We start from the raw sequence: 72,089 nt of genomic DNA, 5'->3' as shown, positions 1-72,089 counted from the left end.
AATACTTGCTGGGGATTGGGATGAATTTTCCTTTTCTACCTTCCCCAAATTTTATTATTATTCTTTTTTTTTATTCCTTTTTTTTGTTTTGTTTTTGCATAGCTTCTTCCTTCAAAGACTATCTCCCTTGATTTACTTACCTGTTGGGGGGTAAAATGTTATCAGCTGGGGGTACCTGACTTCCAGAAAATTTTCTAAATGGAAGGAAAATTTTCTGCCCCAGTTTGATAATATCCCTTGTGGCACGCAGTTCTGGCATCAATGCCATTTCCTTTACCTGTTTCAAATCAAACAAAATTGTTAGTTTAAAACATGGTGGTTGGTTGTGATACTCCTACTGGGATGGCTTTTCCCTTTCTCCTTCCTTGCTCTGCGTTCAACAACTTGTTGGGGATGATCTTATGTGCTGGGGATAATCCCTTCCTGCTGGGGGATATCCCTCTTCTTTTGTGGCATAGCTTGGAAACTGGCATTTCCCCGACCTTTTAGTCTAGTATGGATCTCGCTAAATCACGCTCACCGCTTTCCTTGCTTTGTTCATGGGCCTTGGCCTTGAGGTTTATAACTTTTGTTTTGGCAAGGATATCTCTCTTGACGCTTGTCAATCCTTTTGTCAATTTCCTTTGCTGGGGATATCTTTTTGACACTGGCCTCGCGTTTGTTCCCTGCTGACTACCACTTGGATGTACTAGTCAGATATCATTTTGGAAAGCTGATGGCCTATTTGAAGTCATTTCATACTTGTTCTGACCAGACAGACTCTATTGGGGATTTTTCTATGAAAGGAAAAAGATAAAAGGGAACAGAATAAAAAAGACAAAGGGAAAAAAAACATGACTCTTTAACAAAAGAAACTATAAATAAAAACCCTATCAAATGCAGATGCCGACTCTAATGGCCATGACATGCATATGGGGCCTATCCTTTACCGTCAATCCTCTTTCAAGATCTTCAATTGGCGATTCCACAACTGATTCTCACTCTTATTCGACTTGTAGTGCCCGAAGGGTTTTCACTATCAAGCCTCTCTCATTTTGGTTTTCTCTCAGCTTTTATCGCCTTATGGTGCCTGTGAAGGTTTTCACCAATAAGACTCTCTCATTTGTATCACTTTCCAGCTGGGAATTTGGAGTGTTGCCGGCATGACTCTTTTTGTTGGAGATTAGAGTCCTTTCTGTTGTGGAAACAGAATGTTATGTTCGCCGGTAAGAATCTTATTTGTCTGACTTGGCATCTTTTGAAGACTGGTCAGAAGGTCTTTCTTTGGACCGTAATGTGGGTTTTGGATAGGGCTAGAAAGAAAGGGTATTAAAGGCTAAAAAATGAATCGATTTTGGGTTATTAATTACAACCTTCGGAATTAGATTTATTTACAACAAACGCAACTTTTGCCCCAGTTTCTTGCTTGGGGATATTTTGATTGGGTTTTTTTTCATTTTTCAAAACTATGACCGAGCCGTGAAGCGCCTACGTATCCTCTTTGAGGAATCAGGTCAAACGTAGTTCCCAATTCCTCTTTTCATTTGACTTTCTTTTTTTTCTTTGTTATCAATTTCTTTTCTTTTCTTTTTCTCTTTTTTTTCGTTTTGTTGTTTTCTTTCTTTCTCTTTTTTTTGTTTTGTTACCGATTCCGAACGAGGGGTATGAAATAAAAATAAATAAGGCTCAAAAGGGGTAACGAATGATAAAGTGTTTGGGTAGCAGAACAAAATGCCTTCGTCATTTCAGTCTTCAAAACATGCCTAGTGCAAACAACACAATTTAAATTTGTAGTCTCTTCTGATGGTGCTGGACTTGACAATTATGTTAAACATATGTTTGTCACTTCTAAAGCACCGTTGGGCGACACTCTCATTATCATGACCGACCCTCATGCCAAATCGGCGAATCTTGCTTTTAACGGTTTTCTTTGTGCTTAACTTGCCCCAGTTCCACATGACTCAGGCTCTGAATAATCTCAAACCGTCCTTATTTTCTTTAAATGGTCTGATCGCCTTTCCAGGGTTTTATGATTAACTTTAAAGACTAGGCCCAAAGTGTGTGCGCATGTCATGTCCCTAGAATCAGCATTGAATGAAATGATAAAAGGACTAAACAAAAGACGACTGGAACTAACAAAAGACCGACTTTGTATTAGACTACCGGCGAAATGGTTTGAATAATAAAACAATCAAAACAACCAGAATAAAATCCTAACACAAACTGGACAAAATTTAAACAAACTGCTATGACAAAATGGAAAGATAAGAAGTTTTGACCCATGACAAAATCCCAATTACAACCTTAATAATCCGAACAACAGAAATGACCACAAAATAAGCCACCACAAGCTTCTCTCTTGCTGACCAAGGAACGAAGCGTCCTCCCCAAAAAATTGGCATCTTAGCCACTGAGCTTTGCATCAATACTGCCAGGACCATTACCCGCTTCAACATCGTCACCCTCTGTCAACAAGTTCTCGATAGGGTTCGAGTGCTCCATGTCACTGTTATTGATCACAATCCGCCCTTCTTGGATCATTCTTTCTATTTCTCTTTTCAAATCCCGACAGCTTTCAACATTGTGCCCCTGGACATTGGAATGGTATTCACACCTTTTAGAAGGGTCAAAGCTTCTTGCACGTGGGTCCACACGATTTGGAGGAATAGGTGCAATCATGTCATGATTCTTTAATTTCTCAAATAAGCTTTCATAGGACTCTCCTATTGGTGTAAAATTATCTTTCAACCTTTGTTCCCCTTTATACCACTGGCTTGGCTGTGGGTTATAGGGCACCTGAAAATTTTGTGGAGACTTCTGGAGATTTTGTGATGCTCGTGCTCGCCTCCTGGGGTGTTTTGGTGGCTGGACAACATACTGAGGTGGAGCGACAGAGTATTGAGCGTCCTGAGGTGGATAATACTGCTCAGGGGAGCCATGGAAAATTTGAGGAGGCTGCTCATACCTTCGAGATGTTCTTCTGGGACCTCTTCTAGACCCTGATGTCATCATGATTTCTTCAATCTCCTCATTTGCGTCGCTAAGATTATCTGACTCAACCCGGACAGCCTGAGTTGCGGCTTTAAGAACAGCTTGACTTATAATTTTGCCTGTCTTAAGACCATTCTCTACCATTTCTCCAATTTTGATTGCTTCCGAGAAGGTTTTGCCAACTGCGGACACCATGTTTTGAAAGTAATCTGGCTCTTGCGCTTGAAGGAAGACAGTAATTAGCTCGTGGTCATCCATGGGTGGCTTAACTCGAGCTGCTTGCTCTCTCCATTTTATGGCATATTCCCTGAAACTTTCACTTGGTTTCTTCTTCAGGTTTGAAAGGGAAATGCGGTCTGGGGGAATGTCGATGTTGTATTGGAACTGTCTGACAAAGGCCTGTGCCATGTCATCCCAGACATACCAGCGAGACGTGTCTTGATCCATAAACCATTCGGAGGCTACTCCCGTAAGGCTTTCCACAAAATAAGCCATCAACAATTTTTCATTTCTTCCTGCCCCTCTCAGTTGATTGCAATACCTCTTCAGGTGGGCTATGGGATCTCCATGTCCATCGTACTTTTCAAATTTTGGAGTCTTGAAACCAGGCGGCAAGTGGACATCGGGGAATATACATAGATCTTTGAAGGCAACACTCTTTTGGCCTGCCAACCCTTGCATGTTCTCCAACCATTGTTCTAAGCTTTTCACTCTTCGGGTCATTTCTTCCCGTACCATCTTTCGGGCAGGCTTCTCAGTTTTTGCAGCAAGATCAAACGAGTACGAGTGGTACTCAGGAGAGTGGTACTGTTCTTGTTGTGTCGCAAATTGTGACTCATGACGAGGAACCTTCCCACTCTGAGTCTCTGGAGCACTTGTAACAGCTTCGACGTTAGTTGTCATTTTCTTTGAGGCACAAACCAACCACCTCAACTTTCTTCACAATTCAAAACCAAATATGTTAGAATGGACTCAGTCGGTCCTTATTATTATCAATATATATATATATATATATATATTTATTTATTTACCTTTACCTTTGTTTTTCTTTTTTTCTCTTTTTTATCATTTTTTTTTGTGTGTGTGGTCGAATCTTATGGAGATTGCCTACGTATCATGACCCCGCATGAATCAGACCTTGCGTAGTTCGTGCCCAATAAAAGATAAACAACACTAAACACACATTTTTTTTTTAAATTTAAAACAAACTGGGTTTCAAGGATTTAAAGATTACCCACAAGCTTGAAAATTAAACAACCCGCATGTTCTAATCAAAAGATTGGTAGACTTAAAAACAAAATTTCAGCTCCCTTTCTCTGTTCGACAAATGCAACCAAATGGTTATTTTTTGCAAATGTGGCCCCTTCCAATTTTCACATGAATTTTGAGGCCGGGGAGGATTATTTTGACACTTTAAAACTTGTCCATTCTTTTACGAAAATAACCTTTCGACAACTGAAAGATACTCTAAGGCTATTTCGGCAAGAACGGTTTAAGACGCGGCCGAAGCTGGCTCGGCTTATTATGACAAAAGACGGTATTCACATGACCGCTGACTCTTTGATTTTTTTTTTTTAAAAATTACAATAAAAGACTTGGCGTTGTAAACACGGCCCTTCAGCGCCTCGGGGACGAAGATTTATAAGGCTGTGTGGGTCCATATCTCAAAATGACCCAAAGGTGGCTGTTTATGCCAAGTCAGCCTTCCGGCGTCCCTTTCGGGAACATTCGGCCCTTTTTATGACAAAACAGCATCACCTGACTTATTTATAACTCTTTTTTATCGTTTTTCAAATGAGAAAAGTCAATATTGCAAACACGGCCTTTCAACGTCTCGGGGACGAAGATTTTTAGGCTGTGGGGGTCAACTAGACCAAGTCTTAAAAAAATGACCCAAGGATGGCTGTTTATGCAAAGTCAGCCTTCCCACGTCCCTTTCGAGAACATTCGGCTATGTCTTGATAAAACAGCGTCACTTGACTTCTTTATGGCAAAATTAAAATTTGACATATATTTTTTATTTATTCGTTTTTGGCTATTTTAGCAAAAGGTGGGTTGGACATCACCCGACTTATTTATGACAAGATTAAATTTTTTGATTTTTGGCTATTTTAGCAAAAGGTGGGTTGGACATCACCCGACTTATTTATGACAAGATTAAATTTTTTGATTTTTGGCTATTTTAGCAAAAGGTGGGGTTGGACCCGATGAGGGTTGCCTACGTATCTCACATCCGGTGAGAATCAAACCCGCGTAGTTCGGGTGAATAAACTATTTTTGAGAGGACCCTTTTCCATTTTCTATTTTTATTATTATTCTTTTTTTTTCACAACAATCAAATAGACTATTATTTTTCATTCATAACAAACAAACAAATTAACGAAAAACATAAAACATTCCTTCTTTTTGAGAAGGTGGGGTTGGACCCGATGAGGGTTGCCTACGTATCTCACATCCGGTGAGAATCAAACCCGCGTAGTTCGGTCAAAAGAACTACTTTAAAAGAAGAAAGGAAGCATTTTTTTTTGATTGATTTTCCTTTTTTAAAAGAAACACTTCTAAGATATATTTTTTGAATTTTCATTTGCTCCTTTTTTCTTTATTCTAAAGAAGGAAAAAAAATATTTTTCGGAATTTTGCTTTTAATAAAAGAAATGCTTCTCAAAATGTTTTTTTTGAATTTTGAATCTTCTTTTCAATTTTGAAAAAAGAATCAAAATATTTTCGGATTTTTTTCATATTATACTATTTTTTGAAATCAATTAGAAAGACTTTCTAAAGAAGTCAATAATGGAGAAAATATTTTTGGATTACTTTAATTTTGTCATTTTCATAAACAAATAAATAACACATATTTTAAAAACAAGACTCTTTTTTTTCATTTTTATGGCAAGACCAACAATTTTCTTTTCTATTAATTTTTTTTTTTTTAAAAAAAATAAGACAAAACAATGGTTATTTTTTCTACTTTTCCCTTGCTTTAACAAAACAAACTAATAAGACATATATAATTATTATTTTTATTTTATATTCTCAAAATTTCGGCAGAGTTTCGACACTACTTGGACATTTGTTTTTTTTCTAAGAATAAGTAGTTATATCTCTACACTGCCATTTCCTCATTTTTTCACGATTTTCTAATTTGTGGAAAATGATGACAACATACAAAATCTTTCGAATATTCATACCTTGTTTTTATATGTATTTTTTTTTATATTTATTATTTCTTTCAAAAATGTGGCATGGGAGACATAACGATTTCCCAGACTTCTTGGATTCCGCAAATGCTCCCCGTGCGTTTTTCCCAACATATGAAGCGTGGGGGACATATGGGAATTCCAAGACTTCTTGGATTCCACAAATGTTCCCCATGTGCTTTCCCAAAAAGCAAGCGTGGGGGACATAGGGAATTCCAAGGCTTCTTGGATTCCACAAATGTTCCCCATGCTTTGATTAAAATAACATCATGCTGGAAATGACCAAATGACCCATTCGCCCTTGACTGAATACAACATGTAGCACATAGGATGCCATAAGATGGTCTATTATTTTCAGGTTGCTTGTCCTAGACGGACCCAACCCCTGTGTTGAGTCCCCTAAGTCAAATGCACATGATGCAAATAAACGTTCCTACTAGGGATCCGGCATGTGGCTTTGTTATACTAAGTTCATAACCTGGGTATTTGTTCTAGACCTGGCTTACCCGAGCGGACAACTCGAGCCAAGGATGGGAGCTGTGTACCGGTAACCAAAAGGCCATCCGATTTTGCAACTCCTCCGAATCCTCGTTCTATTTTGGCATATGACACTAACAGAAAGAAGCCACGACCAGCGTGCGCTCCTAGTTATTTTTATTTTTCTTTAAATTGGAAAACAAAAGAAAGAAAAAAAGAGAGTTGAAATCAAGTGGGCCAAAAAAAAAATAAGAAAAAAAAACAGACCCAAACCAACGATCTGACCCGGTCCAAACCAGGCCTGCCCTGACCACCTCCCAAAACGACGCCGCATCATGCGTCTGATCTGGGCCGTTCAAACTCTCGATCCAACGGCTCAGGATCACTATCAGTAACCCGTTTCAAAACCCGACCCAGGAACCAATCCGACCCAACCCCTCATTTAAACCAAACGACCCCGTTTAACTATCAAACGACCCCGTCTCATTTCTCAGCATCAGATCTAAGCCGTTGAGATCATCTGATCTAACGGCTCAGATCCAATCAGACTCCCCATATATAAACTCAACCCTTTACCCCGCACCCCCTATCCGAACCCCCCCTTCAGTCATCTCCTTCCCCAACCCCTTCTCATCCCCGAACCCTAGCAGCCGCCCCAGTATCCCTCGCCATTAAAGCCGGCGGCATGAACGCCGATGACCGCCTCCTGAACACCCTAGGACCACCTCACTGTCCTGAACACGAATCCACTAACCACGAGCCTCGAATCACTTTCGTTCGTCTCGAATCTTCATTTGAAGATTTGAGTCGAACCCGGATCTATGCCAAACCACCCCATCTTCATACCAGACACTCCCCTGACCTTCCTCGTGACCAAACCAAGCTTGGTTTGGTCCGAATCTACCCACAACTCCCTAAAAATCAGATCTGGAAATCCAGACTTTAGAACACATGCACCTGGGGAATCCGGCCGGTTTGGACATGGGTTTGAGGTCTAATAGACCTTAATCAAGGTGTTCTCATGTGAGAACACCCTGATTAAAGTTTGTTCGGCCTCAAAAGTTCGAAGTTGAATCAGATTTGGGTCTGTTTGATTTAAACATTTTCGGTAAGTTTTCCTTTCTTTTGTGTTAGTTTTGATTAAGTGGTCAGCATGTTTCGTTGTGTTTGTTTGTTATTTTTTGTTATTTTTTCATTCGGATTTCTTTCATCTCTGTAAAGACCTTTTATTTGGTCAATTGTTTTCTGTGTATGATTTGAATGTATTCTGTGATGTACATGTTCGATTAGATTAGTCGTCAAACGAATTAATTCATATAGCCCCAGTAATTGAACAAAAATTGTCTGATGCCCTTTAGGTCCCTGTATGTGTTGTTTATTTGAACGACTGATTATTACCCGTTATAATTAGTGTAGTCGACTTGATAAATGTCGTCGATTAGTCTCCTACGACTGAATGTTCAAATATTCTGAATGGGCCTGTATTGTGATTTGAATTGGGCATTGCCTGAATATTAGCTTGTAACTACCTTGTAAACAATTAAAAAGCCAGGTTGGGGCAGTTCTGAAATCGAATGGTCAAAGCCCAAAGTGCCCTGATACTGCAATGGGCAGGGCAGTGATAATCAAGGGCTAGCAAGGGTAGTCTGGGGTTTGAAAAGAACAAAAATGATTAGTTTAAATGAGCTGACAAGTAGGGTACTAATTTAGGATTAAACTAATACCAATGGGGAACAAGACACAAGGGTATGGGGTTTAAATTGAATAATAAAATGATGCCCATAACTCCTAATTAAACAAAACCAGGCGTGGGGAACAAAAGGGGCTGGCACCAAAGATGCTTAGGCATGGGCTTTAACAGGGTATGGGCAGGCTGCAAGTTGCAGCATGAGGGCAGCCTAGCTGCACCGAGTCATTTGGCTTATAAATAGGCCATTTGAGAACTGAAAAAGGGCTGGACATTTCTTAGTCTTCAGAAAAGAAAAACAAGAAACATAAAGTCTCAGAATATTGTAACCAAACACTGTCTGAAAATTACATAAGAGTTTATGTTGGTTTAGCTGTCTTGGCCAATTACTGTTAGTTGCCTGTTTGAGCTGCTTGTGGTTGTTGAATTGCTGGGGTGTTTACATTGAATACTCTGCTGTCTCTGCTGGTTCATACTCTGTTTCTGGGATTGTTGTTTGTTGCTCGACTACTCGGGAGCTTCATCTTTGTTGGTTGATTTTGTTGTTGTGTTGTTGCTGTGTACCTGTTGTTGCTGTATTTACTGCATACTGCCCAGCTGATCATTCCTTTCTTCTTTGTCCTCCATACCAGGTACACAATTACACTACCAATGTAACTCGAAAGTTTGAGCAATGAGTATAAAGAGAAGATCTGCAGATGTTGTTTATATATATGTACTGTTGTGTTGAATGTCAAGTAATGTCTAATAGCTCATATTTTAGGATACTGAAGTTAGCTTGCAAGCATAGTAGATGTCAATGTAGGGTATCGAATGATAATTGTATATGTATGTTGTTAGATAAAGGTGGTCTCAATGAATTAGTTTGCATCTCAGATTTAGTTTACTTTGCCATATATGCTGTAACGTATGCCAAACATGAAAACTGTACACAAGGGGTTCAGTTCTTCCTTTCCTGATTAATGGTCTCATATAACTAGTAAACTACCGGTTAAGACAAAGAACATAAATTTGTAATATAAACCCCATAAAGGCCGAGCCCAAGTCGAAACAGATCAGTTAGGCCCATAATTTTCGACTAGTTGTCCATAAGCGCAGTCACGTTTTATTACTCTGTAAAAGCATTTTAAAATCCTGTTATAAGTAAGCTTGCAAGCATGTAATCGATTAAGGCTATTTACTGTTTTCAATTAGTAGAGACAAACACCACAAGAAACATAGTTGCTATAGGATATCCTTTTAAAATAAGGACGAGACGAGCCTCGATGAAAATAAACAAAACGCGCAGGTGCGGGGCCCTCGTTAAATGTATATTATTGAAGCATTTAGTCTCCAGGACGGGTTGCTTAGCAAATCTCACAACCCTCCCAAAATAACAACACGTCAGTCTCTTTAGGATACGCTTTAATAAACCTTACCTTCTTAAACTCGGGTGCACATTTATGTGACCCAAATCCAAATCTCGACGGATTCGAAATGTATTTCTAATCACGGGTACATTGATTGTGACGTGATCCGAGAGGCATATCCATGACGTCGCGAATTCCTTTTAAAAGTAGAACGAGACGAGCCTCGTCAAATAAAATAGACTCAGCTGCGGGGCCCTCTAACTGTATATACATTACAACACTTAGAATTCGGGACATGCCGTTTAGCAAATTTTACGGCCTTCCCCAAAACAACCATACGTTAGTTGTTTTAGGCGCGTCTTAAATAATTTATTTTTCTTAATTCGGGTGCACATTTATGTGACCCAAATCCAAATCTCAACCGAGTCAAGGTATGTCAATAATCACGGGTGCATTGATGTAACGTGGTTCGAGATATGTTTTCACGACGTTGCAAGTCCTATAAAAATAACAGTGAATGATAAAAGCGGTTTAAAAGATAAAATTGGCACATAAGTTCATACTTGTATAAAATCAGATAATCAAGCCGAATATAACAATTGAGCGACCGTGCTAGAACCACGGAACTCGGGAATGCCTAACACCTTCTCCCGGGCTAACAGAATTCCTTATCCGGATTTCTGGTACGCAGACTGTAATATAGAGTCATTCTTTTCCTCGATTCGGGATTAAAATTGGTGACTTGGGACACCTTAAATCTCCCAAGTGGCGACTCTGAAATAAATAAACCAATCCCGTTTCGATTGTCCTTTAATTGGAAAAAACTCCCTTGCGCCCCGCGGGTGCGGAAAATGGGAGGTGTGACAGCTCTGGCGACTCTGCTGGGGATTGGTATTGACCCATAACCACTGGTTCAGGGTTAGAAATTCGAGCTTAGATAACTTGTTATATTTGGTTATATCTGATGTTCACATGTTTGAGCCTAATGTGCTAAATGTTGCTTTTACCGCTTTGATATTATCTGAACTGTATATAAACTGTGCCGAAACCCATCTCTTCTTTCCTCCGGGGAAAGGCTCGCTGGTCGAGACTCCCTATTCTGTTAGTGTCAATACCCGAAATAAGAAAGAGGACGGATAAGTTACGAAGCCGGACGGCCTTTTGGTTCCCGGTAAGTTGCCCCTCCTCGGCTCGAGTTGTCCGCTCGGGTACACTGTCTAGAACACTGACCCAGGTTTTGAACATAGAATAACGTGACTTCATGCCGGATCCCTAGTAGGAACGCTTATTTGCATCATGTTGCATATGACTTAGGGGACTCAACACAGGGGTTGGGTCCGTCTAGGACTAGCAGCCTGATATGAAAGGACCATCCTAATGCATCCCATTTGTTTTCCGTGCATTTATTTGTCTCGAGCCCGCATGCTGACCAGTGTTTGAATAATGTGAAATTGAAAAAAAAAAGGAAGGAATAGCGGTTAAGGAGTTAATTGTTTATTTTTGAAAAAAGGCCAATGCCAAAATACCGTCAAAACTCTGCCGAAATTTTGAGAAAATGAAAAGAAAATGTCTTATTAGTTTTGTTTTATTAATTGCAAAGGAAAAATAGAAAAGAAGAGGAAAAAAAGGGGTCGTCGTTCTGCTTTTATATACGTTTTTTTTAAAATATATATATATATATATATATATATATATATATATATAGTTTGTCCTGTCACAAAAATGATGATGGAAAAGAGTCTTATTTTTGATATATATATCTCTACATATATATATATATATAAATATAAATATATGTCTTTATTTGTGGCAAAATTACTTGTTTTGCCAAAAGTCATGAAAGTTTTTAGACCCTTAATTTTCAAAAAAAAAAAAGTAATAAATGTGCAGGGTTTTTCATAAAGTTTTATAAAAAGTATACGTCTAAATAAAGTTTTATTTTTTATTCACTTGGCATAATCACCCTAATAAATGTGCAGGATGAGCACGGTACAAAACGAACCTTTTTCAGTAATGACCAAGATCCCGTTTGAATTGCGGTTATGGTGGAACGACTTAGGCAAAGAAGGGCAAGACAAAGTAAGGAAATATCTGAAAGGTCTCCCGGACCTACTAAACGTTCAGCCTCGGGGTGATATCATCAGATCATTGGTCACTTGTTGGGATTCCGCACACAACGTGTTCCATTTTTCGGACTTCGAGCTCACCCCGACGTTGGAAGAAATAGCAGGGTACATCGGGATTGATGAAGCCCCTTTTAGGTTCAAATACTTGATTGCACCTAGAGCTGTCACGGTACACAGGTTTCTGGATTTCCTAAAAATACCTCGGACATTCCACCATCCAGATCTTGCCAAAGGATTCTGCAGTCTCCACCTCATATATGCTAGATACGGCCACGTGGGCGGGTTCAATAAGCCGGATTTCAAACTATGCAGTAGAGGCAACCGACAAAAGTGGGACGAACACAGGCTAGTGGCTTTTATGACAGCCTTTCTGGGTCTTATAGTGTTCCCTAGGAAAGATGGAAACATTGATCTAAAGATAACCGGGGTCGTCAATACTTTGCTTACCCAAGATAAAAGTACTCTGGCGCCTATGATTATGGCTGACATTTTCCGGGCTCTCACTGCTTGTCGAGCCAGGGGCGACTTTTTCGAAGGATGTAACCTACTGTTGCAAATGTGGATGACCGATCATTTATGCCATCGCTCCTCACTTTTGGGTTATGGTTCGCCAGAGAAAACTTGTATTGGAGAATTCTACACGAGAATCAAAGGGTTCAATTTACCTGAGGGAGTCACATCATGGACCGCATTTCTCCGAACTCTCACTGCCAGCCAAATCCAGTGGACACTCGGATGGTCACCTATCGAGGAAATCATATACATGCCGGCAACCCGGCCTCACTTTCTGTTGATGGGACTGAAAAGTATCCAACCCTATGCACCGTATCGGGTTTTGAGGCAACTTGGGAGGTACCAAGTGGTACCGAAAGATGAAGATTTGAGTACCCAAGTGATTGAAATCAGTCCGAACGGTCATTTCCCTGAAGAAGAAGTTCGCCAAATCTGGAGTGAATGCCAACATCTGACAGCAAACACTTGTGTGATTGATACGGCAAAAGGGGAAGTCGCCCCAGAATATCACGCTTGGTTTAGAGGTAGCCTGTCCTACGAAAGACCGGCTAAGAGGCCGCATCTCAAAGATTTCGTAGAATCATCCCAAGGGCAATGGAACTGGTTAGCAAAAGAGAAGGGTTATCGGGCAGAGATTGGCGATTTGAAGCTACAAATGGACAGTCTGAAATTCGATAACAGCGTACAAATCGCGGCGGATCGAAGCGAAAAGAATAGATTGATCCAAGAGAATGAAGAGCTTAAGGCCCAAGTCCAAAAATTGAGATTGTCTCTCGATGAGCAGCCCAGAAGTCGATCAGACCAGCGGTTGATAAAGGGTTTGAAAAGAGAGATCACGGAATGGCGAGACAGGTTAGAAGAATCCGAAAAGGTCATGACAGAGTTCAAGGCACGGTGGGGAACAAGAGTAGATAAGCATCGCCGATGTTTGAACCAATTTGAAACGTGACCACGAGAAGACTGTGGCCAAAATAAAGAGGGAGATGGCTACACTTGAGTTTAAAGCAGTTAAGCAGGCCGGGGATTTCCAATCGGAGAGTAGATACTGTTACGACTTGTTGGCCCAAATGAAGGAAGAAGTGCGGCAGCTGAGGGATCAGCATATACAGGACTCACAGGTATTCAAGACGTGCAGTGATCAGATAAGACACCTACTCATAGAGAAGAAAAAAACCAGAGACAAGATCAGGGCCATTGCCCATGCCATCATCAGAAGGTGTCGACGGTGTGAAAACATGACCTGCGTTACCGTTCTCCCAGTAGTGATGGGTTATGTCAAACAGACCATGCACGAGTTGGAGCAGCTCGAAAGGGATCTCGCACCTAGAACCGCGAAAAGGCCGAACGATGCCTCGCGGGTCCCTAAGTTGGAAAATTAACCTCTGGTCGAGTCTTGTTTTAGTTGAGCTTTGATGTTTTCCCATATGTTGTTTTCCATTTTTCCTTCAATCAAATAGGGTCAAAGAACCGTGGAGTCTGTACTGTTGCTATTTTGTTTGAAGCAATGTGTAATAGCAAATTTTGATAATGAAATTAAGTGACTCCGGAAGAATTTCTATGTGTCTTTACTTTGGGGCAGAACTACGCCTGGTCTGATTCACGCGGGGACGTGATACGTAGGCAATCCCCATAAGATTCGAAAATGTAAATAAAATAAAAACGCGGGGTTTCGCATAATACTCTAAAAAAGAGACGAATGAACAAACCGGGATGACGCATGTGGTTTGAAGCAAAGCATGTAGAAACGGTTAACTGCCTAGGTGCATTGCATCCTCTATGTGTTATGATCAAATCTGTTAAGCTCTAACACTAACAAAGTTTGTTGTTGTCTGATACCAGACAGTTAGTTGTTAAAGAATTCTGGCAACACATTCATACCAAACCAGATCCAAAGGACCGGTAGCAACAAGCATGACTACTTCAGAGAATAGTAATGAGGAAGAAAGGCCGATGAGCCAGTTGCTAAAAGAGGCAATGGAAAAGATTGAAAGGATGGGACTAGAGATGCATGCAATGCAGCTAGCCCTGGCCAAAACACAAAAGAGCCCTGAGACACTGGGACACATGCCGGAGTACCCTCACTCTGGCCCTTCCACAAGCCGCCCAAATCCCCTCTATCATCAAGAAAGAAGCCCTCATGATTCCCAAGCTCCACCACCCCATCAACCTCTCCCAACACCCAATATTCCCATTTTTGTGGGACCTGCATCAGCCCCTTTGCAGCGAACGACCAGTGAGCCATTGTTTCAGGCTCACGATACACAATACTATCCCCCTGAGCCTACATTCCATGCACCCGAACCACAGGCTTACAATCCCCATCTGGAAGTACCGGCAGAGGTTGAGAAGCCGGTTAAGGCCCCTGAACAGGATGAAGTGTTAAGAAAGTTCAAAAGCCTGGAGCAATCCTTCAGGAACTTGCACGGGCTGGGCAATCAAGTCAGCGTGGCATACAAAGATCTGTGCCCTTTCCCAGATGTCCAACTCCCGGCTGGGTTCAAGATGCCCAAGTTTGATTTATATGAAGGGCACGGTGATCCCATGGCACATTTGCGGGGATTCTGTAGCAAAATGAGAGGGGCAGGAGGCAAGGATGAGCTTTTGATAGCTTATTTCGGCCAAAGTCTGAGTGGATCTGCACTGGAATGGTATACCAGGCAAGATTTCAGCAGGTGGTACACGTGGGATGATCTGGCGCAGGCTTTTACAGGTCATTTCCAGTACAACCTGGAGATAGTCCCTGACCGTCTCACGTTATTGAGAACTGGGAAGAAACCCGGGGAAAGTTTTCGCGAGTTCGGGTTCCGCTGGAGAGAACAAGCAGCTAGGGTCGATCCTCCCATGAGAGAGGGAGAGATGGTAGACTACTTTTTGCAGACATTGGATCCAACCTACTTTGGTCACTTGGTGACAACGGTTGGAAAATCTTTCAACGAGGTGGTCAAAATAGGGGTCATGATAGAAGAAGGTTTGAGGTCGGACAAGATCTTAAACTATTCGGCACTTAAGGCCACAACCCAGGCTATTCAAAGCGGCACGGGAGGTGCGCTAAGAAGAAAGAAAGAAGAGGTTGCCACGATCGAGGCAGGCAGTTGGTCCAGGGCTGGCAGGCCGCACTACAACCAACCCAGGCCTCACAGGTCAAACTACCCATACAACCCACCACAAAATTTCTATCCACCTCGAGAACCACATTGTTCCGTACACCAAGCCCAGGTATACACTCAGCCTCCGGTTCGCCCACAATGGCGCGCACCGGCTCCCCAGAACATATATGCACCACCACAAAACACTTACCCTCCACCAAGGGCATATAGAAATCCTTCAGGGGCAGGTTTCCGGGGAAATCCAGATGCCAGAAATGACAGGTTGCGGAAGCAAAGAACCTTCACCGAACTGGGAGAAACCTACACCGCTGTGTTCCACAAGCTGCGGCAATTGGGTTTGGTTAGTCCTGTCCATACTCGGGAACCAAATCCCCCGCCTCAGAATTTGGATCGTTCAATCAGTTGTGAATACTGTTCAGGGATGCTCGGGCACGATACCGAGAAGTGCTGGAAGTTAAGGCATGCCATACAGGATCTTATTGACACCAATAAGATCGAGGTCCAGACACCGGAGGCTCCTAACATCAACCAAAACCCACTGCCAGCGCACCACGAAACTCACATGATTGAGTTGGTGTGTGAGGGAGGAGAATTAAGAAAACCCTCACAAACAGTGATGATGATCCAAGCTGCCCCAAAAGAAGTCTTAACCAGTGGAGGAACAAATGTACAGTCGCAGGGAGAAGGTGTCAAGCCGGTAGTATTATGGGGGAAGAACCCGTCCGTCATAGCAAGCAAACCCGAGCCAAGCAAGTTGGTAATACCAGGGATCCTGCCCACACCGGCAGTCATGTTGAAAGGGGTATGTGGAGAACGGGTGACCATAAAGCCGGTGGTCCAACTGCCAATGCTTGACAGCAGGGCTGTGCCCTGGAAATATGAAAAAGCAGTGGTGACGTACCAAGGAAAACAGGTGGAAGAAGTCAGTTGTGAAGCGCAAGGGCTGACTCGATCAGGTCGATGTTTTGCTCCGGTGGAGTTAAGAAAAACCAACCCAGTGGCAACCAAGAAGCCAGTGTCAGAAGAAGAGGCTGAAGACTTCCTGAGGAAGATGAAAGTACAAGACTATTCTGTGGTTGAGCAGCTGAGAAAAACACCTGCCCAGATCTCACTATTGTCATTACTCCTCCATTCCGAGGAACATCGTCGGGCCCTGTTAAAGATATTGAACGAGGCCCATGTACCCAGTGAGATTTCTGTAAACCACCTGGAAACCATCGCCAGCAAGATTTTCGAGGTGAACAGGGTAACATTCTCAGATGATGACCTGCCGGTGGAAGGTACGGAGCATAACAAAGCTCTATACCTAGCTGTCAAATGTGAAGACTCGGTGGTAACTCGAGTATTGGTGGATAACGGCTCAAGCGCCAATATTTGTCCGTTATCCACCCTGGACCAGTTAAAGATTGACCGTGGAAGAATCCGGGAGAATAGCATCTATGTCCGGGGGTTTGACGGAAACGGAACCGCCACTGTGGGGGATGTTGTACTTGAATTAACCATTGGTCCGGTCCTATTTACCATGGAATTCCAGGTGTTGGACGCCACGGTATCTTACAACTTGCTGTTAGGACGACCTTGGATTCATGCAGCTAAAGCGGTGCCTTCCACCCTACATCAGACAGTGAAGTTCGAGTGGGAAAGACAAGAGGTCGTGTTGCACGGCGAGGATACAACATGCACCATGGGCGGAACCATTGTGCCTTTCATAGAGACCACTGATGACAAGGGTCCCTGGGTCTACCAGATTCTCGATACAGGGTCGGCCAACAAAATTTCTGAAGGAGAAATCATCCCGCACCCTAGGGTGGCTGCCGCAACAGTCATGATGGTATCAGAAATGCTGGGTAATGGGTTTGTGCCGGGAAAAGGCCTGGGAGTTGAACTTCAAGGGATAGTCCAACCTGTCTCCCTTCCTAAGAATCTGGAAACTTTCGGGTTGGGGTTCAAACCAACCGCAGCAGACAGGAAGCAAGCGCGAAAAATGAAGAAGAGGGTCTGGTCTCTGCCTAAACCAGTGCCACGCCTCTCAAGGTCTTTTGTTAAAGCTAGTGCCAAGGGGTCAGCGATCCCAAAGATTCGAGGACCTTTGATCGGCATAAGTGAAGACCTGAATCAGAGTTTTGAGAGACTATTCGCGGATGTCAGTATGGTGGAAGCTGGAGAGGGTTCCAGCAGAGCAGAGATACAATTCGTGGGGCCTGAGGCCAAGACCAACAATTGGACGGTTACTCCTCTTCCTGTCCGAGGGGAGTCTTGGTAGTAGGCTTTGATTAATGTTTTGTTTGTTTGTTTGTTTGATCGGATTATTCAAGGGTGTAATCCAAATTTTACTTTCGTTTTGTAAAAGTGTGAACCCTTTTTATCCCGCAAATTTAATAAAGTTCTTTTCTTTTGTCTCATTTTAATTTTTGTCTTGTTCTTTTTCTTTCTGAACAGTTCTCTTTTTACTGGTTCTAATGACATGGCATGCACAGCGGATCTTCGACCTAGTCTAATAAATCAATCTGAATCTGACTCAATGATGCAAGAGGTCGTTTGTGATAATGAATCCGAATGTGACGAAGGGGAAGCCTTCGAAGAAATAAACCGAGAACTGTGCCAATTTGAAGAGAAACCCAAGCCTAACCTAAATGACACTGAGGCTGTGAACCTAGGAGACGCTGATAACATCCAAGAGACCAAAATTAGCATCCACATTGAGCCGAATGTCAAAGCAGAATTGATCGAAACTCTCAGGGAATTCAAAGATGTTTTTGCATGGTCATATGATGATATGCCTGGATTGAGCACCAATTTAGTGGTTCACAAATTGCCCACTGACCCGGCATACCCTCCGGTCAAGCAAAAACTAAGGAAATTTAAAACAGAAATGAGTGTAAAGATCAAAGAAGAAGTGATTAAGCAATTACAATCGAAGGTCATTCGGGTCACTCGGTATCCCGAGTGGTTGGCCAATGTGGTACCAGTCCCAAAGAAGGATGGAAAAATCAGGGTATGCGTTGATTACCGCAACCTCAACAAAGCAAGTCCCAAGGACAATTTCCCGCTGCCCAACATTCATATCCTGATCGACAATTGCGCAGGGCGCGAGATTGGATCCTTTGTGGATTGCTATGCAGGTTATCATCAGATCCTAATGGATGAGGAGGATGCTGAGAAGACAGCGTTTATTACGCCATGGGGAACCTACTGCTATCGGGTAATGCCGTTCGGGTTAAAGAACGCTGGGGCAACATACATGCGAGCAATGACTGCGGTGTTTCATGACATGATACACAAGGAAATTGAGGTGTACGTCGATGATGTGATCATCAAATCTTGGCGTCAGGAGGACCATGTAGCAGACCTAAGGAGATTTTTCCAAAGACTCCGGAGGTATGATATCAAGCTTAACCCGGCCAAATGCGCATTCGGGGTTCCATCAGGAAAGTTGCTAGGATTCATCGTCAGTCGACGGGGGATTGAATTAGACCCATCCAAAATTGAATCCATCCGAGATTTGCCACCGCCAAGGAACAAAACAGAGGTAATGAGTTTGCTGGGTAGACTCAATTACATCAGCAGGTTCATCGCTCAACTCACAGCAACTTGTGAACCCATATTTCGGTTGCTGAAAAAGGATGTTGCGGTAGGTTGGACGGCAGAGTGTCAGGAGGCTTTCGACCAAATCAAAGGGTATCTGTCTAATCCACCCGTATTGGTCCCGCCTAAGCCCGGGAAACCTCTAATCCTTTACCTGACGGTTTTAGAAAATTCATTTGGTTGTGTATTGGGGCAACATGATGACACAGGAAGGAAGGAGCAGGCCATCTACTATCTTAGCAAGAAATTCACAGTACATGAGGTCAAGTACACTCAACTCGAGAAAACATGTTGCGCCCTAACTTGGGTAGCTCAGAAGTTGAAGCACTACCTGTCTTCATATACTACTTATCTCATATCCCGTTTGGACCCATTAAAGTATATCTTTCAGAAACCTATGCCCACGGGAAGGTTGGCAAAATGGCAAATTCTGCTCACAGAATTTGATATCGTCTACGTACCAAGGACGGCCATGAAAGCCCAGGCACTGGCAGACCATTTGGCGGAGAATACCGTTGATGAAAAATACGAGCCCTTAAGAACGTATTTTCCTGACGAAGAGGTGATGCACACGACTGATTTGGAACTACCTGAGGAACCGGGTTGGAAGCTTTTCTTCGATGGAGCTGCAAATGCAAAAGGGGTTGGAATAGGAGCAGTACTCATTTCTGAAATAGGACGGCATTATCCTGTTACGGCTCAACTGCGCTTCTATTGCACCAACAATATGGCCGAGTATGAGGCTTGCATTCTGGGTCTGCGCCTGGCTGCCGACATGGATGTCCAAGACGTCTTGGTCTTGGGAGACTCGGACCTCTTGATACATCAAATTCAGGGTGAATGGGAAACACGAGATCTAAAGCTCATACCATACCGACAATGCTTGCATGATCTGAGCAAGAAATTTCGATCGGTGAAGTTCAAACACATCCCGAGAGTTCACAATGAGGTTGCGGATGCCTTGGCCACCTTGGCATCAATGCTGCGCCACCCTGACAAAATGTATGTTGATCCTCTACACATCCAGGTCCGTGATCAGCACGCCTACTGCAATGCCGTAGAAGAAGAAGCAGATGGCAAACCCTGGTTTCATGATATCAAGGAATACCTCAGGACGGGGATATATCCGGAACATGCCTCTGGAGACCAAAAAAGAGCCCTTCGGCGTTTGTCAAATGGTTTCTTCCTCAGTGGGGGAATATTGTACAAAAGAACCCCGGATCTGGGATTGTTGAGATGCATAGATGCCAGGCAGGCAACAACGGTTATGGCAGAAGTACATGCTGGAGTTTGTGGGCCACACATGAGTGGATATGTATTGGCAAGAAAAATCCTTCGAACAGGGTGTTATTGGCTCACCATGGAACACGACTGTATCACTTTCGTGAGGAAATGCCATCAGTGCCAGATACATGGAGACTTGATTCATTCTCCGCCAACAGAGTTACATACGATGTCAGCACCCTGGCCGTTTGTAGCATGGGGCATGGATGTCATTGGGCCCATCGAGCCAGCAGCGTCCAACGGTCATAGGTTCATTCTAGTGACCATTGATTACTTCACCAAATGGGTTGAGGCTAAAACCTTCAAATCAGTAACCAAGAAGGCAGTGGTGGACTTTGTTCACTCCCATATCATCTGCAGATTTGGGATCCCAAAAGTGATCATCACGGATAACGGTGCGAATCTTAATAGCAGCTTGATGAGAGAGGTATGCCAACAATTTAAGATTACACACCGCAATTCCACCCCATATCGTCCTAAGGCAAATGGAGCAGTCGAAGCAGCCAATAAGAATATCAAGAAGATACTGCGAAAAATGGTGGAAGGGTCCAGACAATGGCACGAGAAATTACCCTTTGCCTTGTTGGGTTACCGCACTACCGTCCGGACTTCCATAGGCACAACTCCTTATTTGTTGGTGTATGGAACTGAGGCCGTGATACCAGCGGAGGTCGAAATTCCGTCCCTCCGAATTGTCGCTGAAGCCGGAATTGATGATGATGAATGGATCAAAGCTCGCTTGGAACAGTTGAGCCTGATAGATGAGAAAAGATTGGCAGCAGTGTGTCATGGTCAGCTGTACCAGAAGAGAATGGCAAGAGCGTATAATAAAAAGGTGCGCCCTAGGAAATTTGAAGTAGGGCAGCAAGTATTAAAGAAGATCCTCCCACATCAGGTCGAGGCAAAAGGCAAATTCGCCCCAAATTGGCAAGGGCCTTATATCGTGACCAGAGTATTGGCCAAAGGTGCTTTGTGTTTGACAGATGTCGAAGGTAGATGTGTCGACATGGCTATCAATTCAGATGCAGTCAAAAGATATTATGCGTAATTTCTTTAAATTATGGCAATTTTGGTTTATTTGTTTGTATTTGGCATTTGTTGAATAATGAGATGACGGAGGCAATTCTTTCCTCTATCCAAACACTTTTAACCCTCGCTTCCCCCTTTGAGCCTTAAGCAAATTCTTTCAATACCTTTCTTTTGGAATCACTAATGGGAAAAATACGAAAAAAAAGAGAAAAGAAAAGAAAGGAAAAGAAAAGAAAAAGAAAAAAAGGAAAGGAAAAGAAAATGAAAAGAAAGAAAAGAAAAATCAAGGAATATAAAACCGTGGGAACTACGTTTGACCTGATTCCTCGAAGAGGATACGTAGGCGCCTCACGGCTCGGTCATAGTATGCATCATAATAAATATAGGATGCATAATGTACATAGTTTGCATAATAGGCACAGCGTGCGTAACGCACATAGCACAACATAAGAGTAAAAAATAAATTCTCCAAGCAAGAAAACTGGGGCAGAAGTTATGTTTTAAAATTCCAACAAAGGTTTGATTCCAAAAGTTGTAGCACATCACCCATCAAATTATTTTCATTTTTCATAGCCTTTCTTTAACTCCACACCAAAACCAACATCAACGTCCCAAAGACCTCCCGATCAATGTTCAAGAGATGCCAAGTCAGGCAAATAAGACCGAGAATAATACACCAATCCCCAGCAAAGAAGAGGATCGTAAGACTGGAAATGAATTGATAGTCGAAGGAATCTCCAGAAGAGAGGGTCGTATCTACAACGCCCCGATTCCTCGAAAGAAATAAAATGAGAGAGTCTCATCGGTGAAAACCTTCGCAGGCACCGAGAGGCGATGTAAGATGAGGGATATGAAATGAGAGAGTCTTATTGGTGAAAACCTTCACAGGCACCATAAGGCGCCGGGAGATGAGAGAAAAGAGAGAGTCTCATTAGTGAAAACCCCTCGAAGGGCACTATGAGGCGACGAGACAGATCAGCGAAGCTACCACATTAGAAACGAAGTGAACACTCCTTTATCATCCCCAGCAAGTCAAACCATCGGGCAAATCAATTGATACAAATAGACTGGGTCGGAATCTATGGTGCACGCCATGATCACGGGGACCAGTTGTGTCCTCCAGATAAGTTCTTTTGATTGTCTCCTCCCACAAAATATTGGTTCAGAAAGATTTTCTCCTTTCCATATCTTTATTTCTTTTCCTAAAATGTGTCTTTAAAGGATTTTTCAAAGCTTACTACCAGAAACCGAAGGGGAATTCATCCAATGCAGGATAATACAAACAGTCTTAAAGGCCGGCCCCAGGCAATGCAGGGATTGTGCTCGGAAATGTTGGGAGAAGTATGCTCCAAAAGGGAGTGGTTTCGGGAGTTAGAAGCAGACTCCCACATCATGTGTTTAAAGAGAAAGCAGAGAAGGGGATAAATTGAAAACCAATCCCCAGCAGGCTAGAGACCCCCAACAGGCAACTTTGCCCACCGACCAATTATGGAGACAAAGAGCAAGAAAAGGGGAAGAAAGGAAGATCATCCGCCAGAAAGGCACCCTCTACCACCACGATAAAAACTAATTAAATCCTTCTGTCTGCTGCAGGAAAACAAAGGATTGATGAGGACAGCGAGATGCAACGCCAAGGAAGTCACCAAAACCGGGGCGGAAAATTTTCTGCCGATTGTCGAAAATTTTCTCGGAAGAACGGGGAAGCAATTTTAATACTTTTAAGTTCTAGGTCGCCCACCAGTATAATGCGGGAATACATTTAAGTTCTAGGTCGCCCACCAGTATAATGCGGGAATACATTTAAGTTCTAGGTCGCCCACCAGTATAATGCGGGAATACTTTTAAGTTCTAGGTCGCCCACCAGTATAATGCGGGAATACTTTTAAGTTCTAGGTCGCCCACCAGTATAATGCGGGAATACATTTAAGTTCTAGGTCGCCCACCAGTATAATGCGGGAATACTTTTAAGTTCTAGGTCGCCCACCAGTATAATGCGGGAATACTTTTAAGTTCTAGGTCGCCCACCAGTATAATGCGGGAATACTTTTAAGTTCTAGGTCGCCCACCAGTATAATGCGGGAATACTTTTAAGTTCTAGGTCGCCCACCAGTATAATGCGGGAATACATTTAAGTTCTAGGTCGCCCACCAGTATAATGCGGGAATACTTTTAAGTTCTAGGTCGCCCACCAGTATAATGCGGGAATACTTTTAAGTTCTAGGTCGCCCACCAGTATAATGCGGGAATACTTTTAAGTTCTAGGTCGCCCACCAGTATAATGCGGGAATACTTTTAAGTTCTAGGTCGCCCACCAGTATAATGCGGGAATACTTTTAAGTTCTAGGTCGCCCACCAGTATAATGCGGGAATACATTTAAGTTCTAGGTCGCCCACCAGTATAATGCGGGAATACTTTTAAGTTCTAGGTCGCCCACCAGTATAATGCGGGAATACATTTAAGTTCTAGGTCGCCCACCAGTATAATGCGGGAATACTTTTAAGTTCTAGGTCGCCCACCAGTATAATGCGGGAATACTTTTAAGTTCTAGGTCGCCCACCAGTATAATGCGAGAATACATTTAAGTTCTAGGTCGCCCACCAGTATAATGCGGGAATACTTTTAAGTTCTAGGTCGCCCACCAGTATAATGCGGGAATACCCTTTAGCTCTAGATTTTGGAATCAGTCACCCCACCCGAAAACGGAAGGGTACAACAGAGAGCCCCGAACGGGAAACAATAAAATCCCAGCACCAAGAAGCAGACAACTGCAGAGGCAAGCGCACAATTCAAAAGGAAAAAGGAACGCGTCTCAAAAGAAGCAGTTTGGGAACGTTGTAGCGTGCCCAGTATAACAATTCTGATGAAAAGTCATACCACTGAAGAAACCATTGGAAGGTTTAAAGAAGAAAGCCATGTCCCCAGCAGATCAAGCAAAGTGATAAAAACTGGCGCTCAAACGTCAGCGAAGGACCAGCGTCATCTCCCAAAGTCACAAGACAAAGGCATCGGAGGAAAGCATTAGCCGACAAGAAAGCAAGGCAACAAGAACAAGTTGAAGATGGATAAGATTTCAGGATCCTCAGTCTAGCTTAGCCTCTTGTTTTTTTCTTTTTTTAGAGCAGTGTAACAGGGAGATCGGTTGAGCAGTAGCATCCTACAGCAGCATGCAACAGCGCACAAGCAAACACTACAGTCACATGGTAGTCCCGGCTACTAAAAATTTCCCGAACTACATTGACCTGATTCCTGTTCAGCCCAGGATATGTAGGAAACCTCTGAAGCAAAGGTTTGGTCAAATCTTTTTCAAAAAATGCTTCACACGGAGTATTCGGACGGGCAAAAATCGCTCGCTTTATCTTTGCGCAAAAACCCTTCGTGTCTTCGGGCAAAGAGGGGCAGCTGTAAGCACGTGATTTTTGCTTTACGAGCAATCGCTCCAACAAAAAAAATAGTGACAAATGATTTCGCTGTACAATTTTTCGATTTTTTTTCCGTGACATGTGTTATTAGTCGTTTGTAGGTCTGTCCATTTCGCATTTAGTCGTTATCAAACAAAAATACAAAAAATATGTGTCATTAAAAGAAAATTCAAAATGTATATGTGTGTACCGTCCGTTCTAGGTTATGATTTAACTTACTTAAACATTTTATTTGGTATGATAATTATGTTGAAGTGCTATATTGTTATTTGTTTTAATTTCATTTTGCTTTATTAGTTATTTTTATTTTTCTTTAAATTGGAAAACAAAAGAAAGAAAAAAAGAGAGTTGAAATCAAGTTGGGCCAAAAAAAATAAGAAAAAAAAACAGACCCAAACCAACGATCTGACCCGGTCCAAACCAGGCCTGCCCTGACCACCTCCCAAAACGACGCCGCATCATGCGTCTGATCTGGGCCGTTCAAACTCTCGATCCAACGGCTCAGGATCACTATCAGTAACCCGTTTCAAAACCCGACCCAGGAACCAATCCGACCCAACCCCTCATTTAAACCAAACGACCCCGTTTAACTATCAAACGACCCCGTCTCATTTCTCAGCATCAGATCTAAGCCGTTGAGATCATCTGATCTAACGGCTCAGATCCAATCAGACTCCCCATATATAAACTCAACCCTTTACCCCGCACCCCCTATCCGAACCCCCCCTTCAGTCATCTCCTTCCCCAACCCCTTCTCATCCCCGAACCCTAGCAGCCGCCCCAGTATCCCTCGCCATTAAAGCCGGCGGCATGAACGCCGATGACCGCCTCCTGAACACCCTAGGACCACCTCACTGTCCTGAACACGAATCCACTAACCACGAGCCTCGAATCACTTTCGTTCGTCTCGAATCTTCATTTGAAGATTTGAGTCGAACCCGGATCTATGCCAAACCACCCCATCTTCATACCAGACACTCCCCTGACCTTCCTCGTGACCAAACCAAACTTGGTTTGGTCCGAATCTACCCACAACTCCCTAAAAATCAGATCTGGAAATCCAGACTTTAGAACACATGCACCTGGGGAATCCGGCCGGTTTGGACATGGGTTTGAGGTCTAATAGACCTTAATCAAGGTGTTCTCATGTGAGAACACCCTGATTAAAGTTTGTTCGGCCTCAAAAGTTCGAAGTTGAATCAGATTTGGGTCTGTTTGATTTAAACATTTTCGGTAAGTTTTCCTTTCTTTTGTGTTAGTTTTGATTAAGTGGTCAGCATGTTTCGTTGTGTTTGTTTGTTATTTTTTGTTATTTTTCATTCGGATTTCTTTCATCTCTGTAAAGACCTTTTATTTGGTCAATTGTTTTCTGTGTATGATTTGAATGTATTCTGTGATGTACATGTTCGATTAGATTAGTCGTCAAACGAATTAATTCATATAGCCCCAGTAATTGAACAAAAATTGTCTGATGCCCTTTAGGTCCCTGTATGTGTTGTTTATTTGAACGACTGATTATTACCCGTTATAATTAGTGTAGTCGACTTGATAAATGTCGTCGATTAGTCTCCTACGACTGAATGTTCAAATATTCTGAATGGGCCTGTATTGTGATTTGAATTGGGCATTGCCTGAATATTAGCTTGTAACTACCTTGTAAACAATTAAAAAGCCAGGTTGGGGCAGTTCTGAAATCGAATGGTCAAAGCCCAAAGTGCCCTGATACTGCAATGGGCCGGGCAGTGATAATCAAGGGCTAGCAAGGGTAGTCTGGGGTTTGAAAAGAACAAAAATGATTAGTTTAAATGAGCTGACAAGTAGGGTACTAATTTAGGATTAAACTAATACCAATGGGGAACAAGACACAAGGGTATGGGGCTTAAATTGAATAATAAAATGATGCCCATAACTCCTGATTAAACAAAAACCAGGCGTGGGGAACAAAAGGGGCTGGCACCAAAGATGCTTAGGCATGGGCTTTAACAGGGTATGGGCAGGCTGCAAGTTGCAGCATGAGGGCAGCCTAGCTGCACCGAGTCATTTGGCTTATAAATAGGCCATTTGAGAACTGAAAAAGGGCTGGACATTTCTTAGTCTTCAGAAAAGAAAAACAAGAAACATAAAGTCTCAGAATATTGTAACCAAACACTGTCTGAAAATTACATAAGAGTTTATGTTGGTTTAGCTGTCTTGGCCAATTACTGTTAGTTGCCTGTTTGAGCTGCTTGTGGTTGTTGAATTGCTGGGGTGTTTACATTGAATACTCTGCTGTCTCTGCTGGTTCATACTCTGTTTCTGGGATTGTTGTTTGTTGCTCGACTACTCGGGAGCTTCATCTTTGTTGGTTGATTTTGTTGTTGTGTTGTTGCTGTGTACCTGTTGTTGCTGTATTTACTGCATACTGCCCAGCTGATCATTCCTTTCTTCTTTGTCCTCCATACCAGGTACACAATTACACTACCAATGTAACTCGAAAGTTTGAGCAATGAGTATAAAGAGAAGATCTGCAGATGTTGTTTATATATATGTACTGTTGTGTTGAATGTCAAGTAATGTCTAATAGCTCATATTTTAGGATACTGAAGTTAGCTTGCAAGCATAGTAGATGTCAATGTAGGGTATCGAATGATAATTGTATATGTATGTTGTTAGATAAAGGTGGTCTCAATGAATTAGTTTGCATCTCAGATTTAGTTTACTTTGCCATATATGCTGTAACGTATGCCAAACATGAAAACTGTACACAAGGGGTTCAGTTCTTCCTTTCCTGATTAATGGTCTCATATAACTAGTAAACTACCTGGTTAAGACAAAGAACATAAATTTGTAATATAAACCCCATAAAGGCCGAGCCCAAGTCGAAACAGATCAGTTAGGCCCATAATTTTCGACTAGTTGTCCATAAGCGCAGTCACGTTTTATTACTCTGTAAAAGCATTTTAAAATCCTGTTATAAGTAAGCTTGCAAGCATGTAATCGATTAAGGCTATTTACTGTTTTCAATTAGTAGAGACAAACACCACAAGAAACATAGTTGCTATAGGATATCCTTTTAAAATAAGGACGAGACGAGCCTCGATGAAAATAAACAAAACGCGCAGGTGCGGGGCCCTCGTTAAATGTATATTATTGAAGCATTTAGTCTCCAGGACGGGTTGCTTAGCAAATCTCACAACCCTCCCAAAATAACAACACGTCAGTCTCTTTAGGATACGCTTTAATAAACCTTACCTTCTTAAACTCGGGTGCACATTTATGTGACCCAAATCCAAATCTCGACGGATTCGAAATGTATTTCTAATCACGGGTACATTGATTGTGACGTGATCCGAGAGGCATATCCATGACGTCGCGAATTCCTTTTAAAAGTAGAACGAGACGAGCCTCGTCAAATAAAATAGACTCAGCTGCGGGGCCCTCTAACTGTATATACATTACAACACTTAGAATTCGGGACATGCCGTTTAGCAAATTTTACGGCCTTCCCCAAAACAACCATACGTTAGTTGTTTTAGGCGCGTCTTAAATAATTTATTTTTCTTAATTCGGGTGCACATTTATGTGACCCAAATCCAAATCTCAACCGAGTCAAGGTATGTCAATAATCACGGGTGCATTGATGTAACGTGGTTCGAGATATGTTTTCACGACGTTGCAAGTCCTATAAAAATAACAGTGAATGATAAAAGCGGTTTAAAAGATAAAATTGGCACATAAGTTCATACTTGTATAAAATCAGATAATCAAGCCGAATATAACAATTGAGCGACCGTGCTAGAACCACGGAACTCGGGAATGCCTAACACCTTCTCCCGGGCTAACAGAATTCCTTATCCGGATTTCTGGTACGCAGACTGTAATATAGAGTCATTCTTTTCCTCGATTCGGGATTAAAATTGGTGACTTGGGACACCTTAAATCTCCCAAGTGGCGACTCTGAAATAAATAAACCAATCCCGTTTCGATTGTCCTTTAATTGGAAAAAACTCCCTTGCGCCCCGCGGGTGCGGAAAATGGGAGGTGTGACACACATGATGCAAATAAACGTTCCTACTAGGGATCCGGCATGAAGTCACGTTATTCTATGTTCAAAAACCTGGGTCAGTGTTCTAGACAGTGTACCCGAGCGGACAACTCGAGTCGAGGAGGGGGCAACTTACCGGGAACCAAAAGGCCGTCCGGCTTCGTAACTTATCCGTCCTCTTTCTTATTTCGGGTATTGACACTAACAGAATAGGGAGTCTCGACCAGCGAGCTTCTCCCCGGAGGTAAGAAGAGAAGGGTTTCGGCACAGTTTATATACAGTCCAAATAATATCAAAGCGGTAAAAGCAGCATTTAGCACATTAGGCTCAAACATGTAAAAATCAGATAATAAATAAAGCCAAATAATAACAATTATTTTAAGCTCGAATTCTTAACCCTGAACCAGTGGTTCTGGGCACCAAATCCCCAGCAGAGTCGCCAGAGCTGTCACACCTCCTTTTTCCGCACCCGGGGGGCGCAGGGGAGTTTTTTCCAATTAAAGGACAATCGAAACGGGATTCGTTTGTTTATTTCAGAGTCGCCACTTGGGAGATTTAGGGTGTCCCAAGTCACCAATTTTAATCCCGAATCGAGGAAAATAATGACTCTATATTACAGTCTGCGTACCAGAAATCTAGATAAGGAATTCTGTTAACCCGGGAGAAGGTGTTAGGCATTCCCGAGTTCCGTGGTTCTAGCACGGTCGCTCAACTGTTATATTTGGCTTATTTATCTGATTTTTAATACAATATGAACTTATGTGCAGATTTATCTTTTTACCGCTTTACTATTATTATTTTTAGGAATGTGAACATCGCCTAAACTATATCTCTGGACTGTGTCACATGAAATGCACCCACAATCCGGAACATATTTTATTTGACGTTTTGGGATTTGGATTTGGGTCGCATGAAATGCGCACCCAAGTTTAAGAAAGTAGATTATTAAACACGCACCTAAAGAGACTATCGTGTTATTATTTTTGCGGAGGCCGTGAAATTCGCTAAACGACCCTCCTGAATTCTAAGTAATTTTAAACAAGTACTTACTGAGGGCCCCGCAATTTGTGTTTTTATTCGGCGAGGCTCGTCTCATTCTTATTTTTTAAAAGGAATTTGCAACGTCATGGACATGCATCTCGGGCCACGTCACAATCAATGTGCCCGTGACTAGAGACATATTTCGACTCCGTTGAGATTTGGATTTGGGTCACATAAATGTGCACCCGAGTTTAGGGAGATAACATTATTAAAGGCGCGCCTAAAGCAACTAGCGCATTATTATTTTGGGGTAGGGCCGTGAAATTTACTAAACGGCCCGTCCCGGAATCTAAGTATTTAATACATATATTTTGCGAGGGCTCCGCAATTTGTATATTTTTATTTAGCGAAGCTCGTATCTTTTTTATTTTTATTATTATTATTATTTATTTATTTATTTTTTATATTTTTAAAGGGATGCCATTTTTACGCTTTTAACCATACTAAACCTTACAGCTTATTTACAACTAAAATCTCATAACTTGTTAGAAGTTTAATAAAAAAGAGTTTTAGCGAATGAGTATTTCGGGAGTAGTAATAACATGTACTAATAATAAAAAAAATTGAATGAACTAAGCGAAGTAAAGGACGAGCAAATTAACGTCAAACTTGTGTCATAGAACAACTAGTCAAACTTAATTACATGACATCAAACAAACGAGAATCACATAACGCAAAATGAGCAAAAATGCATACAATGAAACATAGGCAAAAAATTTCCATACCAATTTTTATATTTGCATCTCAAACATTCAACATAAAGTTTATTTATCTAATACATCGAGGTTTACTAACCTTTGCACCTCGACAAACTCAGAACGACAAACACGATTCCGACGGAACTCAAGCCGGACCTCTCTGACCGAAGAACAACGACGGAACCTCAGACAGCACCTCGACGTACCGGACCTCGACGAACCAAAGTCGACCTCTACGGAAAACAGAAAACTCGGCCAAGCAGGATTGAAGCAACCTACCGTTGCTCGGAAACGAAGCTACGACTGCTTGGAGGTTGACGACGTTGGACTGAAAATGGCGGACTGGTTCTGGAGGTTGACGACGGTGGTTTCGACTGGTTTTAGGGTTTCTGGGAAGGTGAGGACGGTGGCGAGGAGGCGGGTCCGTGTGGTGGTGGTGTTTCGACAGTGACGGAGGTGGAAGGAGTTAGTAGTAGACGGGGTTGTTTGGTTCAGACGGTGGTCGAGCTGTTTGGGCAGTGACGTTTGGTGGTGAGGGTTATCGTCGCCGGTGGTTTAGCGTCGTGGGGTCGCGAAGCTGATGGAGGTGGCGTTGGAGGAGTTGGGTTGAAGGGTGGCTTCACGGTGAAAGAAGGGGGGAGTCCGGTGGTCGTGAGGCAGGGTAGCAGGTGGTCGTGAAGGTGAGAGGAGCTGGGGGAAGGTGACGGACCGGTGGTTATGGCTTGGAGGTGACCGCGAGGGCTGTAGGGTTTTTTTTCGTGGGTTTTTGGTAGGGTTTGCTGAAGTTTTCTTCTTCTTCTTCTTTTTTAAGAAGAAAGAGGAACAGTAGTATATGTTTTTAAAATTCTGCACAGTCCTTTTGTTCGTTCCTGCTTTAGTCTCCTTTGCAGGTTTTCTTTAGGTTTTTTTTCTTTCAGAAAAACGCAGGAAGAAGATGAAGGAACAGTCCCCTTTTTTTTTCAAAAATTCAAAAGTTCCTCCCCTTGTCAAATGTGTAGTCCGTGTATTTGACATGGTTTGCCCTCAAAAAATGAGCCCCACGCGTGGTGGGGTTCAAGGCATATGTCCCCCACGCGTGGTGGGGTTCCCCATGTGTCCTGGACACTGTTTATTATGGGCTAGGTCCGAAAATTAGGCCTAAAACCGGGTAGTTTAAACCCGAATATTATTCTTTTGCCCGGACCCGAGAAATAGGAACACGTTGCTTAACTAGTCCTATGTAAGCAAAAATAACTACCAAAAATAAGACTAGTATTCAACAAAACTATATATTTTTAAAATATTTTTTAAAGATTTAAAATAGCTACAAAATATTAATGAAACTATTTTTTTGTAATTTTCGTTTTTCTTAAATATTAAGATAAAATATGAAGTAATATATTTTGTATTTTTCAAAGTTAAAATGACTATAGAATATTAATAAAACTATTTTTTGTAATTTTCGTTTTTAATAAAGACAAAATATATTTATTTTATATATTTTTTTGTATTTTTCCAAAATTAAAACGACTACAAAACATTAATAGAATTATATATTTTTTTTTTGTAATTTTCGAATTTTATATAAAGTACCAAAAATAAAGTACGATTTTTGTATTTTTCAAGTTTATGAGAAATACATAAACTAAAATTTATATATATATTTTGTGATTTTTTCTTTTTGCAACAAATAAGGTAAAATAGTTAAAATAGCTATACTAGACCCAATTTCACATATTCACGCTAAAAATGTGAAAATTCTCGGGGAGGGTCAAAAATCACGTGCTTACAGGGGTCATTTAACCTAGGCAAACGTGACCCATTGGACGCGAACGCGTGGCTCGAGGAGTTTCTTCTCCGCGAACGCGAAGGCTTATCAGGCCTAACCTATCGCGAACACGATGGACCAGTCGCGAACGCGATGAGTAATTTCGCCCAGTTATTTTAAGTTCAAAAACATAATGCCATACGGGATTTTCACTATTTTTCACAAACTTCATCTTCTTCACACCTCTTGGGCGATTTTTGGAGAACTTCTTCACCATAACTTCATAGGTGTGTAATACTAAACTCGTTTTCTTCCATTTTTATCAACACCCACTTGATTTCTAGGCCTAAAACATGTGATTAAGGGTAGAAAATTAGGGATTTGGGTAGAGTTAGGGCTTTTTGATTATTTGCGATTTAGACCTCGTTTTGGGGTCAGATTTCAAAACTAATTATATAATCGGGCTCATGGGTGAATGGGTGATCGGGTTTTAGTCCGAGCCTTGGGTTTTGACCAAGCAGGCCCGGGGTCGATTTTTTGGATTTTTGGGAAGAATGATTAGAAAGTTATAATTAAGTATTAGAATTGGATTGTGTAGCATTTATTGATGTTATTGAGTCGACTATGTCTCGATACAATTGTTTTGGGGCTAAATTCAAAAGGAAAGGCAGTGTTTGAGGCTTGAGTTGGCCGTGGAAGTTCGAGGTAAGTGTTTGGTCTAACCTTAGCATGAGGGATTAGGAGTTGTGTCCTATTTGCTATTTGTTTCTTGTTGAGTACGACGTATGGGCATGGTGACGAGTATCTATACATTGGTGTCAAGCATGCCCGTGAGTTTATATTGTGATTTTCCTGACTTTGTTGTATTATCCATGTTATAAAGGTGATTTCTATTTGTTGTGAAAAGTTCATGGAAGGAATTGTGACCTTTGAACATCGAGGAGCATTGGCTCAAATTATATTACTAATTGTGAAAGTATATGAGTTGATTGAACCCCTTTGGAGCATTTGCTCAAGTGGTAAAGTGAGTTGTGAAGTAAAAGTGAATAAGAGAAAGAAGTCATTAAATTGTTCCCTTGCCGGGATGTTGATATTATTGATGTTGCTCCCTTGCCGGGACTTAATTGTTAAATTGTTGTTCCCTTGCCAGGATTCCTATTATAATCTTGTTTATTCCCTTGCCCCATTGTTTGTGATTGTTGTTTGGGTGAGGAAGAGTGTTAAAGCACGAAGGGTGATGTCGTCTATTGTTTGTTTTGTGAGGAAAGAGTGTAAAACACGAAGGGTGATGCCGTGTACGATTGTGAGGAAAGTGTGTAAATCACGAAGGGTGATGCCGTGCACACGATGTACCATTCTGTGCCGATTTTATTGATTATATGGTGAGGAAAGAGAGTAAAAGCACGAAGGGTGATGTCGTGCATATTTTTATTATATAATTGCTTTGGTGAGGACGAGAGTAAAAACACGAAGGGTGATATCGTGCATTTGTTGATTTCTGATTCTTTGTTGATATCCGAGTTATGTTGTTTCTTCATTACTTGATGTCTTTCTGTTCGGAATTGTTATCTCACCCACAGCATACTCCTCTTCCCATATTGACTGGTTATTTTTGTATTTCTTTCCCGTTGTATATATTAGAACTGCACAGGTTATGTGGTAGTCTAGTCCTAGCCTCATCACTACTTCGCCGAGGTTAGGCTAGGCACTTACCAGCACATGAGGTCGGTGTTGCTGATACTACACTCTACACTATGTGCAGATCCCGGAGCAACTTTTGGACCGTAGTGTGGAGGCTACCTTTAGTCCGCACGGAGATCCAAGGTAGATCTGCAGGCGTCCGCAGGCCCTAGCGTCTCCTCTACTCCTATTTCCTGTTTCATTTTCCTTTTATTCAGAAATAGTGTATTGTCATTTTCTTCAGACTTTGTATGTAGCAATCTTAGACAGTCTGTGACACTGTGACACCAGGTTTTGGGTGTTTAAGTCTTAAGTATTTGAAATAGATGTAGATTTCGGATGTTTTAATGTTATCTTTCGCTTATTTATTTAAAGTTCCGCAGTTTTCATGTTATCGCCTTATATTTGTTAAAAAGAAGTAATTTGATAATGAAGTAAGTAGTTAAGGATTGACTTTCCTAGCTCTCATTAGTAGGCACTGTTGATAGGCTATAATTACGTATTTTAGTCGATTATTACACTCTAATTTACTGCACTTTAGTTGAGTTTGCGCTTTAATCGCTAGTATTTTGCACTAATTGTGTATTTTATGCCTTGTATGTATGATTCCGATATATATAGATGTTATAAAATGCATTTAAGTAGTTTGGAGCTTTGAAGTCTGAGTAAGAGCTCAAGGAATTAAGCCGTGATCGCGTTCGGGGATCAACGGATGATAAAACAACAAAACGACAACTCGAAGAGGAATATTGTGCACTGTCTAGTAAAATAGACATAACCTTTTGCTCAGAACTCCATTTGGGCTACATAATATATGGTTAAAAAGATACTTAAAGGGCTACAACGTTCATGTTTAATGTTTTTCCAAATTTCAAACGGAACAAAGAGGACTGTCGCGGTGGCGGCAAAACCACGGTAGAAGATGGCTGCAGACAAAGTGAGAATCAGAGAGCATGTTTGGCCGCGGTTTGACCGCGACCGCGGCAGAACCGTGGCAGGATGCCTAAATTTCAGGGACCAAAGTGCAAAACACGGGATTTTAAGCCTTAAACCCTATGTTAAACCAAGGAAGCCGGCAAAGAAAGGGATAGAACATATTTTTGACATAGATTTGACCTGAGGAGGATAGATTTGAGGCACAAATTCGACCTAAGGAGGCAAGAACGCATTGGGAGCAAGGCGGAGAATTCTTCCACGAGTTTTTCCTTCCTCTTCCTATTTTTCATTGTTGGTTATGATTTTTAGTATTGTAGTTTTACATACTATTATGAATAGCTAAATTGTTATCTAGAGTTTTGATAGAACCTTTTGTAGGATAAATTCTTGTTATGTTTTTATATAATTGAGCCATAGCTTTTCTCTATTTGTTCAACTACGTTTATATTCTGGTTGATTGAAGAGATCTCAATTAGTTGTGCCTATTTAGTATGCATAACTCGGGAGAGAGTGCATATTTAGGTAAGTGTTGAACAACATCACTCCCAAAGTATAAGAGGGATCTATAACTGCGGGTTTAAAGGCGAGATTAGGAATAACGAAGCCTTGGGTGGGATCTGAAGTGAGTTGTATTAAAAGCTAGCTAGCGTAGCTCGGGAGAACGCGTCTAGTAAATTGTTGTGATTACTCGGGAGAGATTTACGGTAATAAGAGTGCTCATGATCGGTAGAGAATACTTAGGCGAAATTATAGAAGACATAGCGGGAAGGATTCCGACAATTGGGGAAATCATAACTCTAGACCTCCTTAATCTTGTCTCTAACTCTTAGTATCTTTAGTTGTTAATTTATTATTTTAATTTGTTAATCAATTAGTTAAACACAAGAATCTAAATATCTATAAGTTAGGAACTGTTCAAGCTTGTCTTCTTGGTGATAGTGAACAGCTGTAGCTAAGCCTTAGTTCTCTGTGGGATTCGACTCCGGACTTGTAAACCGGATTATATTTGCAACGACCGCATTGTCCTTTTTATAAGGCATAGTTGGGCGTGATCAGGCACCATCACGACTCCTGAGGGTGGGAAATCCGGGTCGTCACAATGACTATGGCTATAGTTCAAACTTTAAAGCCACCATCAAAATTAGTTTGAGGTTATATTCAGTGGCGGAGCCAAAACTTTCATTAAGGGGTGTCAAAATATATAAAAGTAAACATACCAGAAAATTAAGGGGAGTCAATACATATCATATATACATATAAAAAAATTTACCTACCAATACAGTGAATTTTTTTTTTTCCGTGAAGGGGTGTCGTTTGACACCCCTTTACTTTGTATTACACGTCCAAAAAGATACTTACACCATGTTATCAAAGACGGATCCAGAATTTAAATTTTATGAGTTCAACATTTAAAAGTTTTAATATTAAACACATTATATTATTAAAGTTATGGGCTTAATTATATCTACAATTTGTTCCTATGTTCGATAGTTTTTACGCATAAATTTATGTTATGTGTCGAAAGTACCCGCTACGTTGGACATGACACATCGTGATGTCCTTATTTTTTTAAAAATGTTACGTATATCACAGTTAGTTTTTTTCTCCATTTGCAACTTTTTTAATTGCTTTGTCCAAAGTACATTCGTCATTTATTCGATAATCTTTTTTTGTGATTCTCTGTATATAAATATATAAAATAGCTGAAAGATATCGAAGAATCTTTTTAGTGATAATATGCATATAATAATCTTTTTTTCCAAAAAAATTAAGTTAGATTATCTAACTTTAAAAAAAATTATTTATAGATTACAATCATTTTTACCACTCGGGAATTATCATGTAAAAGAAGAAGCAATTCTTGTTCTATTCCAATAATTTGAAATAAACCTTGTGGTGTAATGTATGGGAAGAGGTTCTGGGTTCGAACATTGTGTATGAAAAAACCCTTGCTAGGAGCACTTCTCCCTTAAATGAGTCTTATACGGTGCGAATCCAATGATAGTCACTATTAACCGGGAAAAAAAGAAGTTGAAGTTTTGAATAAAAATTGTAGCTTTCAATTTACGTAATTGGAAATATAATTTAATGATCATAATTTCAACATACATTTATATATAGGTTTTCCGTTTTCTTTCGTTTTCTATATTTTCTTTTTCCATTATTCACGACCCCCCCCCCCCCCTCCCTCCTTCCTTATTTTTGTCTATATGAAATGACAAGGATGACCCATGACTGAATGTATGTATATGACAAGTCCCATTTGGCTGTTGGCTAAAATTTGTGTACACATTTGGTTTTTTAGTGGACACCACTTTGTCGATAACTTTTACTAAATATATATTTAAAAAAGTAAAAATATTGGCTAGAAATATATAATAAATATTATTTTATTATTATAATAATTTATTTATTTATTTAAATATTAATATTCTTTTATAAAAAATCTTGAGTACGCTCGGAAAGTCAAGAGTCAATAGACCTCCTTAGATGACTTTTAAAAATGGCAAGTAGTCTTTATTGACCAGACCATATCTCTCTGACTGCTACATTGGCGTTTACTTCGAAATTATCAAAACAATTTATGGAAAAAAAAAACTTTTCAAGTCAAATCAAGAAAAAATATTTCATTTACATTTTGAGCCGAGGGTCTCCTGAAAACAACATTTCTACTCTTTGGGGTAGGGGTAAAGTCTGCGTACATATTATCTTCCCCAGACCCCACTTGTGAAATTATACTGGGTCGTTGTTGTTGTTGTTTAAAGGAATAAAAAAAATTCTTTTCTAATTGTTTGACTGAAGTACTGATATTTTTCACAAGCACTTCTTTAATTTTTGAAGGTAGACATTCAATTTCTATATTTATTTAATCAGATTACTTATAAAAGAATTGTAAATTATTTCTATGATAATTATTTTTGGTTACTTAATAAAAACCAATAATTATTCTATATTTACATTATCAGATCATGTATAAAATAATTACAGTTAATCTCTATGATAATCATTAATTGGTATGTTAAATTACAATACAAATTTTTTTAGTTTAATTTTTATACACACTTGGTATAATTTTTTTTTACATCCCTGTAAGTCAATTTAACTGAATAGAATAAGGAAAATAGAATTTAACTTATATTTATCGCAAGTATAATTATTTTACACTATCAAGTCACCTTAATCTGAATATTTGGATTCAGTCTTATCTTTAAGATTACAAATCTCACTTCCTACAGTGCACTTTTAATGACTAAAAACCTTTTTTTTACATAGTCCATATTTATAAGGATAAAAACTTACTCGCATCTGTGTTTATACCAACCAATTAAATACGTGACATATGTATTTTCATACTCGCTCTAAGCACTAAACTATAGCTAATTAATATACATTTTCATATTAACTTATAACTTAAGTAGGTGTTTGGACATAAGAATTGTAAAATTTCGAAAAAAATTGATTCAAGTGAAAATGATATTTGAAAATTAGAGTTGTGTTAGGACATGAATTTAATTTTGGGTTACTTTTGAATTTTTGTGAGTGATCTGAGTAAATATTCTGAAAAACTATTTTTTGAAGTTTTTTAAATTTTCGAAAAATTCCAAACTTCATCTTCAAGTGAAAAATGAAAAATTTATGGCTAAATAATAATTTCGAAAAAAGTAAAAAGAATTCGAAAAAAATGAAAAAAAAATTGATGGCTAAATGGGCTCTAAATATGATACACTTATTTTTTATTTTGGTATAAATATTAGGTGTAAATAAAATTTTACATAGTCTAAGCTAATTAATTAAATATTTGAAGAAAACCCCACCTTATTATAAGTCATATTTCTTTAACCGCCCACCACGAGAAAATAACCCCTCGGATTTTAAGCCTATATATATGCTGTAAATATGCATGTGCTTCTTCTTCTTCTAATAATTCCATAAGACAACAGCAGCAGTTGACATTCTCAAAAAACAAAAGAAAAAAAAATGGTGAAATCTAATGGAAATTTAGAGTCTCATTTCCAAATTCCAAAGATTAAGTTCACTCAGCTCTTCATTAATGGCGAATTCGTTGATTCTGTTTCAGGTAAATCTCTTACTCTGTTTTTGCTCTTTTCTGTTTGTTAATGAAATCAGCTAATCTATATCATCAGTATGATGGGACGAATATGATTTTTTTTAATCTTAATTAGAGGTCTCGGTTTTAAATCTTGAAAATGAAAAAAATCTTGGTAGAGAGTGTTCTCTTTAATAGGTCAGGGCCGAACACCGGGCGCGAAACCATAAAAAGTCAACTTTTCTGTTGCAGCTTTATTCCCATGATTCTTATCTATACCATCAGTATGATGATGGATGAATATGATTGTTTGAATCTTAATCAGAGATCTCGATTTTAAATCTTGAATTGAAAAAATTTCGGGTAGGGAGCACTTTTTCTTTAATAGGTGGGGCTTACTAAACACCTAATGGGAAACCATAAACACTCCACTTTTCTGTTGTAGCTTTATTCCCTTGATTATTATCTGTATCTTCCGTGTGATGGGATGAATATGATTCTTTAAATTTTAACCAAACATCTCGGTTTTAAATCTCGGAAATTAATTTTTTTTTTGATATGGAGCGCTTTTTCTTTAATAGGTCGGGTGCCGAACACCGGATGGGAAACCATAATAACTCAACTTTTGTGTTGCACCTTTTTTCCCTTGATTCTAGTATATGATATTTTTATTACTCAGTATTTGATATCCGTATTAGATCCTGACTAATTCGAATTCATATTTTGTAAAACCTATTAAAAGGAAAACGCTCTGTACTCAAAATTCTATATGATTACTTATGCTTCTGGTCAGAGAGGCGAACCCAAGATTTGAAAATTGGGGTGCACTATTAGATTCAATAAAAATTTACTTTGTATATAGGGTGTCCACTACTAAAATATCACTATTTTCTAAAAAAATATATATGAGTTTTTGCCGAATTTTACGGGTGTCGATAACCCATCGGAATATAGCATAAGTCTGTCTCTGCTCCTGGACTAGTTTTCCCTTTTTTCCTTACTTTTTTTTGTGTGTGAGTTTTTATTTTTATTTTTATTTTTTTAATTTTAAGTGTTTAGATTTGGATTTAGAAGATTTGTTAATGGGTTGTTGGATTATGAGAAGTTTGGTGGACTTTTTGAACTAAAACCAGACACGGTTGAAGAAAATACATTAACAAAACAGATGTCAGAATATAAAATATAATTTTTTTTCTTGACTAAAAGTTCATGGCGGCATTTGTTTTTCTTTTGGGTGAATCTTATAGAGGGATGGATTTAGATCTCGAAAAAATAATATTCTTACAAAGCAATAAATTGTAATAATGGAAATAATAAAATTACCCCATTTTTACCACGTGCACATAGACTTTTTCACTTAAGAGCCGGAGTTTGAAGTTTATAAGTTCCGAATTTACCATAGAATTCACATATCGCATTTGTTAGTGGATTCGTAATTAATGAATTTTTTAACACAAGCATAATATTTAAGCAAAATCGACTGAATTCGGCCGAACCTGCACCTAATAGGCTAGCTCCGCCTCTGATCATATATGTATTCTTACCTAGCAAATTATTTAATTATTAGAAATTAATATGACTTGATATAAAATAATGGGTTTGAGTAAGTATTAAATGAAATGAAGATGTGATTATCAACAAATTAGATGATTTATAGCCACTAAAAAATCTAACACTTGGTTTGAATTATAAGTTGCAAAAGTTTTTTTTTTTTTTTTTAACTCAGTGCCTTATCAGAGGGAGCTTTGGAACAACAGTAAATTACGTTGTATATATAAGTAAAATATTAGATTTTAATGGTATATAACATATATTAAATACCCTTTATCGGAGATTTTTTTTTACTTATTTCAAGTTTGAACATCCTAAATAAAATTTCTGGCTTCGCCACTGCCTATATGTCACGGGTTCGAGCCGTGCAAGAAGCCACTAGTGCTTGCATTAGGGTAGGCGGTCTATGTCGCACTCTTAGGGTGCAGCCCTTTCTCGAACCCTACGTGAATACGGATACTTTGTGTAGAGCTGCCCAAACTCAATATCTTATCAAACGGTGCTATATAAATTAGGACAGAAGAAATAATTAATTGTATATTTAGAAATCTATAAATGTTTTTTGGCCTTTAGTTTTTGTGCCATGTGCTTAGTTTTTAGAGTATGTGCAGGAAATACGTTTGAAACGATAGATCCTAGAAATGAGGAGGTAATTGCAAGAATTGCTGAAGGAGACAAAGCTGATATTGATTTGGCTGTCAAAGCTGCCCGTGAAGCTTTTGACAATGGTCCTTGGCCTCGTTTATCCCCTATGGTACATTTATATTCAATTTCATTTAACTATTAATGTTAAATTATTTGATTTTGTAAAATATTATGTGCCGGTTAATACTCTCTGTAGTAACGACGTTTGTTTCAATATTTTTTTAGTTGTTATGGTGAAATACTATTAAAGATAACATATAATATAATATAAAATAACATGAAAATCGATTCCAAAATAAACTTGGCCATTATATTAAAACATTGTTATAAATGATGGGCGTCATCGGCGAAGCGACATGTCTTAAAGGGTGGTAAAAATTACATTGCATATATAGATAAAATAATAGGTTTTAAAGGTATATAATATATATTGAACACTCTTTATCGAGAACTTATTTTTACTTCTTTCAAGTTTGAACACTCTGAAAGATATTTTTGGCTTCGTCACTTATGATGTTATAGAGATGTTTGATTATACTATAAATTTTTTCAGACAAACAATGCCATAGAAAATAAAACAGAAGTAGTTATCATAGTAAATTGAATTCGTTTCAAAATATTTGACATTAGAAAAAAGTAGTCATTTTCCTTTTTTTCCTTTCGAAATTTACCTTTATTGTTTTAATTAATGGAGTGTGAACTAAGTGTAATATTTAAGGAAGGATAAAAATGCTTAAATAAATACTCTACCAAATAAAATTATTAAATATTTTTACTAAGGGGTATGTAAAAAAATCTTAAAAAACAGAAAATAGTGGAAGTAGTAAACATGAATATTCCTCTCTACGATTCTTGTTTTATTTTTTTCCATAAATAATTATATACAAATAAAGAAAGATAGTAAGTGAAAGATGTTCCTACTTTTTAAGATTTTTCAAGTGTGAAATCATTAGTTAGTCCCTAAACGTGTTTTAATGTACTACTTAATGGATAGTCAATGATAAAGGGTGTCAAACCTAATTTTTCTCTTTTTGATTAAAGTGTCAGTCTTATTTTATTTTCCAAAATTTGCCTTTACCTTCTATTAATAGTAAATTCTAATTTAATCTAAAATATGTTGAAGGTGACATCGACATGATGTTCCTAATAAGGAATGAAAAGGAAGATAAAGTTGGACACGATATTATATAATGATTGTAACGTTACAGCCACAGAATAGAAAGTTGTAATTTAATTTATTTTTAAACTTTAAAAAGCTGGAAATTACTAACAGAATTACAGTCACACAAATAACATAACATGTTATGATCACACATTCTAAAGGTCTTCACCGTGCCTGTACCCCGTCAGTGCTAGAGTCGGGTTTATAGAGAAAATTATGGGGCACGTAAACTCATGATCTCTCCGTAAAATTAAATATTTTATGTATATATTGTTTAAAATTGGTATAATATTAAATATTGACATTCATGCTCCTAAAAGGTTGAATAGTGCACTTCGTTAATGGTTGAATTATTATTTATTAAGAATACGAGAGATCATTTCCCACTTTAATATAATTTTTTTCTCATTTTTTTATTAGTGCACCTATGTACTAAAAATTCTACGTTCGCCGATGGTCAGTGGCCGTAAAACAGGGCCACATGAAAGAAACTGAGGAAGTTATGTAATGAACTGTAACATCAGATTAAAGTATCATTTACATGAAAGTTCAATGTAAGATATGATAGGTTACATAAGAAATATGACAGAAAGTGATATTTGAGGATTTTCCTGGAAAAATCTGAAAGCTGCTTTGTCTAAAGCAGAAAACATTGTTATCAATAATTAGTACTAGTAGTCTCCTTTCTCCTATTTCTTGTTTTTTTTTTTTCCTAAAAAATCTTTTTGTATGGGATGAACCAGTAAATAATGGGAATAAAAATTTAGAAGGAAAAAAAATTACCTTTTGCAGAATTAAAATCTTATACCTAAGTAATGTGAATAAATATCTCATGGGATTAGTTATGCCACCTTATGTATGAGATAGCTAATCCCACCGTCGATATGGGATAGCTAATCCTACCATTTTAGTATAAACATTGTCCCCGGGATTAGCTAATACTCCAAACCAAACATGAGATAAAGTTAATCCCATTCAGAGATTATCATTCTTATCTCATGTATTAAACGACCCCTTAATGTTACCTTGTGTTTGCCTTGTTCCCTTAGTAAAATGTTGTAGCGGTTATCTTAATTATTGTATAGGCTACCTACATCACAGCCTTTGGGTTGCGGCCATTCCCCGGATCCTGCGTGAACACGGGATACTTTGTGCACCAGGCTGCCCGTTGTATATTTACTTGTAAATGTTCAATTTGTGTCGCAGTCCTAAATGAGTTGATCTTTTTTCATCATCTATGATTGTTTGACCGGTCTAAGATGTAAAAAAAAAAAAAAAGGCAGTTCGGTGCACTAAGCTCCTACTATGTGCGGGATCGGGGGAAGGGCCGGACCACAAGCGTCTATTGTACACAGCCTTACTCTGCCTTTCTGCAAGAGGCTATTATCACGGCTTGAATCCGTGATCTCTGGTCGCGTGGCACAACTTTACTCGTTGCGCCAAGGCTCCCTTCAATCTGTCTAAGATGTAACAAAGAAATATATTGCCTTTCTTTAGTGATAAAAAAATTACTGCATTCTCTTACTTTTGTTCTGTGATTACAATCAGGAGAGGAGAAATATAATGCTGAAGTTTGCAGACTTAATCATAGAAAATGCAGAAGAAATAGCAGCATTGGATGCAATGGATGCAGGAAAGTTATTTGCTGCTGGAAAAACAATAGACGTCCCTAGTGCAGCGCAATTTATGCGTTATTATGCTGGTGCAGCGGATAAAATTCATGGGACGACTCTCAAGATGTCACGCGATATACAAGGATACACGTTGCTCGAACCAATTGGCGTTGTCGGACACATTATCCCCTGGAATTTCCCAACTCAGATGTTTGTTATGAAGGTTGGCCCTGCACTAGCTGCTGGTTGCACTATGGTTGTCAAACCGGCCGAACAAACCCCTCTTTCTGCTCTCTATTATGCTCAATTGGCTAAGCAGGTACGGTTTCCATTTTTTGCATTGTGAAACTTTCATATCCGATCAGGCACGATCGTACACTAAGGTGCTCCTCGCCAGTTGTTGGAACTACGCGAGCCGGGCTGGGTCGGGTCATAGCTCACTCTCGGATCAGGGGATACGTTCAGGGGCGTTCCTTTAGGCTACGGATTCATCTGAACTCATAACTTTTGATATGAAGTATAGATATATATGTAAAAACCTACTAAAATCTCAACAAATATTAGATCTGAACCCATAATTTTAACAGTACAATGAGTTTAATGCTGAGAATCTTAATCTAAATCCTGAATCTGCCTTTGGTCATACCTTAAGTTAGCAGCTTCCTTTAGTTTTATGACACTGAATGGTGAGTACTATGTTTTCTCCTCTTCAATGTTACTTTCTTGAAACAGGCTGGTGTTCCCGATGGCGTGATCAACGTCGTGACAGGATTTGGATCTACTGCTGGTGCTGCGCTTTGCTCGCACATGGACGTAGACAAGGTGATTCCTAATTGACATGGAAAAAGAACGTCAAATGAAAGCTAGAGTACTGTCTTGGCGAATCATACCAGCTAATAATTGTGTGCTTTATTCAGATAAGCTTCACAGGTTCGACAGAAGTTGGGCGTCTAGTAATGCAAGCTGCAGCGCTGAGCAATTTGAAACCTGTCTCACTAGAATTAGGAGGCAAGTCGCCTTTTATAGTATTTGACGATGTAGATGTTGACAAAGTTGCACCTCTTGCTATGATTGGAATTTTATATAACAAGGTAAACTGAACTCATACTTCTCATTCTGATTCCGTATTAGTATATCTCAAACACATCAGTAAGGTAACGTTCCTTGCTTTCAATTTTTTTTTCAGGGAGAAGTTTGTGTGGCTGGATCTCGTCTTTTCATCCAAGAAGGAATTTACGATAAGTTTGTCAAGAAATTGGTGGAGATAACGAAAACATGGGTGGTTGGCGATACTTTTGATCCAAATTCTCATCAAGGACCTCAAGTATACATTTGAACTGTTCTTTCAACATGTTGCTACTTGACATAACCAAAATCGCGTAAGTGTTTACTCTGAACTCACTATTTACCTGATGCAGGTCGATAAGAAACAGTTTGAGAGAGTACTTTCATACATTGAACATGGAAAGAGGGAGGGCGCAACATTGTTAACCGGGGGCAACGCATTGGATCGGAAGGGTTATTTCGTTGAGCCAACCATATTCACCGATGTAGAAGTAAGTATTCGAAAATTACCATTTTTTGCATTTGAATGCTGAGATCAAAAATACAGTGTGTCATATATCTTCTTAATGATTTTGGCAGGATCATATGACTATTGCAAAAGAAGAAATATTTGGACCTGTTTTATCAGTAATGAAGTTCAAGTAAGTTCACTCCCTTATTAGCATTTCCAAAGAGTAAATGTTCAACTTAAATCATATCGAAGTTTAAGTTCTATGCATTGACGTATGAATCTTTATAATACAACTAATACTTAACTGATAAGCTGATAAAATAGTAACTAACCTGATATCAGTATAAATGACAGCCCGGTGCACTAAGCTCCCGCTATTGTACGCAACCTTACCCTGCATTTCTGCGAGAGGCTGTTTCCACAACTCGAACTAACTTAAATCATATCGTTAATGATGTGACGAATGGCAGGACCGTAGAGGAAGTGATCAAGAGAGCTAATTGTACACAGTATGGATTAGCAGCTGGTGTTATGACAAATAACTTGAACATTGCCAACACAGTTTCAAGATCGATTCGAGCTGGAGTTATCTGGATAAACTGTTACTTTGCTTTCGATCCGGATTGCCCGTATGGAGGATACAAATCCAGTGGCTTTGAAAGGGATTTAGGAATGGAAGGACTTCACAAGTATCTTCAAGTTAAATCTGTAGCCACTCCCATTTACAACTCCCCTTGGCTGTAAATTTTACAGGCATAAAGTGCAGCAAAGAGAATACTATTGATATATAATATCTCATCTCATGTTATATACTTATATAACCAGACAATAAAATTTTGTTATTTGAGGTACATCCTTTTGGCTGTTTATGTGCCTTTGTTTTTTGGGAATAGAAAATTCAGTGTGACAGTGTTTCATCTTGTTCCTATAGTGAAGCATTTTTTTCTCAATTCCAATATTGAACTGACAAGCCTAATTTTTCCCATATATTGGTGAATTGGATTTGATCCTGTTGAACCATCTATCACAATAATAACGTATCCAGTGTGATCCCACAAGGGGTCTGGGGCGAGTATGGTGTACGCAGACTTTACCCCTACCTTGTGAGTGGTAGAGAGGTTGTCTCCAATAGACCCTCGGCTCAAGAGATTGTGCCAGCTGTTAACATTAGATAAGTGAGATCGAATGCGCTCACTGGTCACCTTGTAGCCTTGTCTTTGAAAAATAATCACTATTTTTCAGGACAATGGTTATAGGGGGCTCAAAAATGGCTATTTGGACAATGGAGTGTACAAATGCAGTGGTTTTGGAAGGGAAGGACTTCATAAGTATCTTCAACTTAAATCTGTAGCCACTCCAGTTTATAACTCCCCTTGGCTATAAATTTACAAGAAAGAAGAAACATATCTCATGCTAAAATAACCAGACATAAAATTTTCTCCCTTTTAAGAAATACCTTGTTTGCTGTTTCAAGTGCCTAAGCAAACAAGAATAGATGCCCCCAAGTTTTGGCTGGGTTCAATTCCAATGCATGAATAGATGCATTGTACATGACAACTAGGTCAAGCTGCTTTTAGGCTCTTTGGATAGTTCCCCCTTTGTCCAAAAGTCTAGCCAATGCTTAGATTGGCTCTATCCAAACTTTTCTGGTTCACCCCAACACTCCCCCACTTGTCCGACTGTACAAGGCCCGTGAACAAATTCAGCGCCGTATGGCTGACCAGCAATTAATAGCGATTCCGGCTTCATGCAAGGGAGTTGCAGCCTGCATTCTAAACTGAGCACGGGTTTTTGGGGTTAGCGATTCCGGCTTCATGCAAGGAGTTGCAGCCTGCATTCTAAACTGAGCACAGGTTTTTGGGGTTAGCTCACCCTCGCATGATCACGACCCTTTGCACAATGTTTATAGATGGACTTCCAGCACCATATCATTGGAAAAAGTTTCCAAACCCAAATCAGAATCATCAAATTGCCAATCCTTTTGATAATAAACAGAATATTTCAATAAGCGATAAATATTTGATCACACAATGTAACCATTATCAACAAAAGAATACCAAGGGCACGTTGATACATAAAACAGAGATGCTAAAACAAATCCAATACATTGAAGAATGGAGAAATTCTTCGCTCCTAAAACTGATGGAACTAGTAGTCATTATTCTTACATTGAAGAAAGAAAAAAAGCTAAAAGATAACATAAATTTTAGGATGTTGTGGGAGTTGAATTTTCAGCAGTTGTTCCTACATGCTGAATGACAAATCCATAAATTTTTCTTTTCAAGCATTCTATCTTCTGTATCAACTGCTCATCCTTCTTTGAAACTACGCGATCCAACCAGCCATTGACTCGCTTTAGTTGTGACAAAATGGCTGTAATTGAACCAGAGTTGGAACCTCCATCAGAAGTCATGGAGCAACTCTTGAACACACGAAAACCTGCATCTAATGACTCTTCAACAAAAGTGATGAACCACAGTTGCATCTCAGATTGCAACTTCTTTGCAAGTTCTACTGTCTCATTCATTCCATAACCTCTTGTCCAAGTTCCAGTTACTGCTGAAACAATCGAAGGATTCTTATTAGAAGTTTTTGATGACTGATATATTGGAGAGCTTTTCAATGATGCTGATTGAGTTCCACTGTTCTGATTTGTCAAAAGAGAGACAATTTCAAGATCAGTTGCCAGAGCAGCTTCCACCCAAAGAAGGGATGATTTTGGTTGCTCTATTATCATATTCTCATTAGATTTTTGCACACCACGACTGCTGGTGATTGATTCAACAACATTTGTTGATTTCACTACATCTTCGTAAATTGACATGAAACGATCAATTGTTGGAAGAGGATTTTTCGGGTTGGATGTTGAGCGTAGATCTGAAAACATACTGCAAAACGTAGACAAAACTTAAGAAAATGAAAGAGAAATCTAGAAAGTTTTGTCCAACACGAATTTCTCAATTCCCATTTGCATGTTTTAAGCAATGAAATGTTTCCCCTCTTTCCTTTATGCTCCCCTCTTATTTTCTATTTTGGCAAACAGAAAATTACCTCAAGGGTGCATACATTTTAATTTCCTTAAAATCCCAACAGTGTTTTCCTCTCTAGACAAGAATTAAGTTGAAGAAATTCTTCTAACAACATCGACAATGTTCAAGAACCTAGTATATAACTAAACAAAAAGGTCAAGAAGTTCATAGCATTGATTTATGAGTCAGCAACTACATTAGTTTGAATGTGCTCAAGAGACGAGGAAGTTAGACACATTCTAACCCTTCCCCTCCTTCCAATCCCACAGAAAGCAAAAAAAGTGTAGCATTCTTTTCATCCGAATTACCATTGGTAAAGCTCCATATCGACTAGGTAAATCCTAGTAATTTAAGATTGACTATCTTCATTTCGCTTTGAGCTCAAAGTTATTTTAGTGGCATAAGCTAATAAAGTTGTAATACGTTTTGGCATAACAATGAGATGGCAAAGCTCTTAAGTATGGTGATATTTACCTCAAATTTCGCACAATAGTCTCAGTGGCAAGAGCCTCTTCCAAGGCTTCAGCTGCAGCTGTTGAAGCAACTATTCTCCTTTGCATAGCCTCCTACACCAGCAAATTGACCAATCGAATCATCATTAGTATATGTATAAAACACACAGCCAAATATACCCAGCTACTTTCATTAATCTTTTCGAAAACTATTTACATTTTGAAATGAGGAAAGATCAGTATGCATGACCAGCACTAAGATGGATCGAGTTGTCCTTCTTAGTCACAAATGATAAGAATAAACTTCATTATTTCCAAAAAAAGATTATTATGGTTTTGCTCTAGCTCAACAATGCAATCAGCAGATGCAAAACTAGCTAATACAGGATAGTAGCACTTTCAATTTAAAAGCTTTCATCCATACCTTTCCAAGCTTTGCGAGTTCAGTGGACACAGAATTTAGCGATACACTTCCATCAGTCCACTTCTTCTCATGAACTGGAATGACTGGAGCTACATTGTTAGGCTTTTCAGTGTCGGAGGAATTTTCAGCAACACCAGATTTTATTTTCCCTTCACTTCCAAAATCATCAGCATGGCTGCTTACATCACTCAGACGCCTCGAAATAGCAGCCTGGAAAATGAACATAATTGCTTAGGCTATTATTAATCAGAAACTAATAACTGGAGCTAAAATTTTACATAAGAAGTATCATATTATAGGCGTTTATAATAAAAGTATGTTCAAAGGCAGATAGTGGTTTAATTCAATGGGTCCTGAGTGTAGCAACCACTATTCTTTTGTGACAAAATAGCACAAACTTAGGGAGTATAAAACATATTCTAAATTAATTTTCAACTACTATAATACATATAGTTCAAGCTTAAGGCAACTGGGGCAAACAAGGATGCAGAATATTTGGAGTCACTCAGCATGAATCATACAAAGCGAGAAATGAAGCAAACGCTTCTCTAAGTTTCAACTAATACATAGAGTTAATTATCAACTAATTAACTAAATGACCAATTTCAATATCCAATGTAGAGTAATCCCGATATTAATCCAACTCCTCATAGTTAATATTCAAAGGACCAACCACTTTTCGTTGGGATCACTTTGCACATCATTTTTGAAGTAGACACTTCTACAAAGCACATGGCTTCACCCGCTTCGCATCACTTCATCGTTTTAAGAGACGAAGCAATGGCTAATAACATTGCATTCAACACATCATGAAGTAATCGGATTTCCATAAAGCAAGAGATCAATATCAAGAAATATCACCTGAGTTCTCAGAATTGCCTGAATATCCGGTTTTTTCTTTGAGAAAACCTTCTCTGTTTGTTCAAAAGAGTCACCACTACTCGCCGTACCTTCATCCCAATTCTTCCTACTCGATTTACCAGACCCCACAATCGCCTCAGAAACTTTAGAAATTCCAGCAGCAATAGCAGCCATTTTCTTCTTGACAGACGAATCAACAGCAGGTGAAACCTTAACACCACCAGACAACCGTCGTCCAGGCGACAACGACATCCTTCTCGCCACCAACGGACTCCCTTGCCTTCTCGTTGCTGTAGGAGACGGCTGCCTGTACCTTGACGGTACTATAATTGCTGCTTCTTTTGCTGTGCTCCTATTCTCTTCTTTCGCAGCCGCCAAACTTGGTACAACACACTTTGATGGCACTGGTGATGCCGATCTCTTCACTTTAACGGCCGGTGATGGATCCCTTTCACCACTTCCCACGTTCTTCTTCCCTGCAGATACCGACCTGTGAATTAAACAAAAGGAAATGTTAATTAATCAAAAGGTCCAATTGATCACCACAGCTATATTGTAAATATGCAATTACTGAGTACCGAGTACAGACCTTTGCTTTGCTGATGCTGGAGACGAAAATCTCCTCGGTTGATGAACATTTTCACAAGATTTTTTCTTCAAATCGTCCTTAATTTCAACATTTTCTTTTGGTGCAAGAACTTCTCTAACCCTAACTTTTTCCTTTCCATCTTTTGGACCCGAACCCGGTTCCGTTCTTCCGTTTTTTGACAAATAAACAGAAATAGGATCCGAATCTGAAACGGGCTGGATGAGAAACCCTCCATTTGAAATTTTAGCAATCAAAGGTTCAGGCGACCCGATAAAGCCATGGCGGCCAGCAATCGGACGGAGGTTAACAGCGCGTGGGACGGGAGGAGAATCGAAGGTAAATCGGTCAATGTGAGCAAACTGACCGAGCTGAAGCCGGTTCGTAAGGATGAGATCAGTGTCACGGTCGCAGAGGGAGACGTAAGTGGAGTTGAGTGAGTCCGAGAGTTGTACATAGAAGCCGTGGTGGGGCCAAAGTGATTCGGAAGTGGAAAGCGCTGGGACGATTCCGATAACTTGAAGGAGTGGCGTTCGGTGGTCGCCGGTGACACGTGTACCGGTGTTCATGGATTGGAGTAGCTTTAGTAGAATTCCAGGAGTAAGAGTCGCCATTGCAGCAATAACTATATGAATTCAGAGGAAAAAAGGGTTTTAATTTTTAGGAATTTCGAAAGGATTTATTGGAGAGATTTACAGAGAGAGTTTGGGGGAGGGGGGGGGGTGTTGAGGAAGAAGAGGAAGTGGCCGTTATAGAAATTTCAAAAAAGGAGAGGGGCGGTATTAATAATTCTATATTTGAAGTTTGAATTTGGAGATTCAAGTGGCGACAGGAAAGATAGACATAACGGGCTAACGGCTACGGCAAATTAACTTTGAGGTGTAAAAAGTAACTTTTTTACTGGCCATTACTTGGCAAAAATTAAGCTGAAATTGGACTTATTAATAAACTTACTATACCCGAAAAAAGAAAAAGAAAAATTGTTACTCATTTTCTTTCAAAAATAATATAGTATAAACGGAAAAGGGTCAAATATATCCCTCTACTATTATTTATTGTTCAAATGTATCCTCCATTATACTATTCGACCAAATATACCCTTACCGTTAGGGAAAGTTTTATATTTGCCCTTATTTTAACGGATCAGACACGTGGAGGCTTTAAATAGAAGCCTCAACCCGTTCCATAAAAACCCAACCCCATAAAAATAACCCATAACCCAGCCTGACCTCCCCCTTCCCCGATTTGAACTTGAAGCTTCAAGTAAGCTTTAATGGAGTTTTAACTTTCTTCTTCAAATTTTCTGCCTCAAAATCGTTTGATACTCACGTTTCAAGCTCCAAACATCAGTTTTCCAGCAGTTTTAAGCATTATTTTGGTCGTCATTTAAAGATCAAAACCCCCAAATTCGAAGCTTTGAAGAATGCATTGCTCTCTTTCTAGTTCCAAGTTATCTCCAGAGTAGCTAATCATGATTTTATAGCTCAAGATGTTAAGTTCAGATGTTTTGAAGATTAAAGATTAGCGCCAAATCAAGTCCGGACAACAAATAACTCCTAATTATTTTTTAAAAATTCAAGCTTTAAACCCAACAAACCAAGGTAATGGTGTTCTTCAAAAGTTCTACTCCGGATATTTGTGAATTTTCATCTCCACAAACACACAATCAACTGAATTTAATTACCAATAAACAATAACATATATTTTTAACCTCAAATTTGATTACTTTTTTTTCAGCCATAACTTCGATCTCCAAGCTAACCTAGCACTAGGTGCTTGTAATGTTCACTTCACTTTCCACCCAACAACCGCCAAATAATTCAAGCACAATCAATAGAATCTAATCAGATTTTAGGAACAAACAAACAAGTTTCGAAATAAATGTTCTATAACTTTGGGCACATGGGTATTGTCTTTAACTTTAAATTATTGTGTTTCATAGGCACCCAGATAAAGCTTATTAGAATTTTTTAGAAATGCTTGTCTCATCGCCTTCAGAGTTGGCCTTCTCGGTGGGAGAAGTGGGATGTAATGTGATTTAGGATGTTTTGATAGGAAAGGGAGGTCGAATCGGGTCATGTGTTAGTATAATATATGGTTGGCTTTTTATCGAACGGGTTGGGGCTTCTATTTTAAAACCTTTACGTGTCCGATCCATTAAAATAATGGCAAATATAAAACTTTCCCGAACGGTAAGGGTATATTTGGTCGAATAGTATAACGGAGGATATATTTAAACAATAAATAATAGTAGAGGGATATATTTTACCCTTTTTCGTAGTATAAAACAGGGCAAAATACATAAGTTGACACCTGAACTCTACACCAAATCCCTATTATACATTTTCTGAGGACATATATCATATTACACACGCAACCTTTCAAATTGTTCCTAATATACACTACTTTTGCCAGATGGCACGTGCGTGTTTAACAAAAAAAAAATGAGCGCGTCAAACCAATGCATTATCTGTCCAAATCCTTATATAAACACACGTGTCTAAATCATATTTGTCCCCTTATTTTTGTTAATTTAATAATTAAATAAAAAGAAAAAAATATTCAGGCTTGTCTTCCCCATTTGGAGCCCCTGTCGTCCTCGGAATCCGGCGACAACTGCAGCCCTTTTATCTCCTCCCTCTTGTATCTCCTTTAAGAAGATGTCAGCCATAACTCGTAATGTCGGAACCGACCTCAAGCAACGAGCCGAGAAATCCATTGCCAGGTCGTTAGTTCCATTGACAGTTCCTAGTCAACGAGCTCAGACCTTCACCGCGTGGGTGGAGCTATCAGATCTTTCCGGAAAGCTGGTGTTCTTCGTTCAAATTTGGTCTCGTTTGGTTAAAAAAAGGCAAACGACGACGACCTCCATTTTCCAGCCACTATTACAGGGGCAAACCAATCGGTAACAATGGTAATTCCACAGCAAACAAAACAAACAAAACCTAGAAACTAAAAAATGATGAAAATTTTATAGAGTAAGGAGAAATAGTTTAGTAAAGAAGAACAAGGATGATGAAGAAAGTGGGTCTTTAAAGAAAGAAGAATTTAAGTATGGTGGCTTTCTTCTGAGGGAGAAAAAGACGAGGAAAGAGAAATCGGTTTAAGTGTTTAATCTTTTTTTTTAAAAATTATTAACACGTGTCATGACGCTATTGGTGCGTGACACTACGCTTATTCTCAAAAATTGGTCAAGAAAAAAATGTATGTACTAGGCACAATTTTGAAAGGTTGCGTGTATAATATGATTTTTTTCTTAAAAAAATATATAACAGTGATTTGGGGTATAGTTCAGGTGCCAACTTATGTATTTTGCCTATAAAATAATAACAAACAAAATATTCAGTATATTCCCACAGTATAATATGTATGCAGACCTTACCCCTTACCATGTAGAAGTAGAGAGTTTGTTTCCATTAGACTCTCGGCTCAAAAAAAAAATTCATAGTAGGTTTGAAAAAGAAAAAAAGTACTACCTCCATTTCAAACTGGATGAGGTACTTTCCTTTTTAGTTTGTTCCAAAATAAATGACACACTTACAACAACACCGACACAGTAAAATCCCACAAAGTGGGGTCTGGGAGGGTAGTGTGTACGCAGATCTTACCCCTACCCCGATAGGGTAGGGAGGCTGTTTCCGATAGATCCTCGGCTTAGAAAGACAGAAATAAAACAAGAAGAGACAATTCATCAGTAGCGTCATGAGCAGAAATCATATATATAGTAATAGAAGCATAAAAACCATATAATAAATGACATACAATAACAATAATCAGTAATTAAGGCACTGGGTTATAATAAATAGAAAGAATAGTGTGGACTCAATATTAACCACTAACCGTCTAAGATTAAACCTATCAAACCCGCCTCACCCCCAGTATAAAGTAGAAAAAGCTCGACTACCCCTAGCCTACAATCCTAATGCTTGACCTCCAGACCTTCCTATTAAGAGCCATGTCCTCAAAAATTTGCAGTCGTGTCATGCCTTGCCTAATCACCTCTCCCCAATACTTCTTAGATCGCCCTCTACCTCTTTTCGTACCTACCAAAGCCAACCGCTCACACATACTCACCGGAGCAACAAGGTTTCTCCTCCGCACGTGTCCAAACCATCTGAGCCTCGCTTTTCGCATCTTGTCATTCATAGGAGTCACGCCCACCTTCTCTCGAATATCCTCATTCCTAATCTTATACGTCCTCGTGTGCCCGCACATCCACCTCAACATCCTCATCTCTGCTACCTTCATCTTCTAGATATGAGAGTTCTTGATCGGCTAACACTTTGCCCCGTATAACATGGTCGGTCTAACCACAGCTCTATAAACTTACCTTTGAATATCGGTGGTACTTTTTTGTCACACAAGACTCCAGATGGTAGCCTCCATTTCATCCAGCATGCCCCTATACGGTGAGTGACGTCCTCGTCGATCTCCCCATCCCCCTGGATTACCGACCCAAGGTACTTGAAACTACCTCTCTTGGGGATGACCTGTGATCCAAGCCTCACGTCCCTGCCTACTTCCCTTGACTCGGCGCTGAATTTACACTCCAGGTACTTTGTCTTAGTCCTGCTCAATTAAAATCCTTAGACTCGAGAGCTTGCCTCCAACCTCTCGCTAACACAATTTCGCGTCTGATCAATTAGAACTATGTCATCAGCGAATAACATACACCATGGCACATCCCCTTGAATATGGTTTGTCAGTGCATCCATCACTAATGCAAATAAGAACGAGCTAAGCGCGGAGTCTTGGTGTAACCCCATAACAACTGAGAAATGCTCAGAGTCGCTTCCCACGACCCTAACCTTAGAAATGACACATTTCTAATTTGGAAATAATTCAACTTTAAACTCTTTATTTTACTCATTTTACCCTTAATGAGAAGTTCTTATAATCATAGAAATGTCATAGCCCTACAAAACTTTTACCCCTTAAGCTTTTAAGACCACAAGTTTCAAAGTCTTCTTCTTTTTTCTTAAACTTCGTGCCAAGTCAAACTACCTCATCTAAATTGAAACGTGGGGAGTAGTTAAGAAGACATGTTGAAAATAATAAAGTCAAGAACTGAAACAATAGCAAAATAAAAAAGCAATAAAAAAACTGACACAAGGGAAACAACATGTAGTAATATAATAGAGATAGAAAGCTAAGATAATACGAGAATCATAATAATAATACTATTGATAAGGAAAACACAAAACAAATACGGTGTCTCAAACTCGATTGCCTACTAATATTCTACCATAATCTTTGACTTACATATCCTTCTATTTAGAGTCATATCCTCGATAAGCTGAAAAAGTGTTATGTCCTCGATAAGCTAAAGAAATAGCATAAAAGTGTGCACAAATTTGCTCGAACATAGTCAGAGAAAAAAGATTGCATGAAAGTCAAAATTTCAATGAGAATTTGATAAGAAAATTTTGATTATTATGAAGTAAAACTTATCAAGTCAAGAAAAGTGTTAAATCATATTAGTAATATTTATACACTCTTCGGTTCACAATAAGCGACCAATTTATCTTTTTATTTTAGTTCAAAATAAGTGTTTATTTATATAATCAAAAAAGATTTAATTTATTTTTCCAAAATTACTCTTGTGTACGTATCGCTAAAAAGTCTTTTACTCCTCACATTTGAGAAGAGAAATAAGTGCTACTATAACTATGCTGCAACATTTAGTTAAGGGTAGTTTAGTCATACTAACTATTTTTATTTAAAATTTAGTATTTCGTTAATGGGAGTGCCCAAGACAATTTAATCACTTATTGTGGACTGGAAGGACTACTTAAGTTTATCTAAGAAATATTTGGGAATGCCGGTTAAAGGTAAAATATTTGACTCATCAAGTAGTAATAATCTCAGATGAAATGGAAATATAGAGCTAAAATAAGGTATAGTTATCTTAATTTGTACGTTATTTGTTAAATCAATAGCTTATTTCACCCATTTATGTTTCTAAAGCAGACCAAGTCACATCTTTATACTTGCATTTTGCATTTGAGTTTTAACCTGACGAAGAAAGAAAATCTTTCAATTTGAATAGGGTGAAAATCATTTACATTCCCCAAGTTTACTTTAAAAATCAAACTCATCCTTCAACTTTAAATAATTGTCATTTTCATCCTTTAATCCTATGCAATATCTATTTTACCCTTGACATTTTCGACTGCCCATATATGTAATACATTTTTTATATTATTTAGATATTTCTTAATGCATGTACTTATTCATATATTAAAAATATTATAACTTATTATGTAATTTAATCTAAGTTCACTAACATTATAAATAAAATAATCATATTATGAATTTGTTACAAAATGTATTCCTACTTTATTATTATATTATTTTAATATTATATATATTAAAATGCATATAATGTATGCCGGTATGTGTGATTTTATCCACTATTTTAATATTCTCTATGTGTATATATATTTTTGAATTTTGATTGTAATTACTAGATTTTTCTAAATTATAATTAAAGTTCATGTAACGTATAAATAGATAATTATTGCAAATTTATTATAAAATTACCTCTATTTTTCGTCCATTAAATTCTTATTATCTGCATTGTATAATTTATAAAAGTTTCACTCTCTTTTATTCTCAATTTTGTAAATAGACTGAATTTTGATTGCTATTAATAAAATTACTGATACGAGTAAATTATTTATTGTAATTTTTTATTTTGCTCATTTATTTGACTATTGAACATCATTAACTTATATGCTTGACTACTACTACTTTTTTTTGTTTCGAATTTTTTTTTAATTTGTTTATAGGTAAGTCGATAACATAATAAAAATATAAAAATATTATTATATTAAAGAATAAAAATAATTAAGAGATAAAAATTTTAGAGGGTAAAATAGGCATTTTAAGAAGTCACATTTGATATGAGAAGCAGAATGATAATTGTGTAAAGTTGGAGGATGAGTTTAATTTTTAAAACAAACTTGGGAGATGTAAATGATTTTCACCCATTTGAATATGTACCTCTTGAAGAAAAATGGAATAAATATGAAGTACGCTTAAAGCGAACGCACTTCATATGATTTTTATCAAAATCTCTCTAGGTATCTTAATTAAGTAATTAAATAAAACTAAGGCTTATAATTTAACTAATTCCTTTTTCAACTGATTTAAGTGAGCCAAGTGTATACGGAAGTGTACTAACCTTGCAATCTTTTGATTTTTCATGATTACAAAGATATATATAGAAACCGAATCATGTGCTTATTTACTATGAAAAGCTTTATAATTGGTTTAAATTTTTTTAGTGAACTTTAATTAATATTTTTAAAAACCAATAATTTTCTTGTTCCTAATAATATTCATTTCAATTATCAAAAACTTTACAATAATATTTACTGACCAGAGCGCGATGGAAAGAGAAAATGCAAAAGAAAAATGTCCCAAAAGTCTATGGGAAAGTCTAAAATAATTTAAAATGGCCAAAACCATAAAATGAATTGCGGTGAACGTGGATCGAACACGTGACCTTCAGATCTTCAGTCTGACGCTCTCCCAACTGAGCTATCCCCGCTTGCTGTCTATCTAAAAAATATGTATTTTATATACGATACGGTTGTCTAACAAATCCATATTTTCGCTGAAAAATTTACTAAGGGATTGTTTGGTTCAAAACCAGGAGTGCCTGGGATTATAACCATGATTATCTGCCCGGCCTTATATATGGGATAGATAATTCCATAATTCTAATATAAAAGTTATTCTAGTTTTTAGCTAATACCCTCAAACAAATATAAGATAGTTTTATTCACAAATTTCATACCGGGATAACCGTCTTAATTCTGGTTGGTAAGCCCGTTTGGATGAGTTTATTTTAAGTGACTTTTAAGTCAAAATAGCTTTTAAATCATAAGTTAGGAATTCTAACTTTTGGCTTTTTTTTGTCGTTTTAGTTTAAAAACAAGTGTTTAAAGCATTTTTTACTTTATCCAAACATTACAAAATGACTTAAAAGTTAATTTGGCTTAAAAGCACTTAAAAAAAGTCAATCCAAACGGACTCGTATAGTAGTGGATATCGATTATTGTTGAAAAACTAATTCAAAGTTGTAGTAGGAAACCTTAGTTATTTAGGATTTGGTTTATTTAATTCATTTCTAAATAGGATTTGCAATTAGAATAAATATAGCAATAGGCTTTCCTGTTTCTAGTTGAAATAGGTTTTATACTATTATAAATAGGAGTATTGATAGCTTATTTATGTGTGGAGGAAATAATGAATTGTAGAGATCAATCAGAAATTTATAATAATATATTTTTCTTCATATTGGTATAAGAGCTTCTACGATTTAGGAGAGAATCAAGTAGCTTCCGCTGCCGGCGGGCGGCGCTAGCCAATGAGTGCCGCCTGTCTGGCCAAAAAAATATGTTGGAAAAATCATAGATAGTTGTCGACAAAATCAGGTTATTCGATGAAAAGTTTCATGACAGATTCAAGAAGAAAAAAACAAGTTTAAAGAGGTGCAATAAATATGGCACAAGATGAAGAAACTCTTCTCTAAAAATTAAAGAGGTTTTAAAAAAGTTGAAAGTTAATTATGTGTTTCAACAAAATTGAATATTGGTAGCAAAGTGCATCAACGGGTGTTGAAGACACGTGCTTCAACAAAAATTGAGTGTTGGTGACAAAGTGCATCAACGGTTGGTGACAAAGTGCATCAACGTGAGTTGGAGACATGTGCTTCAACAAAATTGGGTGTTGGTGACAAAGTGCATCAACGTGAGTTGGAGACAGGAGCTTCAACAAAATTGGGTGTTGGTGACAAAGTGCAGCAACGGTTGGTGACAAAGTGCATTAACGTGAGTTGGATACAGGAGCTTCAACAAAATCTGGTGTTGGTGATAAAGTGCATCAACGGTTGGTGACAAAGTGCATCAACGGTTGGTGACAAAGTGCATCAACGTGAGTTGGAGACAGGTGCTTCAACAAAATTGGGTGTTGGTGACAAAGTACATCAACGGTTGGTGACAAAGTGCATCAATGTGAGTTGGAGACAATAACTTCAACAAAATTGAGTGTTGGTGACAAAGTGCATCAACGTGAGTTGAAGACAGGTGTTTTAATAAAAATTGAATGTTTGTGATAAAGTGCATCAACGGTTAGTGACAAAGTGCATCAACGTGAGTTGGAGACAGGTGCTTCAACAAAATTGGGTGTTGGTGACAAAGTGCATCAACGGTTGATGACAAAGTGCATCAATGTGAGTTGGAGACAAGAGCTTCAACAAAATTGGGTGTTGGTGACAAAGTGCATCAACGTGAGTTGAAGACAGGTGTTTCAATAAAAATTGAGTGTTTGTGACTAAGTGCATCAATATGAGTTGGAGAGAGGTATTTCAACAAGTTGAGGGATGAAGACATGTGCTTCATCAAAAGTGAAAGTTGGAGAGAAGTGCTCCTACGTAACTGCACAACGAACAAGTCAGACTATACAACTTTGAATTACGGGAGAATGTTGGAAAACTAATTAAAAGTTGTAGTAGAAAATCTTAGTTATTTAGGATTTGGTTTATTTAATTCATGTCTAAATAGGATTTGCAGTTAGAATAAATCCAGGAATAGACTTTCCTGTTTCTAGTTGAATTAGGATTCGTACCATTATAAATAGAAATATTGATAGTTTATTTTATGTAGGGAGGAAAGAAGAAATTGTAGAGATCAATCACAAACTTATAATAATATATTTTCTTTCAATTATGTACTAAATAGGTAAAGAATAGAAAATTGGAGCGATATCACTTTCATCTACTTGAAATATCTTGCCTCTTCTCTTTGGATCCCTTAAGGCTAACAATAACTCTTTCCACTTGTAGATGACAAAGTACGATTGGAATTTTAAGCGCTCTAAATTCTCCAAATTGCATGTCATGCTAGATTTTCTCTAAATGCTTTAGTGGGTGGTGGTTCGATCTAAGCATCAGATACCTGCAATCATCTATAAAATTGGAGTAGTAATTTTGTACATTGCTACTCAGACTTGGCAATTGGCAAGAACGTGTTGAAAGCCTACTTCAATTTTTAAAGTAGTCTTCCTTTTTGCCCTAGAAAGGTAAAGCAATGTTATGATTGGAAAATTCTTCCTATTACACCCCTTTTATCTACTTCGCTATATCTTTCACCTTCTCTTTGGACACCTCAAGGCTTAAACTAATTCTTACCACTTGTAAAAGACCGTTTGAAATTTATAGGTTCTATAATGATATTAAGTTAATGCAGTATAAATTATATACGAGTAAAACCGAAGTTAAGGGACACTTCGATTTCCCGGTGGGACAAACGAAGCTAGGAGGTAACTACAAGGAATAGAAATCGAAGGTGGGAGCCTCTCGTATCAAGGCCCGAACAAAATACCCGCCCTCGGAGCCATCGAGACCACGGCCCCCTCGGATCCGGTCAGAGTTCCAAGACCTTGGAGAGCATTATTATTCAATCTGTATTACTGTAAAATCAATAAAATAATAAACTTTCTAGAAAACAAAAACAGAAACAGAAACAGAAAGTTAGTAGAACTAGAACGTCAAAATAAATTTTGAAAACAGTATAGAAATAAATCGAGCCCACTGAATACACAGTGTATCGTTAAGGAAATTATTCTCTTCAAGTACCAGAGATTATGGAATATATCCTCCCAGGATAGAACGATTTAACTCACCAGCGTATTGGTACCAAAAACTCTGGTGATCGGATCATGGGTTATTCCGGATTGAATTTTCGTTAATTAATTAATTAAATATTTGAAAAGAAGTTTGTCCAAAATATTTAATCAATCAATCTTTGACCGAAGCCGAAGTCCAACCGAGGGAGCGACGACGACGACGGCGCGAGGCTTGCCTTCTTCTTAACTTTTTAAGAGCTAAAAGATGAGCGCCTCTATATATGCACAAAGATTTTCTTTCCTTCTACCGATGAGGGACAAAGTTTATTAGTAAAGTGAACTAATTCAAAATTTCACTTCCCTCTATTTCTTTTCCCACCATTTTCCATTCACACTTCTTTTGTTATTAATAACAAAATCCAACAAGCATTGCCAAACGCCCGCACACGTTTAGCAAAGACTGTGATATCCGTGCCCAACCGGATATCATGACATAGATCTCGGGCCGTATCGACAGCAGATTGGTGATTAGCGAAAAGGAGGATTTTTTTGTACTTAGTAAAACTTCCCTACTATATAAATGAGAAGTTTATTATTCAATAAACACTCTGTAACACGCATTTCAAGGCAATATACATATGTTTTCTCTGCTTCTAAAAGTTATTCAAACTTCTTAATTTTGCTCATAGTTCTTCATTACTGTTTAGCTCAGAACCGAAGACAGACTACTTGTTAAGCTTATAACCGAGTCCGGACTCAATTGGCTGTTTATTCTGTCTTTAATTTGCTTATCTAACATCATTAATCATTTGTATTGAATTAGTCCACATATCCTTAGAACCGCGTATAAATTCAATTGTTATCCATCTTTAAGGGTAAACAAAAATAATAACTAGATTCACAATCAAATATCTATAGATATTTAGTGAATTTCTTAATATAATTAAATACAAAATTCAGGCAGAACTTAATGGATTTACGTGCAATGGCAGATCTCTATTGTGAGCTTTTTGAGCCAAATACCAATACTTATATAGAAAAATTAGTAATTCATATAAATATATTAAGTGAATATTCAGTCGCAATAACAGTATCTCGATTAAAAATAGTTGAGCACCTATAATTAAAAAATTCTGAATTGCCACTGTTTACGTGAATTTGTAGGTTTAAGACTAGTTTCGTCTTTTGCTTGTAGAGGGTTTCTTTTCTTTCTTCCCGCATCTAATATTCTTAAGTTATCACTAATTAAACCGACTAGTTTAGATTTGGTAAATACAACAAGTAAAGCAAATTAACAAGTCTTCCAGGTTGCAATTTCACAAGGCAAATGTGTTGGTAAAAATATAATTAGAAAAATAAGATGAAGAAAAATAATTAAATATTCTTCAAGCTGAGGCGTGAATATCTTGTTTTCTTTAAGGAGATTCAAGTTTACTGCGGTAGCATCTTCACCAGTCTAGTAGTGGGCGTTTGGACATAAGAATTGTAAAATTTCAAAAAAATAATTTTTTTCAAGTGAAAATAGTATTTAAAAATTAGAGTTGTGTTTGGACATGAATATAATTTTGGATTGTTTTTGAAGTTTTGCGAGTGATCTGAGTGAAAATTTTGAAAAATAACTTTTTGGAATTTTTTAAATTTTTGAAAAATTCCAAAATTCATCTTCAAGTGAAAATTGAAAATTTTATGGCCAAACACTGATTTCGAAAAAAAAATTCGAAAAAAGTGAAAATAATCTTATGTCAAACGGGCTCTTAGATTTTCTCATTTTCTCAACTCTCTTTTTCACTACATCAACCATACTTTTTTCATGCACACTACAACACTTTTCTCATATACAACATAAGGAAGAAACACCACTATTTATAGCTGTAAAATTTCTTCAATAGAATAAATAACAAAGTAGTGGAATAATAAAATTGTAAACATGGTTGGTGGTTACAAACTTTAATCTTTAGTGGGTAATTAGTAGTAGATCATGACATTAGTGGTTTCATGACTTACACCAAAAATAATGACCATTTTTTTTTGCCAATTTATAGTCATTACCTCACAAGAAATAATGCACTTAAATATTATAATTTTAATATTAAAATGAACTAGCATCAACAAAATGCACCTGTTTTAGTTCTTCTTCTTCTTCTTCTTCTTTTTTTACTCATTATTTTAGTAAAATCTTTCAAGGTATCTTAATTAGGTTATAAGATGAATCAATGACTATAATTCCTTTTTCAACTGAATTAAAGGGACCTAAGTTTATACGGAAATGTTCTAATTTTACAATATTTGATTTCTCATATTAGATCAGTCTTCCTTTTTATGAAGATAAATAGTATAAAAGATGGAATATTTCCTTATCCAAAATACCCCAAGGAAGTGGGAAAGTCTAAATAAATTAGAACAAAGAAAAGCTAACAGCAGACCTAAAAAGCAAAAATAAAATGCGGTGAACGTGGATCGAACACGTGACCTTCAGATCTTCAGTCTGACGCTCTCCCAACTGAGCTATCCCCGCTTGTTGTTTTAGTGAAACACATTTATATTATAGTACTTAAACATCAACTAATCCATATTTGTGCTCAAAAAATTAACTAAGGGATTGTTTGGTTCAAAATTAGCAATCTTGGAATTATAACCAGGATTATTTACCCGGCCTTTTGTATGTGATATATAATCCCATAATTCTAATATAAAAGTTATCTTAGTTTTAATTAATACTCTCAACCAAACATAAGATAGTTTTAATCGCAAGTTGCATACCGGGATAACCAACTTAATCCTGGTTGGTAAGTAGTGTAGTAATGGATATCGATTATGTAGTAAATAGGTAAAGAATAGAAAATTGCAAGAAATAAAATTGTGACGGCAATTTAAGCCCGATCTGATTCTTTTCGATTTAGTTCATGAAAATTACGCAATTAAAATAGCTGATGATGATAACCCTTTTGTGGATGTAGTTTACATTTGTACATGCCTATTAGCTAGAATACTAGCTAAGAATATTACACTTTCTACGATTTGTTTATATTCTATGAATTGTAACACAATATACTACTTAATATAAAAGAAAAATAGAATAAAAAAACTTGGAGAAAATTGGAGATTTCAAGTTGTTAAGAGTGTTTATGCAAATGGATGGTGGTCCACTTGTATCTAAAGTCTAAACCAAAAAGATTAAGCAATGGAATATTGAAAAGTTCGTTCTTATTCTACATCTCTCTCATCTACTTGGAATATCTTGTCTATTTTCTTTGGACCCCTCAAGGCTTACAATAACTTTTGCTACTTGTAATAGGTTTTTTTTTCTTCTATTTTTTTTTCAAGATTCGACATATTCTGAACTCACTTATTCGACTAGTTTATGCCGTAAAAAGAGAAAAAAGCTCGAGAAAGTGTCTTTGGAAGGGGAATATCTGATAAAGTGTTAGTGGAAAGCTTATTCCTCTCGTTTTTATAGAACACATAAGAGGAATATACGACAGACGGAAATCGGGGAAATATTCTTTTTCTGTCTTCTCTCTACGTGTAGAGGAAGGTCCACTTAAGAGGTTTTAGAACTCTCTGTAGAAGAGGAGCTCAACCCGAGACCTCTGGTTATGTGTAAAAGAATTTAATCATTTTACTAAGGGTTCCTTTTCTCAAATAACAAGAAGGATAACATTACTAATTAAGGACGCGACATGTAAGAACAAAGCCAAACTATATTTCTTTAACATTTCTCTTCATTCATTTTCCTAACCTTTTCTGATATTGTTAGCTAAATTTTGTAAACTATAAAGACTACCTAAAAGCCCTTAATAACCAATTAATTCAAAAATAGATTGTTAGATTGAGATTTTCCAAATTTCAATCATGACATATGTTTATTCAAGTAATGTTAATTAGGTTTGCAGAAAAGTAGAACACACCACTTAGTGCTGGATTTTTTCACCTCTAATCATTATAAACATTGAGAAATCAAACAAAACAAATAGTTACAGAATAAAGAGGAAACAAATCCTCTTTTTCAAAACTCTTCCTTTTCACTCCCTACAAAAACTTTATCATTTGTATAATAACCTGTATTAAACAATTCATTAAATATCTACAAATATTTAACTCTTAATTTATAGAAACTCTTAAACTTTGAATTCTGAATTCGTTTCTTCTCTCCGGTTGTTCGCAGAAGCGATCAATCAAGATATTTTTCAATCTTCACTCTTCCAAATTCCACAAATCTGAATTCTTTGACAAATTCTGGCCACTGAATTTCTTGAAATTCATTCATAATTTTATCTTTGATCTCTCCAAAGCTTTCACCAACTGAAACAAGCGGCAGCAACAACAACATATTTATAAGTGGGGTCCGGAAAGGATATGTGTACGGCCGTATACGCTGAGCTTGTTTCCAATAGATCCTCGGCTCAAAGAAAGTATGATTGTCAGCTGAAACAAAGCTTTACCCATTTGAAAGGGACGAAAATACAACATCTCTGAAGTTTCTTTTTTCACAAATATTCACAAGAAATGATTGAATTATAGCGATCAATCAGCAACAGAATGACTTTGCCAACACAAAAGCATGATGATACAACGTTTAAGGATGTAGAACCTTGTTTTCTGCTGCTTTACCATAGTCAACGACCGCTGCCGGAAAGTAGATTTCCGGCAGGTTTTCCGACGAGACTCCGACGATGGAAAGAAGTATGAAAGGGTCATTGTGTTTGGCGGCTTTAGATGGAAGTTTGTATGAAGAAGGAAGAGTTTACAATTAATTTGGTAGTTATATAGGCTAAGATTTTAGCCACCTTGGACCTTGGTCCCATCTCAGAGTTCTTTTATTTTTATTTTATTTTTTTCCCTTTTTTATGGTCCCACGAGAGAGTTTCTTCTTTTCTTTTTCTTTTTAGTAATCAAAATTTATATAGGAGTATTATATATAATACTCTCCTTTCATTCCATTTTGTGTGATCGTGTCTAATTGATTGGACTTGAAAAAAAAAGATAAAAAAATTGTGATCTCAAATATATTATGATATTTGTATGGCTATAACATAATATCATCAAAAATACAATGAGAAGTTTGAAATTAAAAGTATGTTATTACTTGTGACTTAGGTCATAAGTTCAAGGCTTTTGCCATGTGAACTAAGTCTAATATTTCGTTGGAGAAAGATAAAGGCTTATTATCCTCGAGTTTCGAAGTTGTTTGCAATTGGTCATAAGTGGTATTCAACATGGCAAGAACGTCGGAAAAATGACACTGTATAGCTGTTGTAAAAATAATAGTAAAAAAATGTATAAAATTTGTATATTTTTTGTATATATATGCATTCTGTATGTTATATACAAAAATTATACAACTTTTATACACTTTTTCGGCTACCAAATGTAAATACGCTAGGCATTGGGAGGCTTACTAGGACGCCACGGGGCGCGCCTAAGGGGTCATGGGGCATGGCTGGAAAGCCTCCCATGACATTCTCCCCCATCTGAGTTGATGACGTCCTCGGCGCCTTACTTGCAATATAATCTTCAATTAGGCTCTTGTAGGCTTTGAGGTTTGTTCCCCTCTCCCATGTATTCTCCTCTGTATCAGCCCTGCCATTTCACCAAAAATGCTTGGTGATCTTTCTTTTAGGCATGAATCACTCTATCATCAAGGATAGCTTCAACACGCCTTTTTCCGGTTGAATTGGGACCTCGAATATTGGGTATTGTGAGCTGGCTCCGTGAAGGATCCTCCGTGTCTTCCCAAAAAGGTTTCAGGAGGCTGACATAGAAGACAAGATGAATTTTTCACCAAGCTGGGGTATCCATTCGGTATGCAACTTTCCCAATGTGCCTTTCTATGGACAAGGACCCAATGTATTTTTGCAATATGCGAGGGTCATGGACCCCCACAAATAAGTACCGCTTTGGAATTTTGACCATCACTTTGTCTCCTACTTGGTATTTGACAAAGCGACGATTCTGATCAGCATGCCTCTTCATCCACTTTTGAGCCTTGACAAGATAGCTCCGTACTATCTCTAAATTTCACTTATACTCTTTTGAGAAGCTAGCAGCTCAAGGAGATTTAGACATATTTGGTGCATTGACTGTGTGTGGGAGTAGCGATTGATGTCCGTTAACAATTTCAAAAGTGCTTTTGTTTGTACTAGAGATCTTTTGTGAATTGAAACACAGTTGAGCAGCATCCAGAAGCTTCACCCAATTCTTCTGCGATCTGGTTAGAAAGTGGCGGAGATATTCCTCCAATATAACATTGAACCGCTCCATCTGACCATCAGATTGCGGATGAAAACTTGAGCTGTGACCTAGCTTTGACTCAAGGCACTTAAAGAGTTGGGTCCAAAAGTTGCTAGTGAAGCGTGAGTCGCGATCACTAACAATGTCTTTGGGCAGACCCTAATATTTGACGACATGAGAGAAGAAGAGTCGAGTTGTATCTTCTGCTGATATATATTGTAGGGCGGCAATAAAGGTAGCATACTTGGAAAATAGATCTACCATAACCAAGATAGTTGTGAGATCTCCGACCTTCCGCAATCCGGTGATAAAATCTAAGGAAACGCTTTCCCAAGGTCTCTTTGGGACAGCTAGTGGTTCCAAGAGTCTCGCTTGTGTCAATCAGTCCGACTTGTCCTTCTGGCATAATAGACAAGTCTTCACATACTGAGCAACGTCATCGGCCATTTGAGGGCAATAATAATCACGGCGAAGTAATGTCATGGTACGTTCCTTATCGGGATGGCCGGCCCATAGAGTATCATGACATTTCGCCAGAAGAGTCCTTCGCAGATCTCCTCTTTTAGGAACATAAAGTCGGTTCCCTTTCACTTTCAGGAAACCATCTTTCATGTAGAACTGGCGAGTCTTGCCCTGTCCTACAAAATCAACCAAATACTGTGCAACAGAATTCTTGATGAGTAGATCCTATATCTGGTCCTTGATGGAGGTGGCTACTTTGCTCCCCCTTAAGGTGGCGAGTAGGCACACCGATGCTAGGTCAGCTCTCCGACTGAGTGCATCAGCAACATGATTGGTCTTCCCACTTCGGTACTCCAGGTTAAAGTGGAATTCAGCTAGGAGTTCCTGCCACATGGCCTATCGACCATTCAACTTCGGTTGGGTCATGAAATGGCTAACAGCCGTGTTGTCTATCTTGATCACAAACGGGGTCCCCAGCAGATAGCGCCTCCAAAGGCGCAAGCAGCGGACGACAGCCAATAATTCTTTCTCATGGGTGGCATAGTGTCCCTCTGCATCCTTCAGCTTCCGACTCTCGTACGCTACAGGATGCCCTTCTTGTAGCAAGACTCTGTTGAGGGCATAGTTGGATGCATCTGTTCGTACCTCTAATAGCTTGGCCAGATCATGGAGGGCCAAGACGGGGCTACTAGACATAGCCGCTTTCAATGCGTTAAAGGCCTCCGCTCACCTGGGTCCCCAATCCCAAGGCGTGACCTTATTGAGAAGTTCTGTCAATGGTACTGCAATGAGGGAGTAGTTTTTCACAAATCACCGATAGAAATTGCATAGGCCAAGGAATGCCCTCAAGGCGTGGATATCCTTAGGCGGCGGCCAATCTATGATTGCCTGAATCTTATATTGGTCCATTTTGATTCTCCCTTCCTCGATGACATGTCCGAGGAAGTCAATTTGCTTTTGAGCAAAGGAGAACTTAGACAGCTTCGCATATAGTTCATGCTCCCGCAATCGAGCTAGGACCTTCCGCAAGTGCATCAGGCGTTCCTCCAATGTTTGGCTATATACCACAATGTCATCCAAGTAGACCACCACGAATTCATCAATGTACTCTCGGAAGACTTGGTTTATCAAGGTGCAAAACGTATCTGGGGTGTTAGTCAAGACGAACCGCATAACTAGGAAGTTGTACGACCCATATCTTGTCACACAGGTCGTCTTTTGATCATCACCCTCTACAATCTGAACTTGCCAATAACCTGTCTTCAGGTCCATCTTGGTGAACAATGTCGCACCACCCAGTCTATCGAACATGTATTCTATTAGCGAAATATGGTACTTGTTCTTCACAGTGATTTTGTTTAGAGCTCGATAATCCACACAGAGTCGCAGGTTGCCATCATGTTTCTTTTGGAATAGAACAAGGGACTCATATGGGGACTTGGAGGGTACAATGATCCCTGTATCTAGCATTTCCGTCAATTGTCTCTGAAGCTCAGTGATTTTGAGTTGTGACATTCTGTAAGGCGCCCGGGCAGGTGGCTTCGCACCCAGCACCAACTCAATTTCATGGTCCATAATGCGCCTAGGAGGGAGCCACTTTGGAATGTCTTATGGCATGACATCTTCAAACTCCAGTAGTAGCTCCTTCACGGGTTCAGGAATGGGACCCGAGGAGCGTTCTATATCTTCAACGCAGAGGGTTTCCAGGAATGTAAGTTCATTCCTTTTGACCCCTTTCTTCAACTGCAAGGCCAAGATGTTCTCAACGGTTATCTTCATGGGCATGTGCGGGATAATGCAGGGCTTGGCCCTATTGGTTCCCATCATCAGTAGCATGTCTGCAAATGGTACAGACATGGTGTTGGTTTGCCTTAGGAATTCCAACCCAACTATCAACTCGAAGTCATCTATGATCACCACTCGCAGGTTGAATTTTCCTTCGTAAGAGCCAAGCTTCACCGGTACCTCTTTGGCTATTCCACCCTGTTAGAAACTATGCGTCTACCAGATTGTATAGAGAATCGGGTTCTCTATCTGTTTCCTCTGAAAATATTGATGAACCAAACTATATAGCGATCTGGTCCTACATCAATTTGGTACAGTGCTACGTTTGTGTGAGTTCACGAAATAGTAGAGTACCTGGTCCTTTATCGGGTTCTGTTGTGAATGCTAGTAAAGCTAAATGTAAATAAGGTAGAGGATTTTTACGTGGAAAAATCCCACACACGGGGATCAAAAAATCACGACCTACACCTGTAGGCTTTTAACTTCACTAACTTGCAATCTCCCCATTACAAGCCACTTTACAATAACCCTATTGCAAAGACTTCAACTAACGTGTGATGATCTCATCACAAGCCACTCTATAACTATCCTAGTTACAAAGAATTTGACTAACTTGTGGTATTTCCACCACAAGCCACTTTGTCACACTACGGTTACAAAGGCTTTGACTAACCTGTGATGTTTCCACCACAAGCCACTTTGTCACACTACGGTTACAAAGGCTTTTGCATATGACTCAACCTAATCAACGCTTCTAAGAAAAGCGGATAGGAGTTACAATGAAGAACACATAACAAAGACTCAACAATTCTAAGGACAATAACCCTATTGCAAAGACTTCAACTAACTTGTGATACTCTCATCACAAGCCACTCTATAACTATCCTAGTTACAAAGAATTTGACTAACTTGTGGTATTTCCACCACAAGCCACTTTGTCACATTACGGTTACAAAGGTTTTGACTAACTTGTGATATTTCCACCACAAGCCACTTTGTCACACTACGGTTACAAAGGCTTTGACTAACTTGTGATGTTTCCACCACAAGCCACTTTGTCATACTACGGTTACAAAGGCTTTTGCTTATGACTCAATCTAATCAACGCTTTTAAGAAAGCCAGATAGGAGTTACAATGAAGAACACATAACAAAGACTCAACAACCCTAAGGACTTAAGATATCATCAATCTCGGATCAGGTCCTTGAGGTTGGAGTAGCTTTGTTCTTAAGAGAGGTTCTTGAGCACTTGAGAGAATTTTCGTTTTCTGTATTTGCAAGTGTTGAACCTGAATCTTATGCCTTGCATAAGGTTTATACTACACAAGACATCCTTAGTGATGTCCAATCTCAATGGGAAGTGACTGCTGCAATGTCTACTTCACTGTCTGTTGCACTATCTGTTGCACTATTGCAGACAGTCACTTTTTGCAATTGCTTTCTAGCTGTAGTTGACTTGTACTTGTAAGCACGTGATTTTTGCTTCACGAGCAATCACTCCAAAAGGAAAACAAAAAATAGTGATAAATGGCCTCACTGTACAATTTGTCATTTTCCGTGACATGTGTTGTTAGTCATTTGTCGGTCTACCCATTTTACATTTAATCTCACCGATCAAAATACAAAGCATGTATGTCAGGATAATCAAAAATCATAATTCAGTCGTTAAAAAGAACGAAATTCGAAAATATATACATGGGCATCGTTCGTTCTAGGGTGTGATAATTGTGTTGAAGTGTTACATTGTTGTTTGTTTTAATTTCATTTTTTGTTTTATTATTTATTATGTTATTTTCATTTTTTTTGTTTGAAATTAGAAAAAAACAAAGAAAAGAGTGATTAAAATCGATTTAGGCCCAGAAAATAAAACAAAAAAAGAGGCCCAAAACCGGCACTCAAACCCAGTCCAAATCTGGCCTGCCCAAACATCGATTCAAACGACGCCGTATCAGCGTCCTTATTGGAGCCGTTGATCTGACTCAAACATCTTGATTGCACCTAGACGAGTTCGAAAATCGTAGATAAGCAGTACTTCTATCATCTTGATTGTCCGAATCAGTGGCAGGATCAGGGCCTAGCAGACTTTTACCGAGGTGTTCTCAGTTGAGAACGCTTCGGTTAAAGTCCATTAGACCCCAAAATCACCTGGCCCGAGTTAGAGCATTGAGTCAGTTTTAGTTTCAAGTCCTGGAGGTATTTTCCCTTTTTTATTTTTGCCAT

The 72,089-nt window shown here is 38.5% G+C and overlaps 2 protein-coding genes and 2 non-coding genes across 4 annotated transcripts; 1 reads left to right on the top strand and 3 right to left on the bottom strand.

The window, feature by feature from the left end:
• The first annotated feature begins 38,787 nt into the window (after positions 1 to 38,787).
• Positions 38,788 to 46,325, top strand: LOC104248982 (aldehyde dehydrogenase family 2 member C4). The gene is made up of 9 exons (XM_009805343.2): positions 38,788 to 38,948; positions 41,081 to 41,223; positions 43,825 to 44,208; positions 44,622 to 44,711; positions 44,807 to 44,980; positions 45,076 to 45,213; positions 45,308 to 45,445; positions 45,534 to 45,595; positions 45,876 to 46,325. The coding sequence occupies exons 1-9, from the start codon at positions 38,849 to 38,851 to the stop codon at positions 46,147 to 46,149; spliced, it is 1,503 nt and encodes a 500-aa protein (XP_009803645.1). The 5' UTR covers positions 38,788 to 38,848; the 3' UTR covers positions 46,150 to 46,325.
• A 1,132-nt stretch (positions 46,326 to 47,457) lies between these two features.
• On the bottom strand, positions 47,458 to 51,470 carry LOC104248981 (uncharacterized). The gene is made up of 5 exons (XM_009805342.2): positions 50,761 to 51,470; positions 50,172 to 50,661; positions 49,311 to 49,520; positions 48,909 to 49,000; positions 47,458 to 48,293 (listed from the first exon to the last, which is right to left on the bottom strand). Exons 1-5 carry the CDS (start codon positions 51,369 to 51,371, stop codon positions 47,612 to 47,614), a joined length of 2,085 nt encoding a protein of 694 aa, XP_009803644.1. The 5' UTR covers positions 51,372 to 51,470; the 3' UTR covers positions 47,458 to 47,611.
• A 6,769-nt stretch (positions 51,471 to 58,239) lies between these two features.
• On the bottom strand, positions 58,240 to 58,312 carry TRNAF-GAA (transfer RNA phenylalanine (anticodon GAA)). Its single transcript has one exon. It is a non-coding gene; the product is annotated as a tRNA-Phe (tRNA).
• Positions 58,313 to 63,834: 5,522 nt separating this feature from the next.
• Positions 63,835 to 63,907, bottom strand: TRNAF-GAA (transfer RNA phenylalanine (anticodon GAA)). Its single transcript has one exon. It is a non-coding gene; the product is annotated as a tRNA-Phe (tRNA).
• Between the last annotated feature and the right edge of the window lie 8,182 nt (positions 63,908 to 72,089).

Source organism: Nicotiana sylvestris, chromosome 6 (assembly GCF_000393655.2).
Source record: "Nicotiana sylvestris chromosome 6, ASM39365v2, whole genome shotgun sequence".
Taxonomy (NCBI): Eukaryota; Viridiplantae; Streptophyta; class Magnoliopsida; order Solanales; family Solanaceae; genus Nicotiana; species Nicotiana sylvestris.
Note: the sequence above shows the minus strand (reverse complement) of the source record. Positions and strands in the feature narration are given on the sequence as shown.

Bases quoted from the DNA above. Each gene is read 5' to 3' on its own strand.
- LOC104248982 (XM_009805343.2), top strand. From the start codon at position 38,849: ATGGTGAAATCTAATGGAAATTTAGAGTCTCATTTCCAAATTCCAAAG. The intron at 38,949-41,080 runs GTAAATCTCTTA...GAGTATGTGCAG, and splicing joins ATTCGTTGATTCTGTTTCAG to GAAATACGTTTGAAACGATA. The intron at 44,209-44,621 runs GTACGGTTTCCA...TTCTTGAAACAG, and splicing joins ATGCTCAATTGGCTAAGCAG to GCTGGTGTTCCCGATGGCGT.
- LOC104248981 (XM_009805342.2), bottom strand. From the start codon at position 51,371: ATGGCGACTCTTACTCCTGGAATTCTACTAAAGCTACTCCAATCCATG. The intron at 49,001-49,310 runs GTATGGATGAAA...TTGCTGGTGTAG, and splicing joins AACTCGCAAAGCTTGGAAAG to GAGGCTATGCAAAGGAGAAT. The intron at 48,294-48,908 runs GTAAATATCACC...TACGTTTTGCAG, and splicing joins ACTATTGTGCGAAATTTGAG to TATGTTTTCAGATCTACGCT.